We start from the raw sequence: 72,089 nt of genomic DNA, 5'->3' as shown, positions 1-72,089 counted from the left end.
GGAGTTTTAAGTGTTAATTTTGTTCTTAAATTTTGCTCTTAAAATCTAATCTCATCTATAATTAGCAGTAATTGGAAATTACTGCATAAGCAGGATATGTTATTTCTTTCTTGCAGTTTAGACAGGGCAAACTCACTCCCAGCTGTAGGAGCTGAGTAGTTAATTAGCTAACTGGTTGAATCTGGTTACTATAGCCCCAGTTCAGTTTATTGTAAATGCAGCCAAGGCAAACAGTGCAGTTGACTTACTGAGCAAAAACTTGAAGTTTGGTGAGGCGGGGAGTTCGGTGAAGTTTGGGGGAGGAAACGGGGCCGTTTGTTTCCATCTTCAATCTTTGTTAACCCATAGGAATTGGTTCTTGCTCTACTATGGGGAAAGGAGTTAGCTGTTTGGCGAGTATCTGGTAAGTGGATAAGTTCTATTCTATCCCTAAGGTTTAAAATATTCCACAAATTGGTGGTAAAGTTAATAAAATATTTAAGAAAGAATCATAAATAAATGAACACCATAATTAAGTAATTATTTAAAACACATTAAGGTTGGCAGGACAGGTGATGCGTCAAGGCTGCAGCATGTGAGAGCTCCTGGATAACATTGTGATCCAGGGTAAGCACATCTGGAGTAAGTGTTTGAGGCTTGAGGAACTGTGGCTCAGAGTCATTGAGCTGGAGGCTGAGCTGCAGACTCTGCACCACATCAAGGAGGGGGATGCTTTATACCCGGAGGCAATCGCACCACTTGGGATAGTCTTCTGATTCTAGTCAGGGACAGGAGGGTGTAACTGCAAGTGAGGCAGGTAATGGGACACAGAGGCCAGGAGTGCAGGATTGTGAGCCTCTGTAAATGTCCAATAGGTTTGATGTTTTCTCAGCTTGTTTCAATGAGAGTGGGGTCTGCAGGGTACATGAACAAACTGACCATGGCACCGTGGTACAGGAAGTCATTCAAGTGGGGGGAGGAAAAAGGAATGTAGTGGTAGTCGGGGACAGTGTAGTGAGGGGATTGAAGCTGTTCTCTGTAACAAAGAGCGAAAGTCCAGATGGCTATGTTGCCTGCCCAGTGCCAGGGTTCGGGGCATCTGCTCAGGGCTGGGGAAGAACTTGCAGTGAGAGGGGGAGGATCCAGTGGTCCATGTAGGTGTGAACAACATAGGCAGGATGAGGAAGGAGGCTCTGCATAATCAGTAACTAGGCACCAAATTAAGAAGCAGAACCTCAAAGGTAATAATTTCTGGATAATTACCTGAGCCTCGTGAAAATTGGTATAGGAAACTAAGATTAGAGAAATGAATGCATGTCTCAAAGACTGGTAAAGGAGAAGTGGGTTCCAGTTTTTGGGGCCTTGGCACCAGTATTGGAGAAAGTGGGGTCTGTATTTGTAGTGTACTGGGGAGACGGTGGCGTAGTGGTAATGTCACTGGACTAGTAATCCAGAGGCTTAGGCTAATGCTCTGGGGGTTTGGGTTCAAATCCCACCACAGTAGCTGGTGGAGTTTGAATTCACTTAACAAGTCTGGAATATAAAGCTAGCCCCAGTGATAGGGACCATGCAACGATCATTGATTGTTGTAAAAACCCATTTGGTTCACTAATGCTCTTTAGGGAAGGGAATATGCTGTCCTTACCTGGTCTGGCCTACAGCTGTCTCTCAACTGCCTAGCAAGGGCAATTAGGGATGGGCAACAAATGCCAGCCTTGCCAGTGATGCCCACATAAGAGCAGGAGTAGACAATTCAGCTCCTCAAGCCTGCTCCGCCATTCATTATGATCATGGCTGATCTTATTTCGGCCTCAACTCCAATTTCCTGCCCTCTCCCCATAACCTTTCAATCCATTACTAATTAAAAATCTGTCCAACTCCTCCATTGCACTCTGAGGTAGTGAATTCCACAGATTCATGACCCTTTGGGAAAAGTAATTCCTCCTTATCTCTGATTTAAATCTACCACCCCTTAGCCTAAAACTATGGCCTTTCATGCTAGAGTGCCCCAAAAGGGGAAACATGCACTCCATATCTACTTTGTCTATCCCCTTTAGCATCTTATATACCTCAATTAGATCTCCTCTCATCCTTCTAAACTCTAGCGAGTATAGGCCTAAACTGCTCAATCTCCCCTCATAAGACAAGCCCCACATCTATGGAATCAATCTAGTGAACCGCCTCCAGTGCAATTACATTCTTCCTCAAGTAAGGGGACCAAAACTGTGCACAGTGCTCCAGGTGCGGTCTCACCAATGCCTTGTACAGTTGCAACAACACTTCCCTATTTTTATACTATATTCCTTTAGCAATAAATGCCAAAATTCCATTTGCCTTCCTTATTACCTGCTGTACCTGCATACTAGCTTCCAGCGATTCATGCACGAGGACACCCAGATCCCTCTGCACTGAAGCATTCTGAAGTTTCTCTCCATTTAAATAATAAGTCGCCTCTTTATTTTTCCCGACCAGAATGGATAAGCTCACTCTTATCCACGTTAAACTCCATCTGCCAAATTTTGGCCCATTCATCTAACCTGTCCATATCTATTTGTAAATTTTTTATTTTTTCATTGCTACTCACTTTCCCACCTATTTTGGTGTCATCTGCAAATTTAGCTATAGTATCTTCTATCCCTGAATCCAAGTCATTAATATAGATTGTAAATAGTTGGGGCCTAAGGACCGAACCCTGTGGCACCCCACTAGATATAGCTTGCCATCCAGAAAAGGACCCACTTATCCCAACTCTCTGCTTTCTGTTGGTTAGCCAATCATCTATCCAATCTAATATATTACCCCCAACTCTGTGTGATCTTATCTTGTATATTAATCTTTTGTGTGGCACCTCATCAAAGGCCTTCTGGAAGTCCAGATATACTACATCTACAGGATCCCCATTATCCACTTTGCTTGTCACATCTTTAAAGAACTCTAGCAAATTAGCCAAATATGATTTACTCTTCACAAAACCATGCTGACTCTGATGGATTGCATTTTGACTTTCCAAATGCCCTATTACTACTTCCTTAATAATGGGTTCCAACAATTTCCCCTCTGCCTCCCTGCCTTTTTGAATAAGGGCCTTATATTAGCATTTTTCCAATCCACTGGAACATTTCCAGAATCCAGGGAATTTTGGAATATTATAGCCAGTGCATCCACTGCCACTTCCTTTAAGAGTCTGGGATGTAGGCCATCAGGTCCTGGGGACTTGTCACCCTTTAATCCCAAAAAGAATTTAAAAAAGTTGTGACGGTCTACGCCTGAACTGTGCTGGGGCTGGTGTCCTTGCGAGTCACATAACTAGGGAAGTAGAGAGGATTTTAAACTGAATAGTGGGGGAAAGGGATCAAACTTGGGAAGATATGGTAAACCAAAGAGTAGAGACAATGCAATAGAGACAGGTATTAATATGGATTCTGTATCTAACATGTAGCATTCAATATAAAACTAATGAACTAATAGCGCAAATAGAAATAAATAAATACAATCTGATAGCCATTGCAGAGTCATATTTACAGGGTGACATAGATTGGGACCTGAATATTGAAGGGTGCATGATATTTAGGGAGGACAGGAAGTGAGGAAAAGGTGGAGGGGTGGCTCTGTTAATTAATGATGGTATTAGCACATGAGAGAGGTATGACCTAAGTTCAGAAGCGGTTTGGTTTGAGATAATAAACGATAAAGACAAGAAGTTACTTGTGAGAGTGGTGTAATTGTAACTACATGATAGAACAGAGTAAAAAGAAGAGATAATGGGAGCTTGTCAGAAAGGTTCAGCAATAACCATGGGGGGTTTTAATCTACATATAGACTGAAAAAAATCAGATGGTAAAAGGTAGCGTAGATGAGGAGTTAATAGAATGTTTTCAGGATAGTTTTTTAGAACAGCACGTTCTGGAGTCAACCAGAGAGCAGGCTATACTAGACCTGGTATTGAGCAATGAGAAAGGGTTAATTGATAAGGCACCCCTTAGCAGCAGCGGTTGTAACATAATTGAATTTTACATTCACTTTGAGGGAGAAATGAGTGAATCCAAGACTAGTACTTTAAACTTAAATAAGGGCAATTATGAGGGCATGAAAGCAGAGCTAGCTAAAATGAACTGGCAAATGAGGTTAAGGGATATGTCAATAGAGGTTCAGTGGCAGACATTTAAAGCGATATTTCAGAATACACAGAATATATGCATTCCAAGGAGAAAGAAGAATTACACGGGGAGGGCCCACAATTCGTGGTTAACTAAAAAAGTTAAAGGCAGCGTAAAACTTAAAGAAAAAGCATATAATTGCATTAAGATGGGTGGCAGGTCAGAAGATTGGAAAGAATGTAAAGAACAGTAAAGAATGACAAAAAGATTAATAAGGAGGGAAAATTTAGAGTACGAGAGAAAGCTAGTTACTAATATAAAGATGAATAGTAACAGTTTCCACGGCTATTTATAAGAAAAGTGTGCGTTGGTCCTACAGAAAGTGCATCTCGGGAATTGATAATGGAAAGTAGGGAGATGGTGAATGAATTAAACAGGTATTTTGCTTTGGTCTTCACCGTAGAGGACGCAAGTAACATCCCGGAAATTGCTGCAAATCAGGAAATGGAAGGGAGAGAGGAACTTGGGGAAAATTACAATCACCAGGGAAGTGGTATTGAGCAAGTTGTTGGGGCTGCAGGCTGACAAATCCCCAGGTGCAATGGACTTCACCCTAAGGTCTTGAACGAAGTGATTAGTGAGATAGTTGATGCGTTGGTTTTAATTTTAAAATTCCCACATTTGGGGAAGGTTCCATTAGATTAGTGTAGTAATTATGGTTTTGTCAAATGTTGGATTGTAACTTTAAGAATAGCCCTGTGATGTAAGATCACATGATCTGTGAAAACCGATGTGTTAGCAGCACGGGCTACCTCCTCTATCAGTGTAGAGATAGAGATGGGGGAGAATTTTCAGTTTGGCGAGCGGGGGCAGGGCCCACTTGCCGAGGCGTAAAATGAGGCCGACGTCACCGTGCATCATTTAGATTTTCAGTTTGGCAGGCGTGCACCGACTCGGCTGTGCGCCCGCCGGACTGTCAAAGGCCTATTAAAGCCATTAATTAACTAATTAAGCCTGTTGAGAAAGCTGCCTGTCCAACCTTAAGGTTGGCGGGCAGGCAAAGAGCCCAGGCAGCCTTTGCATTTTTCATGGAACCTCATCCACAGGCGGGATGAGGTTTCATGAAGGGCTTATAAATTAAATAGATTTTTCCATTAAAGTTCATTGACATGTCCCAGCTCATGTGACACTGTCACATGAGGGGACATGTCTTAATTTTTTTTCTTTATTAAAATTTTTAAAACTTAAAACTTATCTCCCTGAGGCACAGATTTCTGCAGTCTTTTGCGCACATGTGCGAAAGAACGCACTCCCGACTCAAGGAACCCACCCCCCTCCCTCCCCGCACCCCCCCCCCCCCCCCACCGCCACCACAGCCCAAACAGGGAGCGCACAGCGTTTCCGGGTACGCGTCACGCCCGCCCACGTAAAATGGCAGCGCGGACCCGATTAAGGGCACCTATTTGGTACGCGCCCAACCCTGCCCCTGCCCTTGCCCCTGTCCCTGCCCTTGCCCCTGTCCCCACACAACCCTCCCCCGAAAGGGGGAGGAGTTCTCTCCATGGTGTTGAAAGCACATGTGAATTTGTTGCTGGCTGTATTGTAAATAAACCTAGTGTTTCCACTGAGAAAGTTGTCAGCAGATCAACTCTATTACAAATAGGACTCGGCCATGCTACAACAAACTGATGACAAGGATGGGATAAGCACAATTCAAGATCAATTGGAATCGGTACTGTACCTCACCCAGCGATTGTGATTATCAACATCCGTTTAAAATAACAGAAGATATACTCACTCAAAATGCCAAAACTTGGTAGAATCGATTCCTTTGAGCCAGCCACAGACAATTGATCTCAGTATATAGAAAGGCCGGCTTTCTTTTTTCAAGTGAACAAAATCATGGGGGAAGAAAAGAGGCGAGCAGTCCTCTTGAATACTTGTGGGAGCAAAACCTACAGTTTGATTCAAAGTTTGATGGCGCCCAGTGCCCCAAATTTGAAGAATTTCTGAGAATTGGTGGATCTCATGAAGGGACATTTTCAACCCAAGCCCTCAGTCACGACGCAGTGGTTCCAGTTCAATTCACGATATAGAGCCCCAGGTGAGACAATTACTAGCTATGTGGCGAATTTGAAGCAACTAATGGAACATTGCAAGTTCAGTGAGACTCTGAACGACATGCTCAGATCGTTTAGTGCGTGGTGTGAAAAAAAGACACTATCCTCCACTAAAGAGAAGGTTCTGTCCCACAAGATATGCAAGACATAATCAGCATCATGTTATACAAGAACAAAGGCAATTGAATGGATTACAACAACTACCAGGGATCTCCCTCTTCAATGTCACTGGGAAGGCTTTTACCAGAGTCATCCTAATGAGATTCCATTAATGAGCCAACAGAATGTACCCAGAAACACAATGTGGCTTCAGAGCAGGATGATCCATGTTAGACATGATTTTCTCCCAATGTCAGCTTCAAGAGAAGTGCAGAGAATAGTCCACTCTACCTTGCTTTTGTGGATATCATAAAAGCATTTGACACCTCGAGTAGGACAGGTCTTTCCCAGATACTGGAGAAAATCAGCTGTCCTCCCAAGCTTTACAGTCTCACATAGTGACATGCACGGCACCATTCATTTCAACAGCTTCACCTCTGGCAGTTTTGCGATGAAGAGTGGGGTCAAACAGGGCTGTGCCTTAGCCCCTACTGTTTTGTGCCTTTCCCCTCTGTCCTTCTGGCCTGTGCTTTTCCTGCTAACATGGAAGCAGTGTATATCCAAACACGATCAGACCAGAAAATCCTCCACCTATCAAGACCAAAGCACATTATATCCTATCAAAGAACTTCTGGATGCCAATGATGCTGCACTAGTTGCCCAGACAGAAGACCAGCTCGAAAGGCTCATGGATCATCTGTCCAGTGTTGTGTCATGGTCTCCCTCGCCATCAGTATCAATAAAACTGTAGTTACGGTACAGGTTGTTGTGCCTGTGATCAACCTCAACAACATACCACTGGAAGCAGTCAACAGATTCTGCTACCTTGGGTGCACAGTGAAAGAAAACCAGTCTCTTGATGAAGAGCTCACCACACGCATTAGAAAAAGCAGTCACTAGCTGTTGCTGATTAATGAAACAACAAACTGACCCACAGGACCGAAATGCTATCTACAAGGCCTGTGTCCTCAACATATTTCTGTATGGCAGCGGAGCCTGGATAACTTACACCTACCAAGAACAAAGGCTCAATAACTTTCTTATCTAGCGTCTACAATGTATCTTCGGCATCTCATGGAAAGACAAAGTCACCAATGAAGCAGTCCTTTCTAGGGCAAGCATGCCGAGCAAAGTTAGCGCTAGTCAAGCAAAGAAGGCTTCATTGAGTGAAGGCCTCGGGCCTCAGCGTCGATTTATTGGCTTTCGCCAATCAGATTACACCCAGGTTTGCTCTCCACAAGATATGCAAGACAGGATGGAGGAGGGCCACACCACCAAGGACCATACATGGGGAGGTAACCTGTGCCAAGAGACCAGCAGGGTGCCCAAATCTCCGATTCAAGGATGCTGTCGAAAGAGACATGCTCAGCATCGATCATGACAAGTGGGACACTTTAATAGACAATCGATGTAAATGGCAACATCAGCCATGGGCAGGAATTCGCCACCGTGACAATATGTGGTTTAAGAAGCTCCAAAGCATGTGCCAGCCCTGCAAACAGGGTCTCAGCAGAGATCATCCAACACCAGTGGCAAGGGACAACTTCATGTGTGGCACTTGTGGCAGACTTTGCCAGTCCAGAATTAGCTTGTTCAGTCATTAAAAGAATTGCAGCAGATGATCTCATCTGACCTCACCAAAGTTCTAAGGCCTTAGAACTCTCTCTCACAGATGGAAGGATGCCTACTGGAGTATGAATCTCCATGGCCAGAATTTAACATCTGAAGAAGAGTCATATGGACTTCAAACATTAACTCTGTTTTTCTCTCCACAGATGCTGTTAGACCTGTTGAGTTTCTTCCAGCATTTTCTGTTTTTGTTTCAGATTTCCAGCATCCGCAGTATTTTGCTTTTATCTTGGGTCATGGGTTCATCCTTTTACAGAAGGCGACTTCTTTAGTTGAGCTCCTGGACTGCAAACAAAGTATTTTCCTTGAGGGGAAGGGAACACTAGAAGGCAAAGCAATATGCACAGCACCCGCTTGGTCCTCGTAACACCTATCACAAAGTAGGAGTGGCATTGACAAAGTCCTCTTTGGTCAAGGGGTTCCACAAAGTAAAAGTAGGGAGAGGACAAAATTATGTGAAAACAAAATCATTTAAAAGGAATCATTTTTCCTATCCTCATTTAGAGATTCTTTTCCTTTCTTCTCCCCCTTCCTTCCATCTGCTTGGGATGTGAAACATATTATTGGGGATCCCAGGCACCTGCAGTAAGGTTGCTACTAAATGAGTACAAGGTCATCCGAAGGGGAATCTGCCCAGCACCTCAGCCAAAAAACTGACATTAGTGTTAGAATCTGCTTAGGGATCGATAATTTTTTAAAGAGAAATACAAATACCTAATTTTAATCGATAGAACAACGCCACAAGATTTCACTTTTTTAACAAAACAAATTTTATTGTATATAAAAGAATTATACAAAGCAAATATGATTAAGTTAACACTATAGCTATGATGCACTCAGGTTTACTTCTTACTTCCCCCGAGAATTGCATCTTAAGACACATCAATCTTGAGAATATGGTGGTGAGCTGCCATCTTGAGTCATTGCAGTCCATGTGGTGTAGGTACTCCCACAGTGCTGTTAGGGGGAAGTACCAGGATTTTGACCCAATGATGAAACTGCAATGGCAATATGTGTCCGAGCAGGGGTGCTGTATGGCTTGGAGGGGATGGTGTTTCCAAATTCCTGCTAACTTTGTTCCCTAGGTGACTGAGATTGCAAGTCTTGGAGGTGCTGTCAAAGTAGCTTTGGCGAGTTGATGCAGTGCATTTTGCAGATGGCATACACTGCAGCCAGAGTGTGCCGGCGGTAGAGGGGATGGATGGTAAAGTCGGAGGATGGTTTATCAATCAAACGTGCAGCTTTTTCCTGAATTAGGCTGAATTTCTTGGGTGGTGTTGTAGTTGCATCCCTCCAGAAAAGTGAAGGATATTCCATCACACTCCTGACTTGTGCTTTATGGAGAGGCTTTGGGGAATCAGCAGATGAGCCACTCGCCTCAGACGTCTCTGACTTGATCTCATTGCCACAACATTTATGGATGTTGATAGTGGGCGATTCAGTGATGGCAATACCATTGAATGTCAAAGCAAGGGTGTCCTATCTCTTGTAGGAGATGGTCAATGCCATTTGTGTGGCATGGTTGTTACTTGTGTTATATGAAGATGGGATTAAATTGGGTTTTGATGCCTCTTACATCTAAATAGAAGCTTCCAACACACTGTCTAATCTCACACATGAAGAATTTCCAGCAGAGGGCAATTGCTAATCAATGAATCATACTCCAGCACGAGAGGTGGAGTCGCACATAGACTATTGCAGTCAGATAATTAGATAAATGGATATTTAGTATAATCCGTGTTTAATACTTTGGAGAACCAAACTATTGTAGTTCAGATGTAACATCAATATCCTTTGATGCAAACATTTTGTAGTTTTGATTTTGTTTTCCATAAAAACTGCTGGTCTGTGCTATTTAATGATCTTATTTAATGATTACTATTTAATGATCAGCTCCTTGATTACCTCATTTGCCTTTGTTTAAAAGCAACAGCTGCATAAATCGGACAAGGTTCAGGTGAAATGACTTGTTCATGAGGAATCTGCAGCAACTCCAGTTTTGGAAGATTTAATCAAGGGAAACTGCTAACAGAAAGAGAGGAGATGAAATGGAAATTAGAGCTGATCACTCAATTAATAAATGAGAGCCCATTAACACCAATAAGATTGAGATAAAAATGTATTGATGTGCATGGCAAAGTTAAGATCAATCCTGCTTAAGATCAATTGTTGTAAGCTACGCTGAAGTTGTTGGAGCGTGGTAATTTGAGATTGATTTTTTTCTCTTCTTATTATACCACAATGGTTCTTTAATAAAATTGTTGAGTGAGTGCAGTCTTTATTATTGTGGAACAAGAATTTGATTTCCAATGGAAGCAGGCACTCTGCTCTCTGTTCCATTTGTTCCTTTTCAATAGGTTTGAAAACACATTCAAAAAGTTGTGTGTGGCCTATGCATACAAGTGTGTGGTACGCATGGTAACTTGATGGGACCGACTTGTGCTTGGCCTACGCGGAAGCTTCTGGGGTGCTGCAGCCATGCAACTGCGTGGTTTAGAGGGAACGTTGATTGTGACACACCGCTGTTTCTGATAAAGATGTCATGCAACTTTATTCTGCGGAGTGCTACTCAATACTCGGAGCAGAGCCCTAGGTATTGTCTCAGGTGAGTGGTATTGGCTCCACGAGAGGGGTACCTATTATCTTCTATCAGGATGACAGCTCCCCCACCACTCATTACGCCAGAGCCCTTGTCAGTAGCACACAGCCCCCTCTCTCAGACTACCATAGTCAAGGCCAAGATGCTGCGATCTGTAGCCGGCCCCTTTCAAGACCCATGGATGCTCAACTCAAAAAGTGATATTGTGGTGTGAGGGACAGGGGTGGCGGGGCGTGGGGTGGGGTGGTGCAGTTGTCGGGGGGGCACGCGGTAAAAAGCTTAGGTAGGATTGTATGTGGGTACAGCAGAGGTATACTGCAACATGCTATTAACTCTTGAGCATTACTGCTACTGTTGCTTAGACAGCCACCTTAGCTACCTGAAGTGTTTTCCGTGGAAGCTCAGCAGCCTTCCACCTCCCAAGCTGTAGCTACCGCAAAACAAGCTTTGTAGAAGCACAAATACATGAGCACTGAAGACAGGCACTCAGGGACAAAGGGTGATCCATAATTATTTCTGTGAATTACGAGAGTCAGATACAATTGAGTTATTTGTTAAGTTGTTTTATTTTGTGTGTTTGATATTGGTGTTAAAATTTATAGTGAAGTGAAGGTGAGATCCATCAAGTTGGACTGAAGGAAGGCAATCGGATGGTGGTTGTATCAGTGGTGATAAGGATTGTGGGTGGGACAGTTAGTGTCTTGGGGATTGGAAAGTTGGTTAGTATGAAATATTCTTTGATGAGCTGCTCCCATGAAAGCTTTGGAAATTCAGAACAATGGTGGTTGAAGCCACTCGTGATCTCCCTCCTCTTCACACTGCCCAGGTAATGGCAAGGGTGGTAGGCTCAAACATGCTTCTCTGGGCCAAAAATCCAAATATAGGCAGGGTACTGCCAATCTCCGCTCAGAACAGTCGAGGCAGAGGAAGCATTAGCTGATCATGCCAGCTGTTTGCTCAGTTGATGTTTCCAGATGTTTATGCAAATTCTACTGCCCATATCCTAGCTCACAGCAAGAGCCATTCACCCATCAGCCCTAGGCCTGCTGATCTACATTTGCTCCTAGTAAAGCAACACTCAATTTTAAAATTCTCTTCCTTGTTTTCCAACCCCTCCATAGCCTCACCCCTTCCTACCTCTATAACTTCCTCCAGCCCCCTCAGGTATCAATCTCGAAATCTTGAGAACTCTTTTGCATCACCAATTTTAATCGCTCCATCAGTGATGGCCAAGTTTTCAACTGCCTATGTGCTGAACTGGAGTTTCCTCCCTAAACCTCTCCACCTCTCTGCCCCTTTCAGATGCTCCTTCAAACATACACCTTTGATCAAATTTTTAGCCACTTGTTCTAAATCTCCTCATGTGACTTGCTATTTTCCAGTTTAGACAATGGCTTAAATAAAAACAAAAGTGCTGGACATGCTCAGCAGGTCAGTAAGCAACTGAGGAGAGAAACAGAGTTAACGTTTCAGGCCAAAATGACCTTTCATCATGACTGAAGAAAGATAGAAATGTAGTGGGGGTGGGGCAGTGAAGGGAAGGAAGAACAAAAGGGAAGGTCTGTGATAGGGCGGAGGGCAGGAGAGATTAAAGATACAAATATTGCATGATGCAACAGCCAAACAGACTTGTAATGGTTATCGTAAAGATAAAAAGAGTGAGTCCAAATGAGGCGGGAATGGCTGCATAGCAACCCTCCAAGTGCAACGTGAAGGGAAAGAAAGAAACAAGACAAGACCAAACCAGCAAAGCAAAATAAAAAGAGGAGAAAGGAAAAATTAACATGAAGAATAGCATGAAGGCAAAGGCTATAGACTAAAGTTGTTGAACTTGATGTTGAGTTAAGAAGACTGTAGGGTGCCGAGATGAAAGATGAGCTGCTGTTTCTTTAGCTTGTGTTGAGCTTCACTGGAATGCTATAGCAAACCATGGATAGAGAGGTCAGAATGGGAGCAAGGTGAAAATTAAAATGACAAGTAACCAGGCTCATGCTTGCAGACTGAAAGGAGGTGTTCCACAAAATGTTCACCGAGTCTATATTTGGTCTCGCCAGTGTGGAGGAGACCGCATGGTAAACAGCGAGTACAGTAGACTAAATTGAAAGAACTACAAGTAAACACTGTTTCAATTGGAAGATGAGTTTGGAGCCGTGGACAGTGAAAATGGAGGAGATAAAAGGACAGGTGTTGACATCTTCAACACTTGCAAGGAAAGGTGCAATAGGTAAGGCAGGGAGTGTTAAAGGTGACTGAGGAGTGGACTAGTGTGTCACAGAGGGAACAGTCCCTTCGAAATGCTGGAAGGGGAGGGCAGGGGAAGATGTGTTTGAGGGTGGCATCATGCTGGAGGTGGCAGAAATGTGGAAAATGTATAATTTGAATATGGCAGGTGGGGTGTAAGATAATAGATAATAGTTACTGTCAAAGAGCATATAAACTGCTCCCACCAGCGAGTAATTTCCTTTGCTATTTCTTAACTCCAACAAACTAATTCTGCATTTGATCCTCTGAACCAAGATCATTTCTCACTACTGTACTGATCTCATCTTTTATGAACAAAGCCACCCAATCTCCGTTCCTTTTCAACTAGGGAAGGGGCAATACTGGACCTGGTAGTAGGGAATGAACACGGCCAGATGGTCGAAGTTTCAGTAGGAGAGCAATTCGGGAAAAGTGACCATAACTCAGTAAGTTTCAAGGTACTGGTGGATGAGGATAACAGGAGTCCTCGGGTTAAGGTGCTTAATTGGGGGAAGGCTAATTGTAACAATATTAGGCAGGAAATGAGGAATCTAGACTGGAGGTGGATGTTTGAGGGCAAATCAACAACTGACATGTGGGGGGCTTTCAAACGTCAGTTGATAAGAATTCAGGACCCTCATGTTCCTGCTAGGATGAAGGATAAGTATGGCAAGTTTCAGGAACCTTGGATTATGAAGGATATTGTGAGATTAGTCAAAAAGAAAAGGGAATCATTCATAAGGGCTAGAAGGCTGGGAACAGATGAAGCCCGTGGAGAATGCAAAGAAAGGAGGAAGAAACCTAAGCAAGGAGTCAGGAGGGCTAAAAGGGGTCATGAAAAGTCACTGGCAATCAGGATTAAGGAAAATCACAAGGCCTTTTATACATATGTAAAAAGCAAGAGGGAAGCCAGGGAAAGGGTAGGCCCACTCAGGGACAGAGGTGGGAATCTGTGTGTGGAGCCAGAGGAAATGGGAGAGATACTAAATGAATACTCCTCATCAGTATTTACTAAAGAGAAAGACTTAGTGGTCGATTTGTCTAGGGAAGAGTGTGTAGATAGCCTGGATCATGTTGAGATCAAAAAAGAGGTGTTAGGCATCTTGAAGAATATTAAGGTGGATAAGTCCCCAGGGCCAGATGGGATCTACCCCAGAGTACTGAGGAAGGCGAGGGAGGAGATTGCTGGGGCCTTGACAGAAATCTTTGTATCCTCACTGGCTACGGGTGAGGTCCCAGAGGACTGGAGAATGGCCAATGTTGTTCCATTGTTTAAGAAGGGTAGCAGGGTTAATCCAGGAAATTACAGGCCGGTGAGCCTTACGTCAGTGGTATGAAATTATTGAAGAAGGTTCTTCGTGACGGGATTTACTACCATTTGGAAGCAAATGGGCGTATTAGTGAGAGGCAGCATGGTTTTGTGAAGGGGAGGTAGTGTCTCACTAACTTGATCGAGTTTTTCGAGGAAGTGACAAAGATGATCGACAATGGAAAGGCAGTGGATGTTATATACATGGATTTCAGTAAGGCCTTTGGCAAGGTCCCTCATGGCAGACTGGTACAGAAGGTAAAGTCGCACGGGATCAGAGGTGAGCTGGCAAGATGGATATTGTGTGCAATTCTGGTCACCACATTACCAGAAGGATATAGAGGCATTAGAGAGGGTGCAGAAGAGGTTTACCAGGATGCTGCCTGGTCTGGAGGTTATTAGCTATGAGGAGCAGTTGGAGAAACTCGGATTGTTCTCACAAGAGCGACGGAGATTGAGGGGCGACTTGATAGAAGCTTACAAAATTATGAGTGGCATGGACAGAGTAGATGGTCAGAAGCTTTTTCCCAGGGTGGAAGGGTCAATTACTAGGGGACATAGATTTAAGGTGAGAGGAGAAAACTATAGAGGAGATGTGCGGGGCAAGTTTTTTACACAGAGGGTAGTGAGTGTCTGGAATTCGCTGCCAGAGGAGGTGGTGGAAGCAGGTACGATAGTGGTGTTTAAGAGGCAGCTTGACAAATACATGAATAGGATGGGAATAGAGGGATATGGACCCCGGAAGTGCAAAATGTTTTAGTTGACGGGCAATATGATCGGCGCAGGCTTGGAGGGCCGAAGTGCCTGTACTTTTCTTTGTTCTTTGTTCTTTGTTTCTGTATTTCCAAAATATCAAATACCCTTGAATATTCAGGTCCCAGCAATGGTCACTTTACAACCATGGGCAGAATCATCCAGAATTTCCCCTAAGTGTGGCAGTGGACGTGGGAAAAGATGTTTTACCTACCGGCCTCAATGGTGGATTTTTGCACTGTCTCGTGCCCTTCCTGCCTCATAAATTATGCAGTCATGGGAAACACATTGGATCGCTGGCGGTTGGCCTCCTATATGCCCGCCACGCCATTACCTCATCACGTCCTCACTCCAGGCGCCATATTTAAACTACAGCCACATGGACTGTTCTCAATGCTTGCAGCCCAGGACTGCAAAAGCCAAGAATAGTGCAGCCCCCCACCACGAATCAGTGATGCATCCCTGGGGTGCCTTCTGGACACCACTGGAGCCCACCATGATGTCGTCTACCCACCACTCTTGCCGCAGGAAGCCCATCAGCCTCATTACCATGGCTTAGGAGGCAGTGGCAGAGGTGGTCAGTGCCAACGTTTCACACAAGAGATTGGCCATCCAGTGCAGAAAAAAAGATGAGGGTAAGTCATCTCTCTCAACTCACACACTCAAACCCATCACACATTCACTGGAATCTCACTCACTGCCAGCTCAAGGGACCTCACCACTCACTCTCTCAGACACACCATCACATCTTCATCTGGCCTCATTTCCTCTGGAAACAGCCTCCTCATGCCATCCATGGCTCCATTCAGCACACATGCATGCATGTCATCCTTCTCATTTGGCTTGGCATGCGCCTTGCCCACATCCTTTCCATCTGTCTTTATGCAGGACAAGATCCCGCACAATTAATGGGAGAGGTTCCAGACTGGGGTGGAATGCCAGTCATCAAGGTCCTCACTCCATTCAAGAGTCGAGTGTTGGAGCTGACTGGAGAGGACATGGGCTGTTTCTGCCGTGATGGTGAGGTCGGCGGCAAGCATCCACATCATCCCTCAGTCAACTCTACTCTGAGTCCACTGTTCTCAGTGTAACGTGGCTGCCAAACATTAATAACCTCCACTTTCTCTCGTAGGCACATCTGCCATGTCACCCACAGGCAACCTTAACCACGGCCCCAGCACTGAGAGCACCTAGGGTGAGGACCCTGAGGGCATCACTGATGAAGACCCATCATGGCGCTCACCCACACCCTCCACCAGTGCAGCAACACACACCTCAGTGGGACCTAGATGTAGAGCAGCCTCAGGATCACAATCTGGTGAGCACAATCTATTCCACAGCAGGCGGGGACAGGGAAGTCCAAGGTCGCCGGCACCTGGAGGACTGCTGAAGGCAAGGAATCTGCCGAGTCCGAGTCAGAAGATGAGCCTCTGGACTCGGTCCTCAATCAGTTGTTGGAGTTGCAAGGACAACCACGGGAACATAGGAAGGGATGTCTGGTGCACTTCTCAGGTTACAAGGGATGATGGAGGAGTCCATCCGCTTTCAGTCTGGGATGATAGTACCGGCATGCCAATGCACCAAAGTCAACACTGGTAGGATGGTGGCCGCCATGGAGACCTTGGTCCAGGACATCGAGCCTGCACTACTGCACGGGCCGAGATCCAGCACTGATGCCCTAGTTGGTCTCCAACAGTGTCAATGCGACAGGGGTACAGGGCAGCTCGGTCTCACTCAATCTTCCTCCTCTCGTCAAGGAGTCAGCCAGGGGTCACCGGGCACACATAGGGAGGAGGATCAGCAGCACGACACCCCGGGGCCATCCACTCAGGTGACTCCCGGGATGCCCGGCCAATCCAACTCCCCTCTTCCTGTAACCACATCATCTTCAGCTCTACATGCCCACGAGGGTACAGCTGGACCACAGCAGGATGCCCAAAGCAGGCCGAGGCCCTCCAGGTCTCAGCCCTTCAGAGGACATCCGCCAAAGTCATCACAGACAGGGTGTAGCAGTCAGCAGGCTGCCTCCACCTCCACTGTCAAATGAGTACCAATACTCAACATGGTTAAAAAGGTTAAGAAAATGTAGTTGTACCGTGTGGCTACAGGTGTCAATCACTTGTACAAGAATGTTCACTATTGCAAATAAACTCCCAAGAATGTCTCCCTGCCTATGGCTCCTTGTTATGATGAGCAGTGTTCGTTTCACTCAGATGTGAAACCTTGTTCCTGCACAGAATAAAGGCAGGTGTCTCAGTCCAGGGCCCCTTTCCTGTGCAGTGAGTAACCTTCAGACCAAAGTGATGGTCCAGCTTAACATTCATTCAACACATCAGTGATGCCTGCAGCTCAATGGTGCTTGTCATTGCTGCCTGAATGTTGTGGGCAGGCATCACAGAGTTTTGTCATTCTCTCTGTGTGCTCTCAGCACCTTTGAGGCGGGGCTGGCCCCCATCTCTTCAGCATCTGTGACAGTTGAGGCTGTGCTCCTGAAGGAGTCAATTGCACTTAAAGTTTCATGGCTGCATCTCCATGATATGACCCTGATCACAGAGCGCAAGCAAGCAGTCCTAAGCTAGATAGGAGTCAGACATGCACAGAGGCTATGTGAAGCAATGTGAAGAACAAGGGAGTGTCCGCACTGCATGTCGTCATCATCCTCCTGGAGCCTTGCAACTATTAGGGCCTCCGCTATGTCTCCATGACATGAGCCTGAGCACTGAAGGTATGTGCGCTGCCATCAGCCACACAGGAGTCAAATGTTCGAAGATGCAAGGTGAGGATGTCAGGACTGAACTCGTTGCATCTCATCATCATCCTCCATGAATCTTACTGCTATGAGGGCCTCCTGAACACGCCTGCCTCGTCTGGCCTGTGCAATGGCCTCATCGCCGGCATCCTCGCCTTTGAGGACCTCATCATTGTCATCCCCTTTGACGTCCTCCTCACCGGAGGAGACATGCAGCTCCTCCATATCCTCCTCAGCCAGGTCCTCCCACTGTTGCAGCACCAAGTTGTGCCACGCACAGCAAGTGACGATGATGTACGCCGCCCTCTGGGGACTATATTGCAGTACTCCACTAGACCTGTCGAGGCACTAGAACCTCATTTTCAATATGCCTATCATTTGCTCCCTGAAAATCTGGGTTGCGACATGAACCTCGTTATACCGTCTCTCTGCTGCAGTCTGAGGCCTCCGAACGGGCATCAACAGCTATGAAGAACTCCGCGGGTAGCCCTTGCCCCTGAGGAGCCAACCCTGCAGCTTCTGTGGACCCTGGAAGATGTCAGTGATCTGAGACAGGAGTCATGGACGCTCCCTGGGAACTGTGCACAGACCTGTCGGATGTGTTTGTGGTGGTCACAGACCAGCTGAACATTCAGTGAGTGGAAGCTCTTGTGATTGACGTGGTTGACTGCCTGTTGCCACAGAGATCTAAGCATGACATAAGTGCAGTCAATGGCACTCTGCACCTGTGCAAAACCAGAGATTGCCACAAATCCCCATGCTCTTGCTTCCTGGCTTGCCTAAACTCGGTAGAAATGCACAAAGTTCCACAACTTAGCGAAGATGGTGCTGGGACCTCTTGGATATACTTGTGGGCAGAGGCTTGCAAGATCCCGCACAGGCCACCTGTGGAGTCCTGGAAGGATTCACTGGCATAAAAATTAAACCGTGTGGTCGCTTTCACGGCCACTGGCAGTGGATGCCCTACATGTCCCCATGGCACCAAATCCTGCAGCAGGTGGCAGATGTGATCGACCAGTTCCCAAGATATGCACAGTCTTCAGTGACACTGGCTCTCAGTTATCTGCAGAAATGACAAGCGCCGTCTGTAGACCCTTTGTGTAGAGAAGCACCTAATGGGTGACGGCTCTCTGTGGATCCTCAGCTGCGTGTGCAGCAGGCCCTGCTGCTCCTCCCATTGGGGAGCCAGGCACTTCCGACACACTCTTCTCCTCCTTCTGTGCTCCCCATGAGGCATACCGCTAGATCACCATGCTCCATGATCCTGATGTTCTCCTCCTGCAGGATCAAGGAGAGAGATGTGCGGGTTAGCATATGTGTCCTAAGGAACTCTCTTGGTTAAGTCTGAAGGCCCCTTCACACATGCCGGAGAGGGCTGGCCCACCACTTGAATGGCCAGTGTGTAGTGCGCTTCATGGCTGTCTGAAACCCCCCCCACACCTCTGCCCTTCTCCCCTTGACTGATTGGAGGTAGCTTCCGCCAATGGACTGCATGCTGTGCTCTCAGCTCAGGCATAGGCATTCTCCTAACCCGCACTGCAAGTCTGTGCTGTTACATTGAACCATGATGGATACTGGTCCAAACCTTAATAAAGACAGTGCAAGGGGCTCTGAGAATCTCCACCAGTTACTGCACCATGGCCGCCTTTCGCAAGGGGATTCTACAACTTGCCAAGACATCCAATTGTTCTGCAGCCCCCTAAAACGCACATTAATTTGCAGTCTGTGCCTGAGGGGTGAAAAGTTCTGGAGCATTTTGTGGCACCTTTGTGCTTTTGCTTTGCATGAGTGGGTAAAAATACTTCAGAGGCCTGACATCAAGCATGTCAATGGAGCTGCTGCTGAACAGTCTCAGCTGTGGAAGAGTGCTCTTTTATAACAAGCTTTTCTCAAGTGTGTGGCTGCTTCCCTCACCCTCTACCCCCCTCCTCCACCCCACCCTAAACATGTGCTTGTGTACTTCCTTCAGCCTGTGCTGCCTTGCCCCCCACTCCCCCATGGCCTTGCCCACACTGGGGCTCTTTGCCCTGACACCGCACTGAAAGCCAGGTGGGAAAAAGCGTCTTGCCTGTACCCCACCCCCCCAAAATGCGCGGTGCCTCTTCCTTGATGTCCTATGGGTGATCCTCATGAGCTCTGTGCAAGGTTGTGTGCACTCACCTCCGATTTGCCCTCATAGTTCAGCTTGCCAGGTGCATGCCTTTTAAAGGCAGTTGTAAATCACGCTGTCCTGAAGTTCCACTGACGTGGGTGGTAAATTTGATGTGGGAGGATGATTCCGGTGTGCGGCCACAATGATGAGATGCAAATGCATTGAAATTAAGCCCCCAGTGTTGGACAGTGGGAAACGCGGCCCGCCATTGATGGGCGGAGTGGACGATTGCAAGCTGGTTTCATGGCGACGTAAAGCCAATTTTTGGCCTTATTGCCACACTGTCCACTCACACTGCCAACGGGTGCAGAAAATTTTGGCTCATGTTTCTGTGATGTTGATCATATCATACTCATTTATTTCTATTTGGGCTATCAATAGATCAACCTTGTTCTGAATTCTATATGCATTCATATAAAGAGCCTTTAATTCTGTCTTGTTACCATTTTCCCCTACTCTGACCTTATTTGCAAGAGTATTCTTATGTTTGTACACTCTGTCCCTTCCTGTCACACTCTGGTTATCATTACCAGCATCACTAACATGCACTATTGCCTCATCATTTCTCTTTATTTAATTCATTTGGAATCCATTTCTCCCATCCCATTGATTGAGCCATGCATTCAACTCTCTAATTTTATTTTCCTTATGCTAGTTTGCTCATGGCAGAGGTAGTAATCCAGAAATGATTACTTTTGTGGTTCTGCTTTTTCATTTAGTCTTTAGCTCTTCATGTTCCCTTAGCAGAACCTCTTTCTTAGTCTTACCACTGTCATTGTTACCCACACGGACCACAGCATCTGGATTCTTCCCCTCCCACTCCAAGTTCTTCTCCAGCATTAAGGGTTGGCTTAACCCTGGCACTGGGAAGGCAACACAGATTTCAAGACTCAAGTTTTCTGCTGCAGAGAACAGTATCTATTCCCCTAACACAACCGTCCTCTACTACAACTACATTCCTTTTAACTACCCCCACTTGAATGTGTCCCTGTACCATGGTTGTGTGGTCCGTTTGCTCACCCTCCCTGCAATCCCCGCTCTCCTTCACACAAGCTGCAAGAACATCGAACCTGTTGGACAAGTGCAAAGTCTGAGGCTCCTCCATTGCCACCTTCTGGACCCCTATATCTGCTTCACTGTCAGTCACACCCCCCTGTCCCTGACCATGGACCGAACTTGATGTACCCAGCATAAGGAATGTGACTGCCGCTGGGCAAAAAGTGTCCAGGTAAAATTCTCCGTCCCCTGATGCATCATGGTGCCTGAAGCTTGGACTCCAACTCATCAACTCAGAGCCAAGGTTCCTCGAGCTGGCCAGTTAAGGCCCTTGACACACCAATTGTCAGCGATTTTACATAGCCTGTGCGATTTTTCAGCTGTCGCACAGGTAAAATGGGCAGGCGGGCAGGCCACAATTTGCAAAAGCGCATCCACGGGTGGGATAAAAGGGACAGCAGCATTTTCAATGTGAGTCACAAGGCGTTTTGGAGACCGTGTGCTGCTGGTTGCTTGTGTGAACTAGACAGCTTTATCTCACTTCAGAGCTTCATTTCTAGACTTCATTTCACAACTCATCCTTGTCTTCCAGACTCCAAGAGGATTCAGACTGTGTGGGCCCTTCCAGGTATCAGACAGCCTTCCATAACCCTGGTAATGGGGATTGTGGTCTCTGCTGGAGGCTCCTCCTCCTCCAAGGAAGAGAGGGGCAGGAGGGAGAGGAGGCCAGGTGTCCCAATGCAGATTCCAGGGGAGGGACCTGTGGGAGGAGAGGTGCAGACACAAGGGGAGCAGGGCCAACAGGAAGTCCAAGTGGAAGGGGCCGCAGAAGACGTCACTATCCTGCTGCCAGGGTTTACAGGCAGTGATGCAGCCACCTCAATATGTCTGAGGTGTAATGCTGAAGGAGGCTCTTCCTCTCCAGGGATGCCGTTAACTCCATTTGTCAGATGATTGGGCCTGAGATTACTCTGACTGTAGGGTGGACACCCCATGCCAGTGGCCCTCAACTTCCTTGCCTCCAGCTCTTTCCAGGGCTCAGTGGGGGATGTGTGTGGAGTCTCCCAAGCAGCTGTCCACAGTTGTGTCAAGCAGGTGACAGAAGCTCTGTTCAGGCGGGTATTGACTTTCATTCATTTTCATACAGATGAGTCTAGCCAGGCTGAGCGAGCCAGAGGCTTTGCAGTGATTGCTGGCTTTCCCCACGTCCAGGGTGCCATCGACTGCACACATGTGACCATCAAAGTGCCAGTGGGTGAACCTTCATCATGAAGAAGGGGTTCTACTTCATGAACGTGCATATAGCGCGTGAGCACAAGATGCAGATTAAATAAGTCTGTGCAAGGTACCCTGGCAGCTCCCATGACGCTTACATCCTGAGACACTTGTAGGTGTCGAAGGTCTTTAGTGCTCCATCTCAACTAGATGAATTGGCTACTGGGTGACAAGGGCTATCCCCTGAAAAGGTGGCTCATGACGCCTCTCCGCCATCCAAGAGCAGAGACCGAGCAGCGGTACAATAGGAGCCATGCCTCCACAAGGGTGGTGGTAGAGAGAACCATTGGTCTTCTCAGATGCGCTTCCGATGCCTGGACCGTTCAGGGGGAGCACTGCAATACCATCCAGAGCAGGTGTCACTGATAGTGGTTGCATGTTGCACTCTGCACAATCTGGCACTGGCAAGGGGGGGACTCACTGGAGGAAGAGGATGTTGACACAGCTGCACAGGCCACAGATGATGAGTCCAGTAGTGAGTCCGAGGGTGAACAGGGTGAGGAAAACCCTGAGGGCATGGAGGCAGACCTGGGTAACCTCCAGTCAGTGACACCCGAGACGCTTTGCTCCAATGGTCCTTCAGCTAGGCTACTAGATAAGAACCACCACCACATGCCAGACACCAGACTGCAGCCTCCATACTCGATCCCAGAGAGGAGCATTTCCTTGACCACCAACATATGCTCTTTGCCTGTGCAATAAAGTTTCAAGAGACACACGTTCATCATTACATAATGGCCTACCCTGCACCTACAGAACAAATGAAGGATACTCAGGCCAATAGCACAAAATCAAATCTCAATTAATGTTGCCTGTGACCGATTGCTGAAGTAAACATTACCCGGTTGTTGTTTGTCACACCATTAAAAAACTCAAGCAAAATGGGGGAACAAAATATCACCCGTGATAAGCCCATCTTGTGCTTAAGGTCCTTTAAATTTACATTTGCGAGTGCTACATTCAGGTGCTCCCCCCCTCACTGACTCCAGTATTAGAGGCAGCCTGCTCACTCTGCTGTCTTGTTGGCCTTGATGACCTTAGCGGTCATCCTCTGGCCCATAGAACCTGTGCTGGCCCCGCCTGGGAGGGAGCAGTCAGTGCCACGGCTGGCATCTCCCCAGTAAGTGCAGCCACATCAGGTGCCACGGTTAATGGCAGAGAGGCGGCGGATCTGCTGCCGTCATGCGGAGCGCCCTGAAAGGAGCCCGTAGAGATGATAGGCAGCTCGTGCGGCAATATGAGGTCGCTCTGGACCTCCTTGCTCACCATTGATGGACAGACATCTAGCTGGGATACTGGGTGCCCCATCCATCTCACACACAGACACTGACCAGCTGAGATCATTGCCTGTGTGAGGGTTTGCAGGTCTGAGTGCAACCCCAGGAACCCCTGATCCTGTCCCTGGAGCAGCCTCTCCATGAGAGTCACCACTCTCTCCATGGGTGAGTCATTGCGCTCGGCCATGAGGGTCAACGCAGTGATCACATTCCGCGGGGACTCTTCCAAAATGGAGACCATGGGTTGCATGCTCTCTAGGATCTCCGCCAGATCACCCCATACACCCTGCTGGACGTCCAACATCTGCTGCCTAATGGATGACTCCAGAGGCTCATCATCAGCCTTTGACCGAGCATCATCCTGGTCTCCAGCAGGCCTCCGACTGCCAGCGCCCTGGTCACACTCTGCCTCCATTTACACCTCAAGCGAGTATGAAGTGCCCTCACCAATGTGCACCGAGATACTAGACGGCGATCTAATACCCACCGAGGTGCCGGTATCTGTGCTGGTGCCTGCTTGACAGAGTGGGTGTGACGCAGGTGCGTGGGGAATATGGCAGTCCTCTGGGGTCAGGAGTGGCCCTTCAGGGTCCTCAGTGTGAACCTCAAAGGGAGAAGAAGAACATGTCATTAGTGAAAGTCATCACACTGTCACTGTACATGCCAGACACCCTGGTAAGACAACGGAGATCTGTATCATGGTGCACTTGTCTTTCAATTATCAATGGGGACTCCAGGTTGGAGGCTCACATCAATGAAGAGACTACAATAGAATGGTTGCACAAGCCGAAAATCTCACCTCCGTGCATTGCTCTCTTACCTTCATCTGACACCCCAACCTCACTGTGGCCAGTTAATCGAGGTGCATGCCGCCTCTCGAACTCCAAGGCCTCCTGCTCATAGAAGGTGAGGATAAGGAGGTGTGGGGGTCCTTCACCAGTCCACAACCTCTCAATATTGTTATGGGATGTCTTCTCCTGAAAGGATAGATGAGCATTGATTAGTCCACTCTCTACCAGCAGCGCCATTGCAGCCTGGCCAACCCCACTTGAAGGACAGCTTGCATGCCACAAACAATTTGAGGCCTTTGACCCGCAAGGCACTCAGTCCAAGCAGCCAGGGCTCACCCCCTTGGCCAAATCCAGCATCATTGATGGGTGTCGCTCAGACTCTAACACCCCTGAGGTCCACAGGGGGATGGCCAGCCCTTAATTGTTCTGCACACTGACCCATGCCAACACAGTACTCACCCTTCCTGACCACAGCAGATCAGTGACGTGCTTCCAGCACTGCACCCATGTGCGCCTTGACACGTCGTGACTGCTCACCAGGATGCCAACTCCTCGCATGCCCTCTTGGTGAGGTGCGGTGGCCTCCTCCTCCCGTCCCAGAAGGGCAGCGAGGCACTCATTGGAAAAATGCGGAACCAAATGCCCCGCCAATCTCACCTCCCGCATGGCTTCTCCTTCCAGGATCGCAGCCATGTCACTGCTGCAACTCCGACACAGGCAGCCTCCCGATGCTGCCTGCGCTGCTTTTGAATCGGCCGCTGGGTCGCCATTGGACCCGGTGGACAACAGGCCCCCTCCCCCGCCCGCCCCACCCCTTCTCAGAGGTTCCCCAGATGCCTTTCATGCTGGGCGGGCCTTAATCGGCCCGCCAGCGTGACATTGCCTTCCGGCCTAATCGCGGGCAGCATTCAGCTTCCTGCCTGCCCCCGCCAAGCCTGCCCGCCAAGGGTAAAATTCTGCCCTCTGATATTTTAGGTATTTTCAAAGATAGAATTGTCAATGAATAATCAGATCAGATGTACACTGTGATGAGAGAGAACTAATTCTCCATTCATCAATCTCAGGCCATCTATTCGTAACTGAGTTACTCTTCTATTAGCTGAAAATTGATATTTTCTATCTATCCCTAGGGCACACAGCAAGCCTTCAGTGCAAGTGCCAGTCCAAGATTAACATCTCGATTTTCATTACCATTCAGGGTGCCCTTCATTCTCGCAGAGCTTGGGAAACTTCATGTCCTTGTTTTTACCTTGTTCTTCTTGTTATTTTCCTGTTTTAATCTGCACATTGAGGCAAAGTTGCTCTCCACCTCTCGCCTTCCTCCAGCCAGAGTCTTTGCACATTCCAGAGAGCAGACCCCCCTTTAAGTGATCAGTATTCAACTCAAAGAGGTGTAAAATGGACAGCATTCGTTTTTTTCCAGTGAAAATTGAACAACCTGCAATGTTAACTCTGTTTCTCTCTACACAGATGCAGCCAGGCCTTGTGAGTACTTCCAATATTTCCTGTTTTTTATTTCAGATTTCCAGCGTCTGCAGTATTTTGCCTTCATAATGTTAATTTTCCCTTCTTTTCTCACAAAACTGAGCACTTTGGACTGAAGTCTCAGCTGTGGCTCAGTATCACTCTTGCCGGAGTCAGAAGTTTGAACAGAAAATTCTAGACCGGCATTCCAATACAGCATTGAGGGGGTACTGCTCTCCTAACGGGACTGTCTTGTTAAACTGAGACTCTATTCTCTCAGGTAGACAAAAAAGGATTCCGTGGCACTATTTTGAAGAGCATGGGAATTTGTCCTGGCTGATATTTATCCCTCAGCCAAAATTGCAAAAGTAGATTATCTGGTCATTTTCACATTGCTGTTTGTGGAAGCTTGCTGTGTGTAAATTGGTTGCTACATTACATTACAGCAACAATTACGTTTCAAAAGTATCTCATTGGCTATAAACCCAGAACAAAAAAAAAAGTAAAAACTGGGAAATAAGAATACTGGTCTGAACTGGTCTTGTATGCCTTTAAATGGAACAACTGTAAAAACTGGAAATACGAGTGCTGGTCCAAACTGTTTTATTTCCCCTTCTCGGAAGTGTTTTGGGATGTCCTGAGATTGTGAAAGGCACCATATCAATGCAAGTCATTTTTAAAAAATGATTGACTCCACTGATATGGGTTTATGCCAAGATTGTCCCCTGAACTATCTTTCCATTTACCTTAAAAATAGGAAACATCCATTATAAATAGGATGGAAATTGTATGGAAAAAGCAAGGGAGGACTGTACAGATAATGTTTTCAGTTGTGGAATATTTCTTGAAAAAGTGCATTAATTAAATTATATCTTTAAATAGCAAAGCCAACATATGCCCAATGAAAGGATTTTGTATTTTGTTCTCCTGCTGATAGAAAAGGTTGAACTGTTCTTGAAACTGAGCCAAGTCTCTGTCTTGAATTAAATATAAAATGACAAGCGTTAAGGAGAAAATACAGTTTTGCTACTGAGCACCATTAAAAGCATTTAGAATGGGCCTGGAGGTTTTTCAACACAATTCACCTGATATCAGCCAAACCAAAGGAAAAGATCGCAGAATTTCAAATGCAAATTGCATCCATTGTAAACTGAGTTTACAAAATCACTGGCTGGTTTAAAATATATTGTGCTGGAAATAGGTCCTATCCACAAAATAGGCAATGCCTTTATGGAAATGAATCATCATTGAGGGTTTACAATAATTGCATCCATTTGTGGGCCTGTAAGGAGGCTCTTAAAATTAAACTTATTTTAGGCCCAAGGATACTAATAGGAACATTTTATGTCTTGGGTAAATGAGTTCGTTGACCAGCCAAAACTCTAACTGCATGCCTTCCTATGTTCTCATCAATTACTGCTTTCAATCAATGATGGAGAGAGACTGATGTAAGAATAAACAGTGATGGTTTATTGAGACATAGGGCAGAGCACCAGATCATACGTGCTCACTCAGAAACCTCCAGGACTAGACTTACAGTTCCCAATTGCCCGCGCTGTACAGTGACTCATCAGTGCTGTCACATGATCAGTACACTTGCATTCTCTTAAAGGGACAGGGTACCTCACTTCATCACATCCCACCCCCTTTGCTTAAAAGTACAGCTAACAAGCTTAAAACACACTAATTATTTACACAATAAATATTTACAGGTCAAGTCTCTCAGGAGGCCTTCTTTGATGGGCTGAGCGTTGTAGCCCAACAACCTTGGCTGGTGTTTCTGAGGCCTCCTTTTCAGGGGCAGTTGTCCACTATGTTCCTCAGTGGACGATTTCACCATCTTCACATGTTAATTCCCGCTGCCCCTCCCCTCCAAGCCGAAACAGATAAAGGGCAACAAACACAAAGCAATTCAATGATAAGCTACATGATGTGTGAGGAGAGGGAGGAAAAGGGGAAAAAAATTGTTTTTCTCTCCGAGGACTGTCAATAATTTCTCTTTTTCTTCCTGTGTGTCCTTTTCTTGGGAGCACTGACCCGTATCTCTGTCTTCACTTTAATTTCGCTGTTGGTGGGACTAGATTCAGGCACGAGCTGAGCATAAATGAACTCAGTAGTTGGGTTTTCTGACAGCTCTTCTGAGAATTCGGGGCCTTTGCGCTTTAAAACTTAAGAACTTTTATGCAGCTGCTTCTTCAGCTCTTCCACTTCTTTCCTATTCTCATTAATAGTTTCCTGGGGAATCGCATATCGTTGCCCCTTCTCAGATAAGTTGTTCCTTAACTGGGCCAGAGTCAGGCTTAACTTTTCCTTTTCTTCTTCATAACTTTCTCATGGCACAAATTGGGAGCTGATTGAATTTTGTAGCACATGAAAGTCCTCTACTAGATTTTCCATTTCCTTGCCAAGGATGCTGACTTCAGCTTGAACTCTGTCCCGGTGTAACACTTCTATGGGCTTCTCCCATTGGGTCTTTGTCTACTCATTTTGTCTGCAGCAACTCTTGTGGTTTCAAATTGAGAACTTAGTGGGCCCTCAGGATTTATCTCTCCCAGCCAGTTCCTTCTGAGGAGACTTGGTCCCCTGCCTGACATTACAAATAGAGGTAATTTTGCAGGCTATTCCTCATACTACACCTGGACTTGACCTATCCCTTTCACATTTATTTCTTCGCCCATGTACGTCCTCAGCTTTGTGTTTGAGACTTCTAACTTCAAAGGATGGGCTCCTTTGCTCAGATATCTAAATGTATGTTCTCCATTGACGGACATCAATGTTCCCTTATCAACTTCCATCTTAATGGGTTCTTCGTTAACTGTGATGTCTACTTGGATTGGCTCAGTTCTTCCCACTTTGAGGTTATATAACAAATGGATGTCTGATTCTATTTCTTCTGGCTCTTCCATGAGGCATATTTCACGATTTTTCCTTTTGTCTTTATAATGTTGCTTTAGCCTTTCTCAGCAGTGCCATCTTATGTGGCCATAGCAGTGGCAGAAGAAGCACTCGCTTGTTTGAGTTGTCATTTGCTTACTGGAGAACTGGATGTATTTCTCTCATTCATTTTGTGGGTTTTTAGTGCGGTACCATTGTTTTTCAATGGTCTGGAGCTAGAGAGCCTTTCCCGCCTTTCCGTGGAGTCCGAATATTTTGCGCCTTTTGATGCCAGATTGTCCTGCTCAACCAGATGGACCAGAATTTCTAACAGTACTTTCACTGCGGTAGCTAATTCTAATATTTAGTAAAGTCCAGAATAGGTTCGGCTAGCAAACGCCTTTGGATAGTATCACCTCCAATCCCGCAGCTCAGCCGGTCTCTCAACATATCACTAATGGATGTTCCAAATTTGCAATGCTCAGTTAATGCCTTTAAAACAGCCACATAGTCAGCTATTGTCTCCTCAGGAAGCCTGTTCCTTGAATTTAACTTGAAGCGCAGCATAGTAACTGAGGGCTTTGGTCTCAGATGGCTCTGTACAATTTTTATTAACTCGTCGAAAGTCTTCGACTCTGGGGTGCTAGGTGATGTAAGGCTGCAGATCAGCCCATACGTTTTGCTCCTGCATGAGGATAAAAGAATCACCCTCTTCTTCTCCTCCCCCACAGTAAAAAAGAATGCTATGCATTCAACATACTGAGACCAGTCATCTGAAATGGGGTTGAATGGATCAACACGCTCGAACTGTAGCATCGTGAATGACTGCAAGGGGACTGCACTTCTGATAGGCTTTCCAGGTAATGATGAATTTAGGTGTTTGGCTTACCACAGAGTTCCAATCTATCTGGGGTCTCTTATAATTTTATGTTCATAGCCATTTTTCATGGGTGCTTTGACGTGTACTAGTTTTGAGATGTAAGAGAGGTAGAGCGCATTTGCATTTTTTGCATTCAAGAAGTGGGGTGAAATCTGGCACCTAGCTAGCAGAGACCAAGCAATATGTTTATATTGCTAATAAGATTGGTTCTATGAAAGGGATTTTATTGTTAGAAGAGGTGGAGTTCAAAAAGGCTGGTGATACAATGAAAATTTACATTCAATGAGTTTTGTTGGATATAACCAATAGCAGTTTTCATGTGTGCAGGGCAGAGGCAATGTAAGATCAAAGTAGCTGTAAGCCTACAACTGTCTCCACAGGAACCAAAGTGAGAGGAACCTAATTTCTGAATTCCTAAGGTGAAAATGCTTTGCCTGGTGTCTGGTTAATTCTATGGGTTGCTGTTGCCTTAACGGAGATTAGTTTTGGAATTTGTTAAAAGTTATGATAGTAGTAATTTGTAGCCATGTCTATATAGTTAACTTGTGTAAATTAATAAAATGTTTCATTTAGTTTAATATAAAACTTCTCAAGAGCTGGTGGTCTGATTCCTGAATTTAGAGCTGCATCTCAAACATACCACTTAAAATATAGGTTATGACAGTTGTTTAAAGTTGCCCTCTGGGATTTTTAAATTACTCAGCTTTGCCAACTGCTGGGTCATAATACTGGGGTCTAGAGGAACATTTCTGTTCCTGCTAGGAATTTGAAGAAATCGGAAGTAGGGTAGAAAATCATGTGGGCCTTTTGGGCAGTCAGCACCTGACCCAACTGCAAGGCCCGAGAGTAGCCCAAAATTGTGCCTCACTAACATTTTTTCTCTGCCATTTCCCCAGGCAACTCAGACATTTGAAGCTGATGTAAGTAAGTCCCAGAAGTAGGGTTAATTGGAACAGACAAGGTGTGCAGTGGAGGGAGTGAAATTATGAGGACTGCGTAGTCAGGGAAGCATTGCTGCTCCTCCTGGCTCCGCACGATTTTCTTTAAGAAAGACATGTCTTTAGCAAACGTATCTTGCAGTCGCTGAAGAATTCCATGCAGGCTAGGCCCAATGCCTACGCCACTAATCATTAGGCATGAACGTTCATCTTTCTGATTCAGAGATGAGAGTGCTACACACTGAGCCATGGCCAACCAGATATTACCCTCTGAGAAGCTACTTTCTTGCATGTCTGATGCACTTGTCAGGGACTGGAATTCGAAGCTGGGGTAGTCAAGAGTGATTAAAAGGCGAAGGAGCATGCAGCTCCTTACCTGTTAAATGGCATTTTTCTCACTCTATGCCAACAACACCAGCAAGAGTTTGAGGAGTAATCAGCCAGTTTTGCCTTCCCAGAGCTATATCAGATGTTTCACTGGTTCCTAATTGCAGTTCACAGCCGATATAGATGTTGTGGTGCTGCTTCTTCTTAATTAGCCAGCCCATTGCTTGGAAGAGGCTTCCCATAGTTTAAACCACAAACTGAAAGACTGGACAGGCCCAGGTTCTTTTCTCTAGAACAAAGAAGTTTGATGGGTAGAGGGCTTTAAGATTAGGAAAGGGTTTGATCGAGTAGACGTAAAGGAGATGTTTCTCCTTCAGGGGAGACCAAAATTAGGGGATACAAATATATGATGGTATCAATTAAATACAATAGGGAATTCAGCAGAAACTTTTTTTTAACCTAAACAGTGATTATAATGTGGACCTCGCTACCACAGGGAATAGTTGAGGCAGGATCTTCAATTGTCGCAGCCTTACTCTCTAAAACTTTCCCATCTCCATGTTATCTCTCTCTTTACCTTTAATCTCATGTATCACCCCTTTGGAAGTCTCTTCTACTGCTCCTTAGTTATTTCTCCTCTGTCAAATTCAATGCGACATTTACTACATTAAATAAACTATATAAATGCAAATTGCTGTCGTTGATTTTCTTGGATTTGATGCATGAAACAAGAGTGCCAGAGATTTCAAAGAAGGCTTAAAGCATTGTGTGTGAATAAGCTGCCCCTGTTTGAGTCTGTATTTATGTGTCTTTTTTTTTAACAAAACCTGCTCAGGTACCATGTTAAATATGAACATACAATGGTTGAAGTATTTTGCGAAGGCAGTGGCCCCACCTACCTGGCTGAAAAATTGGGGGCGAGCCTGCCTTCTCATGGCCGGGAGGTCACGGTCTGATTGAGCGGTCAGCTTGCTGTTAATTGGCTCAGGTCGTGGCTTTCTTCCCAATTTGGGAAGAAGTTCCGCCTCTGAGGGCAGCCAGCTAATCAAATGGGTGGCAGCTCTCCAGGCCCCCACAAGCTTCATTGCTGGAACAAGAAACGAATGTAGGTGAGGTGAATGGGGGTGATTGGGTTTGTTGGGGGGGGGGCGGGGGTTGTGGTGTGTGTGTTTTGCTGGAACCAATCACGCAGGCCCTGAGGACAGGGGTGGGGAGCTGCAATCAGGTGATAGAGAAACAAGTGGGGGTTACAAGCACTGTTGGGAGGGGTCTCTGTCGGGCACAGGGTGCCTGAACAGGAGGGAAGCCACAGCCCACAGTCAGGCTGCCAGGGTTCATTTGGCAGCCTCATCACACAGGGTGGACATTCCCCACCCCGCCAGTGGCAGCAGGAGGAGACCCTTAAGTGGCCTTTAACTGGTCCCTTAATGGCCTTAATCAGCCCAGGGGCAGGTGGGCTGCCCCTTCACCACCGCTGCCACTGATAAAATTCCAGTGGAATTAGGTAGGCAACAGGCATGATGCACCCCCCTCCATGACACCCTATTTTACACCCCCCCCCGCAAATTGTCAGACCAGTCCCGCAGGTGGCGGGGTGTGTGGGGGGAGCGGGGCAGTGGGGGGGGGAGGTGGCGGTGATGAGGTGGGGGTGGAGGGGGGGCGTTGTGTGTAAAATTCCAGTCCGTGTTTCTGACTTTGGTCAATGACAGTGTGAATTATCATTAACTGATTTTAATTATGCTAATATAGAGGGACTATAGTTACCCTAATGTAGACTGGGATAATGATAACGTAAAGGGCAGGGAGGGGGGAGAGTTTCTGAAGTGTGTTCAGGAGAATTTCCTTGACCAGTATATTTCTGGTGCAATGAGGAAAAATGCTTTACTGAATCTGGTTCTGCGGAATGAACTGGGTCTCGTGTTTCAGATATCAATAGTGGAACATTTAGAGAAAGATGCGCTTGGTATTATAAGGTTCAGGTTAGCCACGGAAAGTGACAAAGAGCAATCTAGTTTAAAAAAAATGCTTACTTGGAGGAGGGTAAATTTCAAGGGGATAAGAGCTGATCTGCCCCAGGTAAATTGAAGCCAAAGATTGGCAGGCAATTTTCGAACAGAACAATGAGCTTCCTTTTTGTTTGCTGTCTCGGTACATCCCCATGAGGGGGAAAGGTGGGACAACCAAAGCCAGAGCTCCCTGGATGACAAAAAGGATAGAGAGTAAAATGTAACTGTAAAAGGCAGTGTATGACTAATGTCCAGATGGTAATACAAGTGAGAACTGGCTGAATATAGAAGGTTCAGGGGGGTAAAGGAAAAAGGAAATAAGAGAGGCAAAGAGAATGTATGAGGAGAGACTGTTAGCTAACATAAAAAGGAACCCAAAAGGATGTATAAGGAGAGACTTGTGGCTAACATAAAAGGGAATCCAAAAGCATTCTATAGGCATATAAATAACAAACAGTAAGGGGAGGGGTGGTGCCAATTAGGGGCCAAAAAAGGGATCTACACATGAAGCAGAGGGCATGGCTGAAGTACTAAATGACGACTGTTCCAAGGAGGAAGATGCTTTCCAGGTCATAGGAGAAAAGGAGGTAGTTGTGATACTGGATTGACTAAAGATTGAGAAAGAGAAAGTGTTAGAAAGCCTGGGTGTACTTAAAGTTGTTAAGTCACCACGGCCATATGGGTGCATCCAAAGATGCTGAGGGAAGTAAGGGTGGAAATTACAGAGGCACTGGCAATAATCTTCCAAACCCACTTACACACAGGGGGGATGTAGACTAGAGAATCACAAATGTTGCACCCTTGCTCAAAAAAAGGGTTTAAGGATAAACCCAGCAACTACAGGCCAGTTAGTTTAACCTTAATGGCGGGTAAGCTTTTATAAATGATATCCGAGACAAAATCAACAGTCATTTGGACAAGTGTGGATTAATTAAGAAAAATCAGCACGGATTTATTAAAAGTGAACCATGATTAACTAACTTGAAAGAGTTTTTGGATGAGGTAACAGAGGAGGCAGATGAGGGTAATGCAGTTGGTATGGTGTATATGGATTTCTAAAAGGTTCTTGATGAAGTGCCACTGTGGTAAAGTGAGGTACCCTGTCCCTTTAAGGGAATGCAAGTGTACTGCTCATGTGACAGCACTGACGAATCTCTGTATAGCATGGGCAACTGGGAACTCTAAGTCTGGTTCTGGAGGTTTCTGAGTGAGCATGTATGAGCTGGTGCTCTGCCCTATGTCTCAATAAACCATCACTCTTTATTCTTACATCAGTCTCTCCCCATTATTGATTGCAAGCAGCCATTGATGAGAACATAGGAAGGCGTGCAGTTAGAGTTCGGTTGGCCAACAAACTCACTTACCCAAGACCTAAAAGCTACTTAATAGGCTTGCAGGAAAAGTTGAAGGCCATAAAATAAAAGGCACAATGGCAGCATAGGTATGCAGGTGGCCAACTGACAGGAAACAGCATGTACTGGTGAATGGTTGTGTTTCATACAGGAGGGAAGTATACTGTGGGTTTCCCCAGCGGTTGGCACTAGGACCACTGTTTTTCTTGATATAAATTGATGACCTACACTTGGGTGTACAACAACAATTTCAAAATTTGCAGATAACCTGGAAGTATTGTGAACTATGAGAAGACTTCATAATAGACTTCAAACAGGACATAAGACAAGTTGATGGAGTGGGCGGACACATGGCAGGTGAAATTTAATGCAGAGATGTGTGAAGTACATTTTGGCTGGAAGCATGAAAAAAGGCAACATAAAACAAGGGGTATAATTGTAAAAGAGTGCAGGAGCAGAGAGACCTGAGTGTATATGTACACAAATTGTTGAACGTGACAGGGCACATTGAGAAAATGGTTAAAAAGGCAGATGGCATCTTGGGCTTTATAAATAGAGGGTCAGGGTACAAAAGCGTGCAAGTTATGATAAACATTTATAAAACACTGGCTCGGCCTCAACTGGAGCATTGTGTCCAATTCCGGAACCACATTTGAGAAGGCTTTAAAGCGGGTGCAGAAAAGATTTATAAAGATGAGGGTCATCAGTGACTTCAGTGAAAAGATCCGAAAAACTGGAGTTGTTCTCCTTCGAGAAGACAAGATTGAGAGGAGATTTGATAGAGGTGCCCAAAATCATGAATGGTCGAGAGAGAACATATAGAGACAAACTGTTCCCATTGGCAGAAGGATTGAGAACTAGAGAGCACAGAATTAAGATGATTAAAAAAAGAGCCAAAGACAACATGAGGAAAAATCATTTTATGCAGTGAGTGGTTAATCTGTAACGAAGCAAAACACTGTAGATGCTGGATATCTGATAATACTCAGCTGGTCTGGTAGCAACTGTGGAGAGAGAAACAGAGATAACCTTTTGGCAGAACTGGGTTCAACTACATATCTGGCACCTCAGCTTGCATCTCACATCTGAAGTTATGGTAGCAAAAGGATGGTGAAGAAGATTGAAATAGCTAGTGGAACGATCAGAATTCTCCAAGTTAGTCTCTCAAAGCTGTTAAGGGGTGGTGGCAATAAGGGGTTGATAATTCCTAGCATTAAACCTAGCAACAACTTTGAGATGTGAAAGCCTCACTAAAACGTCACTGTGTCTCCTGCCAATGCAAGGTGGCCACGCAAGGTGGCCACTGATTCCCATCTGCACATTTGTGCTGGTCCGTGCATGTGCAGAGACCCAATGACCTCACTCCATCGCACCCAGCCTACCAGGAAGCACTTTTTGACAAAGAACAAAATACTATGGCAATGGTTTGATTGAAAGGTACATCAACCAATGGGCAGGCTGGGGGGTGTGGGGGGAAGTTGGTGGGGAGCCAATGGGTGGAAGGCAGGGGCGGGACCCAAGCTCCCAAGTTCGCCTCAGTCATGAAGTTGTCCTGGCCTCAGCTGGAGCTCAAGGGGCGGATAGCCGGGGATATGTTTGTGTGTGTGGTGCAGCCTTCCTCCAGCCCCTGAAACAGGTTAGTTTGAGGCTCTTAGGTGAACCTCAATCTGGGACGGATGATGCAGAAGGTGGACCTGAGGATGGAGGCAGGGAGGGAGGCAGAGGCTTCTCCAGGAAGAGGATGAAGAGAGGAGGAACATTCCAGTATCCTGACCTTTGTTTCCCTAAATAGGCCGAGTAAAAGTACCATCATGGTGCTCCGTGTTTATTTATAGACACTGCCCACCCTGTTGCTATGCATGAACGGTGTTGGCAACAAGTGCAACCTTAAAACATACGGAAGTAGAGCTGAGGTGTGATTTCATCGAGTCATATCAAGTCATTACGGCTCAGAAGGAGGCCATTTGACCCATCGGCCTTACCTGGTCTGGCCTACATGTGACTCCAAGCCCACAGCAATGTGGTTGACACTTAACTGCCCTCTGAACAAGGGCAACAAATGCTGGCCTAGCCAATGATGCCCCCATCCCATGAACGAATTAAAAAAGGATGAAAGGTATAGAGGGATATGGGGCAAAGGTGGGTAAATGGAGTTAGGTCACAAATCAACCATGATCTCATTGAATGCTGGAACAGCCTCAAGGGGCTGAATGGCCTACTGCTATGTTTCCTACAGAAACTCTTATCACCTTCCATGTGCTTTCAGGGTGAGAAATTGTTATAAAGGAATTGTTCAGAGGAAAGTCCAGCTGTATCTGAAAGTAGATCTATCTTCAGGCAGGTGTGTTAGTCTGTAGGATCCACAGAGATCAAATGTGTCTTCACTATCCTTGTTTCACTGTGAAGGTTTTTCTCCTGATGTGGAAATGGCCCCTGAAATAATTGTTAATTGTTGAATTTGAAGGAAAATATTGAAGTAAAGATGCATGAGGGCCACAAGCACAATGACTGATCTGTACCCAACCTGGAGATCAATGCGTTTTAACACATCATGCATCCGGATTGTGCTACAGTTAGCGCTAACATATTTGAATTAACTGCTGCAAAGCGATGGTTAGAAAAGTTGGTAGAAATATCTGAATTCTCAAAGCTAGCCTCTGCTTGTCCCAGTTGTCAGCTTCACTTTTCTATAGAGCTTGCAAGGAGAAGCTTTCCAATTGGATGTGTCAGAGATGCGGTGAAAGGCCGATAAGCTGGTGTGAAGGCTTTGACTAGGTAAAGAGTAAATGCGGTGCAGGTTGGTCGGCATGTACTTTAAGGAATGCATTCTTGGAATGACTGCCCAATATGTGGCAGCATTGGGTATTCTTACCTTGTCATGTTCCTTAAAGTGCAATATTCTCTTCTGCACCCACCTCCATTGTCCTGCAGTTAACACAAAAGAGTGCTGAATCTGGATATCAACTCTCGCCAAGTGAGAGATCTGCAATCCTGTGGGGTGGATAAACTGGAGTGCCAAATAGAACTAATATCCTGCTCACAGACACCTCGCTTTACCAGTCATGGAACAAAGGATTGTTTGCTGCACTTTTCTGACTCATATAACACGACTTGAGTCTTACTTTCACTTTAGTATTTTCCTTGGCATCTCTCTCTCTTCTACCCTGCTAATCCTTGAGAAAACCTACCAAATGTTTAACATACATGTTCTGCTTCATCTCCCCCCACCACCCCCCACCTCCACCAACTTCCTTGCTTTGACCACTTACTTTCAAAATATAATTATGAGGAGGAACTTGAGATGCCAGAACTATCTTTACTGAGGTAGGGAAGGCCAGGATTTAATGGACTTATGAAGGGATTTGATAAGAGTGTAAAAGGAAACACTGGGGACAGGAGTTTCTGCGAGGCCCCACTCAATTTTTCAGTGCAATTCGCACCAGAACAGCCAAATTATGACAAAATAGTGCGGAATTGCAAGTGCCAATTATATCCAGTGTAAATTGAGTTTATTCTAGCAAGTGGATCAATAACTAGAGTTAACAGATTTAAAATCATTAATAAAAGACTTAGAGGAGAGGTGATGAGACGTTTTTCCACTCAGAGAGTTGTTGGGATTTGTAGCACTGTCCCTGAAGAGCTGAGGGAAGTTAATTCCACAAATAATTTGTAAAGGGAGTTGGACAGGTACTTGGGAATGAGGAGCTCGGAGGGTTAAAAACTTTGCTGGAATCCTGGAATCTGGTCCCACACACAAAAACTGACCACGTTCCCTCACATTCCCCAATCAAATTCATGATTTAGGTATCAGCTGAGGAACTCTTGTGGCTTCACTACCTCTGGGCCAGAAGCTCTGGGTTCAAGTCTCACTTCAGGACATGATAGCCACAGAAGGTGTATTCATAACATAGCCAAACAGGTCGATCATCAGCTCCCAGAAGGGAAAAAAACAGTTTGGATCGGTACTCCTATTTCCCAGTTTTTACTGATGTTCCATTTTAAGGTATACAAGACCAGTTCAGACCAATCATCTTATTTCCCAGTTTTTACTGGTGTTCCATTTTAAGGTATACAAGACCAGTTCAGACCAGTAGTCTTATTTCCAAGTTTTTACTGGTGTTCCATTTTAATGTATACAAGACCAGTTCGGGCCAGTATTCCTATTTCACAGTTTTTACTGTTTTGTTCCTTCTGGTCTGTAAATCCTTGCAATTTGCCTGATGGGAGAGCAGAAGGGTTCCTGATCAGCCATACTGCAGATGATAACGACAAACCACTGCAGTACTTTGCCAAACATAATCGTGGGCCAATCCAATGGAAGTCCATGGTTGCCAATGCCCTCTTAGGGCATGGTACCTGAAGGAGGGGGAGGAGGTCAGCTGAGGCTCAATTGGTATCACTCTTACCTTTGAATCACAAGGTTCTCAGTTCAAATCCCACTCCAGGGCTTGAGCATAAAAACCAAGGCTGACACTCCAGTGCAGTAATAAGGGAGTGTTAATGCCACTGCTTCTACCAACCTCTGTTCAAACTTTCAGAACAAACTGAGAATGCAGCACTTCATGAAAGATGTGAGATCCCTAGAAAGGATACAGAGGATGTTGCAAAGGATGAGAGACTTCAGTTATGAGGTGAGGTTGGAAAGTTAGTACTGTTCTCCTTTGAAATGAAGAAAGTTCAGAGATTTTCAAGCTGATGGAAGGTTTTGTTGGTGTAAGTAGCGAAAAAAACCTTCTAGCAAGTGGGTCAATAACTAGAGTTAACAGATTTAAAATCATTCAGAGGGGAGGTGCTGAGAAATTTTTCCACTCAGAGATTTGTTGCACTCTTCCTGAAAAGCTGGTGGAAGTTAGTTCCATAAATAATTTGAAAAGGGACTTGGACAAGTACTTGGGAATGAGGAGCTCTGAGGGCTATTGGACTACTCTTTTACAGAGCCAGCACAGACATGACAGGTTGAATGGCCTTTTTCTCTACTGTAGTTTTCTATGATTCTAGTGGGAATATAAAAATCCACCCAGGTGCTTATTCCAGATGACTATTGCGCTATCCTGCTGAAAAAAATGCATTTATGGATATCAGGTGAAGAAAGGGGTGCCTTTAGACCTCTCATACTCATTTCACGGGCTCACAATACATAGACATATAAAATAACATATTATAGCGTGTAAACTTATGTTAAAGAAGAATGAAAAGATTTTGTTTCATTCAGGGCCCTTCCACACGGAATGCAAAAGGGTGTCATAGCCAGTGAATTACTTTTGCATTGTTGTCAGCTGCAGGCAAGCAAAGAGGTCAGTTGGCGCAAAGCTACACCTCACAAATAGCATTGAGGTGATAAGTCATTTAACCTGATTGGTGGCATTGGTTGAGGGATGGGAGAACTCCCTGCTCTTCTTTGAAGAAGTGCCGGTGTATCCCTTAATTATGGTTAAACAGCCAGACGAAACGTTATCATGTCATCTGACAGACTACACTGTTGACAATGCGGCAACCCCTCAGGAATATCAAACAGTGCATTGGGTGAGGTAATATGATTATATGTGATTGACATTAGCACTTAAAAAAAAAAGATAGTTCTTTGTTTCTTACTGTCGATGTCATTGCTATTAAAAAGATATTTTGATACAGGCCATAACATCTGTTTGGAACATTGCATCCATTACGTGGGCACATTATTCATACATAATACATAGACATGCAAAAGGCACATTTTTCAGCAGTATAAATTGCTGAACTTTAAAAAGCCTGCTTAATGGCCTATTTATATTACAGAATTACTGAAGAAACCAACGTAAAACATTTCTGATGCTCCCGCTGCCATGGAATTCATCCAAAGCACCAGAACAACAGACACAACTGTACAATTACAAGTTTGCAAATAAACTGTTGTTTTAAAGTTCCACGTCAAACATTTCTTGAAAGGATCTTGAGGCAGGAGGTCATCCAAAATCCAAGAGTGAACCAGGAAAAAAAGCAGCTATTTCAGATTTAATAGAAATGTTCAAAATTATGAGGGGTTTTGCTAGAGCAGACAGGGAGAAACCATTTCCAATGGCGGGAGGGTCAGTAACTGAAGGACATAGATTTAAGATAATTGGCAAAAAAAAACAGGGGAAGATGAGGAATTTTTTTTTTAAACTCAGTGAGTTGTTATGACCTGGAATACAATACCTGAAAAAGATGGTGGAAACAGATTCAATAATGACTTTCAAAAGGGATTGAATATAGACTTGAAAAGGGAAAAAAGGCAATGGGGCAAAAGCAGGCAAGTGCTTGGGTCCATTTGGAGAGCTTTTATAAAGAACAGCACTGACACAATGAGTTGAATCATCTCTTTCTGTTGCTCAATTCTGGATTTGAGCTGTATCCGCACTGATTTTATGCAAAGACTATGAAGGGAAATAAAAATCCCGCAGGGATCTCCCCTGCTGATTTGAAAATTTGTTCCTGGCGTCACATTGTTTCTAGCATTTTGCGGTAAGTTGTGAGGACAGGATCACATCACTGGCCAGTACTGGGGTTTAGCTGCCAAGCCTGCTGATTCACCTAAGACACACGAGCCTCTGCATCCGATGGAATTGTTTATATTGCTCCCTGAGCACTACTACCTCCAAAGATGTGATAACAATCCGCATCTTCACGGAAACTCTTAGAGATAAAAATTAACCCATCCATCACCATAAACATCTACTCCTTCCATCACTGAACCATCATGGTTGGAGTATGTACTATGCAAAAGAATCGCTGCAGCAATTCACCTAGGATTCGCCAGCAGCATCTCCAAAACCTGTGAGCTCCATGACCAAGAAAGATAAGGAAAGCAAGTGCTTGGGAACAGCATGACCTCCAAGTTCCCCTCCAAGCTACACACCATTCCCACTTAGACATATATTGCTGGTTCTCGTCACTAGAACTCCCTTATATAAGAGCACTCATGCGTTGCAGCAGTTCAAAGAGAAGGCTCACTGCTAGCTTCTCAAGGGCAACTAGGGATGGGCAACAAACACTGACCATATCTCGAGAATGAATGAAAAAACCTAATTGAAAGAGGAAGTGTTATATATTGTTATATTATTTGTAAATATCTGTAAATAGCGAGGAATTAATTAGCTAAGAGCTAATTGTTATGTGTAAATGTTCCAGGGGGGCACATTTCTTGGCTGCACTTGAGACACATGTGAAGTATAACAGAGTCAATTCACTCTGGTCCTTCTATTCTACCAGACAGCATGGTAAAATTAAACATGAAGAGTTTCTGATCTTTGCAGGCGTAAAGTGTGATTATTAATGACATCCGGGAACCAAAAGAAAACAAGAGCACATAGCAGGAGGAGAAAAAAAAGAGTTAAAAATCTTAAACTTGTCGAAAAAGGACAACATTTGCCATTTGGTACATATAGCTCACAGAGGGAATTTTCCCTGAGGTCCATCAATGGCAGCAGCACTGTAAATTACATGGAGCATAAGGTGACTAGGTGATGGATTGCATTACCATGTGGTCCTTATGCATCAACAAACTGGATTCAATCCAACATAAATTGAAAGGATGGAAACTTCTTCCCTGCTGGCTTTTCTGAAATCTGTGCAGAAACTGAAACCTACTTCATAAGAACATAAGAAATAGGAACAAGAGTAGGCCATTTGGCCTGTCAAGCCTGTACTGCCATTCAATAAGATCATGACTGACCTGACTGTGGCCTGAACTCCACTTTCCTGCCTGCCCCACCCCCTTCTCACCCCACCCCCCTCGCACCACCACCCAACGCTCCCCCCTGCCCTCCCCCACTAATAACCTGTAACTCTCTTGACAATCAAAAATCTGTCTAAACCAGCCTTGAATATATTTCCTTTGGGCACAGGGCCCCTGCTCAAAATTGGTGCTTAGTTACCAACCAAAGATGCCAAAGAAAATTTGAAGTACAAAATCCCCCTCAAATATAGCATTGGTGATTTCGGATTTTCTGATTTTCCCCCTCCTTTTTGTTTTTTCCAATAATTTATATAGATTTTTGTTTTCCCACCTACTTCCATTATTTTTAAATGCATTTCCATCCATTGTTTTATCTCTACCTTTTAGTCTTTTTCGATTACTTCACCCCACCCCACCCCCACTAGGGCTATTTGTACCTTGCTCATCCTGCTTTCTACCCTTAATTAGCACATTCCTTTATATAATATCACCAATTTCAACACCTCTTTGTCCTTTTATCTGTGACATCTTTTGGTTATCTCCACCTATCACTGGCCCTCTATCCAGCTCTTCTTGTCCCACCACCTCCCCCCCTTAAACCAGCTTATATTTCACCCCTTTTCTATTTTTCCTTAGTTCTGTTGAAGAGTCATGCGGACTCAAAACGTTAACTGTGCTCCTCTCCACAGATGCTGCCAGACCTGCTGAGTTTTTCCAGGTATTTTTGTTTTTGTTTTGGATCCGCAGTTTTTTGCTTTTATCTTAGTGTTTAATTGACTGCCACTTCTCTTCAAGGAATGCCTACCTTGAAGAAGTTTTGCCCTTCTCTCCGTCAGGATTTTCATATCTCTCTTTTGCCTTCATTGCTTTCCATTTCTCTCCCAGTGTTTGACAAGGTGTTTACTAAAACCCGCTTTCACAGCCGTATTTCCTTTCTCAGTGACTGTCTCCATCTCCGACTTACCCCACGTGGATTTCAACTGAAGTTCCATCCCTCATGTTTCGAACCCACTCAGGATTACAGGTATATCCGGGACATACAATGCTCCTCGGACTAATGCTTTCGTCGCATTCTGAGATCCACACTCAGTGCCATGCGCCACCATATGAACACACTCGACCTCTCCCTCCAGCAGCACCGCCGCACCCTTTTTCAAAGCTGCGCGTGCCCCCAGTTTCATTTTATTCTTCGTCTCATCCGACGCCTCAACAAGAAACTTTGTCTCTTTCTTTCAGGTGCAAAGGAACACAAGCTCCAACAACTCATCGACACCAACACCCATCCAGGACCCTCCACCCTTGCCTGTCCCTCTGTCCCCATCCCATCTTCCAATCCCAGCCCTGGCCGTGTATTCACCATACCCCCTGACCTTCCCCTCTCCGATGCTGAATGTTCAGTGCTCAGCAAAGGACTTAGTTTCATACCCTTACGCCCTCATCTCAATGAATTTTGGGCTCGGCACGATGCTGAACTCTTCTTCTGCTTCCTTCGTCTCCGTGCTCACTTCTTTGGGCAGGAGTCCTCTCCCCGTTCAACGGATCCTTTTACCCACCTACAATATTCTTCCTCCACCTCGACCCCTCCCTCTGGATTCTTACCTTCTCTTGATCTTTTCATTGAGAACTGTCGGAGTGACATTAGTCGTCTCAGTTTCTCTGCTCCTCTCACCCATTCTAACCTGTCTCTCTCTGAACTTGCTGCACTCCGTTCTTTCAGGTCCAACCCTTACGTTGTCATCAAACCCGCTGACAAAGGTAGTGCTGTTGTTGTCTGGCGCACTGACCTCTACCTCGCAGAGGCTGAGCGTCAACTCGCAGACACTTCCTCCTACCTCTCCCTGGACCATGACCCCACCACTGAACATCAAGCCATTGTTTCCAGGACTGTTACTGACCTCATCTCCTCTGGAGATCTTCCTTCCACAGCTTCCAACCTGATAGTCTCCCTACCTCGGACGGCCCGCTTCTACCTCCTACCCAAAATCTACAAACAGGACTGTCCCGGCAGACCAATCGTGTCAGCCTGTTCCTGCCCCACGGAACTCATTTCTTGCTATCTTGACTCCATTCTCTCTCCCCTTGTCCAGTCCCTTCCTACCTATATCCGTGATTCCTCTGACACCCTACATCATATCAATAATTTCCAGTTCCCTGGCCTCAACTTCCTCCACTTCACCATGGACGTCCAATCACTCTACACCTCAATCCCTCACCGGGATGATCTGATGGCTCTCCGCTTCTTCCTCGAACAGAGACCCGAACAATCCCCATCCACCACTACTCTCCTCCGTCTGGCTGAACTTGTTCTCACACTGAACAATTTCTCCTTAAACTCTCCTCACTTCCTCCAAATAAAAGGTGTGGCTATGGGTACCGCATGGGCCCCAGCTATGCCTGTCTCTTTATGGGGTATGTGGAACATTCCTTATTCCAGTCCTACTCCGGCCCCCTCCCACAACTCTTTCTCCAGTACATCAATGATTACTTCGGTGCTGCTTCATGCTCTCGTCTGGACCTGGAAAAATTTATTAATTTTGCTTCCAATTTCCACCCCTCCATCATTTTCACATTGTCCATCTCTGACACTTCCCTTCCCTTCCTTGACCTCTCTGTCTCAATTTCTGGTGATAGACTGTCCACCAATATCCATCACAAGCCTACCGACTCCCACAGCTACCTCGACTACAGCACCTCATACCCCGCTTCCTGTAAGGGCTCCATCCCATTCTCTCAGTTCCTTCACCTCCGTTGCATCTGTTCTGATTATGCCACTTTCAAAAACAGTTCCTCTGACATGTCCTCCTTCTTCCTTAACCGAGGTTTTCCACCCACGGTGGTTGACAGGGCCCTCAACCGTGTCCGGCCCATCTCCCGCTCATCCGCCCGCACAACTTCTTCTCTCTCCCAGAAACATAATAGGGTCCCCCTTGTCCTCACTTATCAGCCCACCAGCCTCCGCATTCAAAAGATCATCCTCCGCCATTTCCGCCAACTCCAGCATGATGCCTCCACCAAACACATCTTCCCTTCACCCCCCCGGCGGCATTCCGTAGGGATCATTCCCTCCGTGACACCCTGGTCCACTCCTCCATCACCCCCTACACCTCAACCCCCTCCCACGTCACCTTCCCATGCAACCGCAGAAGATCCAACACCTGCCCCTTTACTTCCCCTCTCCTCACCGTCCAAGGGCCCAAACACTCCTTTTAAGTGAAGCAGCATTTCACTTGCACTTCCCTCAACTTAGTCTACTGCATTTGTTGCTCCCAATGCGGTTTCCTCTACATTGGAGTGTCCAAACGCAGACTGGCTGACCGCTTTGCAGAACACCTTCAGTCTGTCCACAAGCATCACCCAGACCTCCCTGTCGCTTGCCATTTCAACACTCCACCCTGCTCTCATGCCCACATGTCCGTCCTTGGCCTGCTGCAATGTTCCAGTGAAGCTGAAAATAAACTGGAGGAACAGCACCTCATCTTCTTACTAGGCACTTTACAGCCTTCCGGACTGAATATTGAGTTCAACAATTTTAGATCATGAACTCTCTCCTCCATCCCCACCCCCTTTCTGATTTTCCCCCTCCTGTTTGTTTTTTCCAATAATTTATATAGATTTTTGTTTTTCCACCTACTTCCATTATTTTTAAATGTATTTCCATCCATTGTTTTATCTCTACCTTTTAGCCTTTTTCAATTCCTTCACCCCACCCCACCCCCACTAGGGCTATCTGTACCTTGCTCGTCCTGCTTTCTACCCTTAATTAGCACATTCCTTTAGAGAATATCACCACCTTCAACACCTCTTTGGCCTTTTGTCTGTGACATCTTTTGGCTATCTCCACCTATCACTGGCCCTCTATCCAGCTCTTCTTGTCCCACCCCACCCTCCCCTTAAACCAGCTTATATTTCACCCCTTTTCTATTTTTCCTTAGTTCTGTTGAAGAGTCATGCAGACTCGAAACGTTAACTGTGCTCCTCTCCATAGATGCTGCCAGACCTGCTGAGTTTTTCCAGGTATTTTTGTTTTTGTTTTGGATTTCCAGCATCCGCAGTTTTTTGCTTTTATATTGGTGCAGTGGCAGCTGCTTTACTGAGGGTGGTATTAATGCATATTATGGTGGTACAGCAAATTGAGTTTGGGGTCTACAAGTGACTGCACAGCGAGTGCTTGACACCAATATTAAAAAATAGAGGCATTCCATTTCCCTGGCTTGGCAGCTCTCTATATGATAAGCAGAGCAATGTGTCTAAAACCTATTAGTTGTGTCTATTCTATTTCACACAATAAAATAACTGATTGAGCCTCAGTTTTAGTGTGAAGTTGCACATTATGCATATAGTCATATATGTCCGGTGTTCCACCTTCTTAAGCTCCCCCTATCACAAAATCTTACAGCAATGAAGTAGGCCATTCAGCTCATTGTGCCTATCCCACTTCGCTCCTCTTCCCCCAGTCTATTTAGAAATATTTAACCATGGTAAACCCTTCTTTCTTTTTTTTTGCAATGGGGGAAGATTGCATAATACTCCTGCTCTTTTGAAATGAATAGCATTTGCTACCTATCACAATGATTGCAACACATAGATTAATAATTAGGGCAATGACAGGTGAACAGTGAAAGGAATGCAAATCTTTCAAAGTAACTTCATACAAAATAGATGGCCTGGTTTGTCATCTGCACATAGCTTAACTCACAAGCAGTCCAGGAGCAATGGAATGTAAGTCAGAGTTGGACATTGTGTTGTAAAGCATTGCAAAAAGCAATAAATTGCAGCTTGCGATAATTCAGCTTATCTGCTCTGTCAAGCAGATTGCCATTTCCGGCTGCAGCAGTCAAGAACGCTTCTGGTAACTGAAAGCTGAGCTCTTCTCCCTCCTGTCCTCCCCACCTCCCACCCTCTCAGAATCAAAAAAGAAATGAAAACACTACTTGTTAGCTGTTTTAATATTCCATTATGCAGCTCACACTTATTTTTGCTTGTGTGATCCACAAAATAAGGAGTGCTGCATCAGATATCCCTAAATTGAATTAATGAATATTTATTAGTTTGCACTCATCTATAATGGAAGGATTATTAAAAGCTACTTGTGTCAGAGGCTTCATCAAGCTCACTTTTAAGACAGAACGGATGGTATTTTAGGCCCTCCCTCGTGTCAAGTATGGTGGTGGGGTGGGTATTTAATCAGGCAGGAGGGTGTTGATTGGGAAACCCTGCCACATTCCTGTCTCCAGCCCAATTAAGCCTGTGGCAGGAAGTCCTGTCAATGGCCTTCCTGCCTTGCTGCCAATTGAGGCCCCTAAGGGGCAATTAATTCCGAATTACAGGCCTTTTCCCACTGCTGCTAGTATTAATCCAGCAGTGGGCGGGCCTGTCACCACGCGACGAGCACAATATGCAAACCATCTATAGATAGACCTGCTATTGGAAAGGGGATGGGGATGATGCTGGGAACCACATCCCTGTCCTTGCTGCTGACTCACCTACAATCAACACCCCCCACATTGTGACTCCCACCCCACGAAATGCTTCGTGCCGTCACTTAACTCTGGCTTAGGTTGCTTGATGATCCTGGACCTCTGGCTGGTGTTGTTCTGGCAGCAACGCCTGTCTCCTGTGGCACGGCTGAGCAAAAGAGCTGCAGGCCTCTCATTGGTCAGCAGCTCTCGGCAAGAAGGGTTTTCTGCCTCCAGGATCCTGATTCCGTGGAAGGCTCACAGGTGACCTCTTAATTGCCTGATTGGCTTGTAATACTGGCGGGTCTTCCCAGCATGCAGCTGTCATTGGCTCTCCAGCCAACAGCTGAGACTCCTGTCATCTTCATAAAATTGCGCCCAATGTTCTTAATTGATCAACTATGAATATTTTTGTTGTATTTCTTTTTTAACCAGCAAAGCACTAGAACAAAAACTAGGGCACCACTTTATTATCCTATTGGTGCTGTATGTGTTATTTGTAAAATAATAGTCTTGTTGTGTATGCATATGAATTTTCACAGAATAATGCATGGGTACAATTAATGGCATAGTTACTATTATCAGCCAAAGCAATGGGAATGAATCGCTGCACTTTATTTCCCTCTTAGAGCGGAATCATCCTAGAATTGCACTAGGTGTGGTTGTGGACGTGAAAAATGACATTAATGGTGGATTTTTGTGCCATATCGTCCACTTCTTATCACATGGTATCTCATTAATAATGCATTCACGGGAACCATTCTGGATTGCTGGTGGGTGGGCTTGGATTTGCCCGCTACACCATGACCTCAGTGCTTACTCACTCCGGGCGCCATATTTAAAGCGCACCAGAGCGCAGCCTACTTCATGTCTTCAGAACAGAGCTGCTTCATGGCCGCGAAAGCAAAGGTGACAGCAACCCCCAAATTTTGTAACGCCTCTCTGGGGCGCTTGCTGGATGCAGTGGGAGGCCGCTGCGATGTTCTCTACCCCCAGTCTGCCCGCATGAGGTCCACCAGCCTGGGAGGTGGTGGCAGCCGCGGTCAGCCATCCAGTGCAGAGGAGATCAGCCATCCAGTACAGGAAGAGGGTGAATGATCTCACTTCACCCATTCTTCCAGGGTAAGTCAGCCACTGCGTCACTCTCAACACACACTCCCAAGCCCATCACACATCCACAGGGATCTCACACCTCAAGGGGCAACACCACGAACTCTCAGACACACCCTCACATCTCCATCAGGCTCATATCCTCTGGAGCTCGTGTTCTTGTCCCGTCCATGGCTCCACTCAACATACAAATATTCCATGTGTCCTTATCATCTGCCGTGGCTCGCGTTCTGCTCACACTGTCTCCATCTGTTTCATGCAGGAGAAGCTGGCTCACAATAGCAGGGAGAGGTCCCAGACTGAGGGTAGAGTGGCTCACATTAGGCTCCTCACTCACTTTGAGGAGAGTGCCAACACACTGACTGGTGAGGATGTGGACCAAGTCTGTGGCTACAGCAAGGTTTGCGGCGAACACCCATGTGAGGATCCTGCGCCATAATCATCCCTCTCTCAAGGCAACTGTGAGTGCTCTCTCTCCTGTTTTTGACTCTGCTGACTAAGTATCCCTACTTTGGTTCAGAGGGAGCTCTGCCAAGCAACCAACACCCTCAACCAGCCAGTCCCTCAGCTCCATCGAGGACCTCACCTTCAGCCAAGAGGACTCCTCCTCCATTGAAGAGCTGGAAATGAGCAGCCTGGAAGACCCGTCACAGCGCCTACCTATACCCTCCACCAGGGCAGAGACACACACCTCAGTGGGACCTAGATCTAGGGCAGGCTCGGGTTCACAATCTGGTGGTCACCGCACGGACACTTGCCCGCAGCAGGAGGAGGCAGGTTCAGCCAAACTCCCCGGCGCACAGAGGACTGCTGCGGAAGAGGCATCTGTCAAGCCAAGTCAGATGATGAGCCTCTGGATTCGGCTTTCCAACTCTTCGTGGAGAATCAGTAGAAGGCAGGGGAACATCGCGCAGATCTATTGGAAGCCCTCAACAGAGTAGCTCACGAGTCAGACGAGTGCATCCACCTGCTCTCTGATGAAGTGCTGCCCATCTGTGTGCGTATCGAGGTCTCCATGGGAAGGATGGTGGATGCCATGGAGACCCTGGTCCAGCAGAACGCGGAGATGCGCGCAGACCTGCACTCCATCGTGGTAACCATGGGTGAGTAGCAATGCGGGTGGTAAATGGGGTATATTGACATCCCTCCAGGTGCTTCTTCCCTTCAAGGAGTCAGGCCAGGGCCCTTGGGCACCTGAAGGGAGGAGGAGCAGCAGCTGGACACTCAGTCATCCGCTCAGGAATCTCAGAGGCTGTCCACTCCCTCCGAGTCTCCTTTTCCTGTGACCCCCTCAACCTCATCCTCTGTCACTGCAGAGGGAGCAGCTGGCCCACAGGAGGACAGACAAAGCAAGCCAGGGCCCCCAAGGACTCGGCTCTCCAGAGGATGCACACCGAATTCATAGAGGCAACAGAGCCAACCATTGCACAGGCTGTCTCCAGCCCTGCTGCGGATGTCAGGGCAGCACTTAAATGAAGTGGTAGGCGTAGAAAAGTTAAGAAATTCTGATCACAAGTGGTTGCACGGATGAACACATTTTGTCACTTTGTAATCTGAAAATATTTTGCTTTCACTGAATATTGTGTAATATTGTCTTTCAGCTTCATTTACAGGCGGTGTGAGTCCACCCACTGTTTCCCCCCACTAGCAGTTCAGCTGCACGGAGCTGGACCACGAGTGATTCTGGAGGGAGAAGTGTATGCAGTAGGGCCTTTCGGAACCTCTTGCAAACACTCTCCCACACACATGGAGCCTTCATCAATCTCACTCATCGCACTATCCCGAGTATTTTCAATGCTGCCTGCTGAGGTTCCCTTTCAGTTGTCCATCTGAGCTGACCTATATCTCCGCCCACTGACCTCACTCCCATGCAGCAGCTGTCCCCATCCAACACGAGGCTCGGCTCACTTTCGGGTTCAAAAAGATGGTAGTGGTCAAATTCCTCATGAGCTCCCCTACCATTTCCTGTACCCCAGTCACCCATGTCCTTTCCTCCATAACCTTTGACCTCCTCACCATAACCTTCCAGCCTAAACCCTTGTCATTCCAAGATGTTCAGGTGAACGTGCATGTTCCCCACCTTCCTGAAAATCCCACCCCCATCCACATTGACCTCTCCAGCCTCCTCCTTCCCCACCCCAGGGTCCGTGTTTACCTCCCTATCCTCACCAACCACCCTCGCCGCACCCACCTCCATTGTCCTGAGGGTGCGATGATACATGTACATAATTTATCTATTCTCTTAAAGTGATATCACATCATCCCCTTTTACCAAGATAATGCTGCATACATTAAGAGCAAATATACATACACAGTAAGGTTGTTGCAAAAGCTATTTACACAAAAGATAGATCTCCATTTGTCAAGTAAGAGTTTAAGAGTCTGTATAGCATATAGGTGGCTTACTAATCCTCCTGGATCTCCTGATAGTATAGCCTTCCTGAGATTTAGACTTATCATGAGGGTGTTCTTGACTTGTGGATGCATTGGCATCCTCCATATTATCCAAGTGGTGGATTCCACATTTTCACTTTATGAGTTCATCTCTGGTTACGTTCTACATGCAATTGGAGTGCCGGGTGTTATACAGTTGTACAATAACCACAACTGGCTTTTGTTTTTCCTTAATATCACACCATTCGGTGTTTTGACATCACAGGGTCTAGGTTCACTCCACACTTTAGATACTCCTCCAGGTAGCCAGGTTCCCTGTGTAGGATGTATGACCACGAACATTTTGTCCTTCATACAGGCAGTTCTGCACCTGCTGTCGGTCGTATACTGTCCTCATTCTCCTTCGTTTTTCAAAACGTTCCTCCTGTATTCCGGAGGATTTGGATAGGTGATGACTTGGCAAGATTGTCTTAAACTGCCTCTCAAACATGATTTCCTCTGCTGACAGTAAGACCATATCTAAAGGTGGCACCCTCAACTGTAACATGACAAGATACAGAGATTTTGTTTTGTTTATCTGCACTTCACAATTAATGCCTTAACGCTGCGGATCATTCACTCGGCAAGGCCATTGGGTCTGGTATAGTGAAGTGAGGCTGTCACGCGATTTATGCCCCATTTAGCACGTAAGTCCCTGAAAGGTCTGCCAATATATTGTGGCCCATTGTCTGACATAATCTCTTCAGGTGTACCAAACAAACTGAATATTGCTCACATTGTGTCTGCTAACGGATGCACTGGAGATATTGTTCTATTGTCTGATGCTTGAAACTTGGTAAAGTTGTCTTCATGGATAGTGAAGAAATCTGTTGTAATTTTAGACCAAGGATGCAATGGAATCTGGTGAGGGTGCGGTACGTTCTTTGTGTTGGCGTGGTCTGGCATGCTTCGCACATCCTCACTACCTTCTCGATATCGTTGTTGATACCTGGCCAATACACCGTTTCCCTTGCTGGACGCCTTATTCACTCTATAACTGTGACAATATGTCCTGGTGAGGATCCTCAGGTACAAACACCTGCTGTCCTTTGCAAATCGCACATCTTTAATTTCCTAGTTCATCTCTGTAGGGCCAAGAACATCTTAGGGCACCTGGCACTTCTGGCATCGTAGCAGACCAACCTTCTACAATAACTATCCAAAGTGCCTTCCGTTGTGGATTACTTGTGTTGACCAAAACTCAGGTTGACACTAATTACATTTTCTACTTCAATGTCTACGCCGTTGACTTGTATGTCCAACAGAACATTCACAGCTTTTTTTCGGATCTGTAACCTGTTCAGTTTTTCTTAAGTAATCATTTTGCTACCCAGTTTGTAATGGACTTCAAAGCCTTATCCCAGTATTTTTATTAGAAGTCGCTGTAGTCTGGGGGGTGGTGGTTGAGGGGTTGCGGGGGAGGTGTGGCTGGGTGGTGGGGGCGGGTGGGCACTTTTTAGTGTCTTACACCAATTCATTTCCAGTGTATTTTGGTCAGTTTCCACAATTAATCAGTTACCAAACGGGGACATGTGGAATCTTGTGATACCGAATACCAGAGCGAGCGTATCACGCTCTATGTTCAAATAATTGGATTGCAATTGCGGTAGACCTTTGGAGCCAAATGCAATTGGTTTTTCAAATGCACGCTGCTAACTCTTTTAAAGATGTGTCCACCCCAAGGTCGTCTCTTTTCATAGGTTGTAGGATTATAGGGCACATGTCTCTTCTGAAAATGCCTGTTAAAGTGACTCCAATATGTGTTGATAGTCCTCCTGCCATACGTACGGAACATCCTTCATTAACAGCTCTCTCTAAGTGATCTTGCTCTACCAGTGTAGTTCAGAATGTATGGCGCTAAAAAATGGAAGAATCCGAGGCATCTTTGAAGTCATCTTTGTCTCAGGGAGTGGGCATATGCCGTACATCTTCAAGTTTGCCTGTGTCAGGACGAATCCGGGAACTCAAATAAACAGAGCCGAAAGTATTAACCTGGTTCAGATTCACCTGGCATTTCCTGCTGTTGGAGATGAGCACTTCACAACGAGCTGCTGGTATCAGTGAATGTAAATCCAACTAACCATGATTGTATTTGTGTCACTGGACAGTTGGAAAGAGAGGTTCACGTGACAAGCCAGCTAACCCTTTGTGCGTTTAAGCATCTGTTTTCTCTGCAGGCCAGGACACACACAGATGAGATGCTGAAGAAGCAAGACCCTGAGTGGGTTCCCTCTCTTTCTCCCTCACACACACTCCCACACACACACAAACTTTCACACATACACGCACTCTCACACACACACGCACACACAGACTCTCACACACTCTCACACACAAACACACTCACACGCACTCTCTCTCACACACACACACACAGACCCTCACACACTCTCACACACAAACACACACACACGCACTCTCTCTCACACACACACGCGCATACACAGACTCTCACACACTCTCACGCACTCTCACACACACATGCACTCTCACACACACACGCACACACAGACTCTCACACACTCTCACACACCAACACACACACACGCACTCTCTCTCACACACACACGCGCACACACAGACTCTCACACACTCTCACACACACCCACACACACACGCACACACACGCAATCACACACAAACACACACACACACTCACACACACACACCCACACATGCACGCACACACACACACACACACAGAGCACATAAACAATTAAACACTCAATGAATTGGCAAGCACATCCTTTTAAAAAAGCTGTTTCAGTCAAACAAGGAGTGAGAAAAGAGGGAAACCATGCTATCCCTCCTCACCTGGTCGAACACTCTTTAAATAAGGAAAGTCATAGTTCTTGCCCTGTTCACGTGGGCCAGGATTTTGCCCTCATTGGTCGGGCTTAGCGGTGGCAAACGGGAGAGGACGGAAAGCCAACCATCACCCGCGATCGGGACCTGACCACGATTTCACGCTGATGGGCCAATTAAGGCCTGCCCAGCGTGAAGCGCGTGCTGGAGCACTCAGCGCTGCTTGTGTAGGGTGGGGGATGAGGGCGAGCGGGGAACTTTGCGCATACGTGCAGGTGTGCGCAGGAAAAGCTCCCTGAGGCACAGAGCTGCTTTGGCTATTCAGCTATGACAGGTATCAACCAATCATGTTGTCTCACACTCAATTAATTTTTGGCCTCCCTCTTGCAGGAGAAGGTGGCCCATGACTAATGAGAAAGCCACAGGGCCCGAGGAGAGTGAGGATGAATGGGTAAGGGAGAACAAGTGGAATTGGTACATTTGGATTTTCAGAGGGCTTTTGATAAAGTTCCACATAAAGGGTTATTGTGTAACATCAAAGCATATGGAATTGGGGGTAATATATTGGCATGGATTGTGAATGGATTGCACTTGGGGAGGGCTAAGAAGGCAATGGTAGGACCCTGGAAAGTACTGAAGATGGGAGGGGCCTTGGTGTGCATATCCACAGAGCCCTGAAGGTAGCAGGGCAGGTAGATAAGGTGGTTAAGAAGGCATATGGGATACTTGCCTTTATTAGCTGAGGCATAGAATGCAGGAGCAGGGAGGTTATGCTGGAACTGAATAAAACGCTGGTTAGGCCACAACTGAAGTACTGCGTGCAGTTCTGGTCACCACGTTATAGGGAGGATGTGATTGCACTGGAGAGTGTGCAGAGGTGATTTACTAGGATGCTGCCTGGGCTGGGGGGTCTGAGCTATGAGGAAAGATTGGATAGGCTGGAGTTGTTTTCCTAGGAGCAGCGAAGGTTGAGAGGCGACCTGATAGAGATGTATAAGATTATGAGGGACATAGATAGGGTGGATAGGAAAGCACTTTTTCCATCAGTAGAGAGGTCAATAGCCAGGGGGGCATAGATTTAAGGTAAGAGGTTGAAGGCTAAGAGGGGAGTTGAGGAGAATGTTTCACCTAGAGGGTGGTGGGAGTCTGAAACTCACTGCCTGAAAGCATGGTTGAATTAGAAACTCTTGTGACATTTAATAAGTATTTAGATATTCACTTGTGTTGCTGTAGCCTCCAGGGCTATGGGCCAAGCACTGGAAAGTGGATCAGTGTAGTCAGATCTTTGTTGACCTGCACAGACACAATGGGCCGAATGGCCTCCTTCTGTGCTGTAAATGTCTACGAGTCATCTATGAGAGAATTGGTTAGCACATAGGAAACAGAGAGAAGGAATAAATGGGTCTTTTTCAGAATGGCAGGCAGTGACTAATAGGGTACCGTAGGGATCAATGCTTGGGCCCAGGCTATTCATGATATATAGCAATGATTTGAATGAGGGAACCAAATGTAATATTTCCATGTTTGCTGGTGACATGAAACTTGGGAATGTGAGTGAGGAGGATGTTAAGAGGCTTCAAGGTGATTTAGACTGGTAGAGTGAGTGGGCAAATACATGGCAATGCAATTTAACGTGGCTAAGTGTGAGGTAATCCATTTCGGTGGGAAAAACAGAATGGCAGAGGATGGTTTAAATGGTGATAGATTGGGAAATGGTGATGTACAAAGGGACCTGGGTGTCCTTGTACACCAGTCACTGAAAGCAAGTGTGCAGGTGCAGCAAGCAGTTAAGAAGGCAAATGGTGTGTGGGCCTTCATTACGAGAGGATTTGAGTACAGGAGCTAGGATGTCTTACTGCAGCTGTACAGGGCCTTGGTGAAACCACAGCTGGAGTTTTGTGTGCAGTTTTGGTCTCCTTACCTAAGAAAGGGTATACTTGTCATAAGGGGAGTGCAGCGAAGATTCAGCAGGCTGATTCCTAGGATATCAGGATTGTCGTATGAGGAGACTTTTGGCCAACTAGTATTCACTAAAGCTTAGAAGAATGAGGGGGGATCTTACCACAACATATGAAATTCTGACAGGACTGGACAGACTGGATGCAGAGATGACATTTGCTCTGGCTGGCAGTGGTTGGGGGTGGGAGGGTTCTAGAACAAGGGGTCACAGACTCAGGATACGGGATAAGCCATTTAGGACTGAAATGAGGAGAAACCTCTTCACTCAGAGGGTTTTGAACCTGTGGAATTCTCTACCACAGAAGGAGCTCAGGTGAGAAGAATGCTGATGAACATGCACAACGAAGCTGCTTGGGGCATTGGCAGGCCTGTCAAATAGCTTTCAGTCATTAGCTAGGAGCGTGGAGCAGCCTGGCTCTAACTTGGCACAGGACTTTGCATTGGAGCCCATCATTTCCACTGCGTAAGTGGTGGGCACCTCCATGACAGTACTGTCAGTCAGCACTATGGCTGCAATCTCAGCTTTCTCTTCAGCACAGGCAAAGCCTGCCATTGCATCAGTACTGTCGTGGAAGCTCAAGCAGAGGTCATGATGCCCCTGGCTATTGCCAGCCAGTCTGTGTCTGTTGCCATGTAGGCAGTTACCACCATGGATGTGGACCTTAGTGCTCAACAGGGCATGCAGGGCCTTATAGCTGTCCAGCAATCTGTGCTGCAGCAGATTTCTATTGCCAATGCCTTTGCAGTTGCCCCTCAGCCAGTCAGCCCATGCTGCCGCCTGTGCTGAGGCGGTGGCATTGCATGGTTGGCCTGGAATCTCTCCTGCCCTTACCACCCACCATTGGAAGGATTTGCAGCTGCTCAGCCGCATTATGAGCATACCTTTCATGGCCATCAAGTCCTGGGGTGGGAGTCAAAACCCAGAGGGCAGAATTTTGTCCTTGGCGGACGGGCTCGGCGGGGGCAGTTGGAAAGCAGCCGCCGCCCGCAATCGGCACAGCACCGCAATTTCATGCCGGTGGGCCAATTAAGACCCGCCCCAGTGTGAAACGTGAACGGCAGCGCTCAGCACTACCTGTGCGGGAGGGTGGGGTGAGGGGGGAGGGGGGAAGAAGGCGAGCGGGCTGAGTGCGAACTTCACGCATGAGCGCGGGTGAGCGCTTCATAATCTCCCTGAGGCATATAGCTGCCTCAGTGAGATGAAGAGATATAAAAAAAAGAAGAAAATAGAAATGTAACAAAATATGTCCCCTCATGTGACCCTGTCACATGAGCAGGGACATGTTATTAATTCAATTGTAAAACTTTTATTTTATTTTTATTTGCCTTTGGAAACCGTGGATGAACTTTCCAGAAAAAACCTTTTCGCCTGCCCGTCAACCGTTAGGTTGGAGGGCAGCGAAAAATTTAGCTTAGTTGCTTATTTAATGGCCTTAACAAGCTTTTTAATTGTCTGCGGGCGCGCTGCCGACTCTGGTGTGCGCACGCCGACCGAACCACCTCACGACTGCACGTTGACGTCGGAATACTTGGCATGCCTACCGAGCAAAAATTTATGCCCAGAGATCCTGGTTCAGGGGCACTGACACTACCCACTGTGCCATAATCATTTCAGATTATATATATGTATTTTTCAGGTTGGACATGGATGGATTCCCATTGGATATGCTCATTTTATCCTGCCAAGCATTTTCCCTGGCTCACAGTCAGAGCCCATTTTTAGGCTCTGTGAGCTATAGGGACAGTGGTATAAGTTTGTGTTGCTTTTTTTTGGTTCTCAGATGTTGTTAATAATCATACTTTCAGTTTGTAAAGATCAGAAGCTCTTTGGGCAGAATTTTAAAGCCCCTCCAGCCAGTGGGATTTTCCTATCCCGCAAAAATTAACGGACTTTTGAAAGGCTCACGGCATTCATGCTGCTGCAATGGGGCTATAAAATTCCACCCTTTATGTTTAATTTTTGCCATGCTGCCTGGATCAAAGGTGAAACCAGGCTGAACTGCCTCCGTGGACATCACATCAACCTCCAGTGCAGCTGTGAAATGTAGCCCCCTGGAACACTTACACATAACACAGTAGATCCTAGCTAAGTAGTTCCCAGCTATTAATAGATATTTACAGATAAAGCAACATTATATAACAGACAGACATAAAAGCCTCATGGAGAAAATGTAGAATCCTTTGAAAGAGCGTGAGCTGGACTCTTCAAAATTGACAGCAGCAACAATTTCCATTTAGCGAGCAGATTGAATGTAGAAACATATCCTAAGGTGCTTTACAGAGGGGCGAGGGAAAGAATGGGCGGTGAGTCAAAGCAGGAGACATTATGAGCATGGTTTGGTCTAAGAGGCTTATTTTAAGCAGGGTCTTTAGGAGAAGAGGGAATCCAAATAGATGAATAGGTTTTTGGAAAGATACTCAGAGGGCAGGATTTTCAGGTCAGGACCCGATCGGACGCGAAATTGCGCAAGATGACATTGGGCGAACGTCCCAATGTCATCCCATGCTCGCACAATATTTTGGTCAGCAGGCACGAGCCCTGCCCGTCATCAATTAAGAGGCCAGTTAAGGCCATTAAAAAGGCAATTGAAGCCAATTTTTTGTTGCGCGTGCGATTTGGTGCTCGTCACATGGGCAAAACGGGCAGGCGGGCAGCCGACAATTTGGAAAACCTCATCCAAGGGCAGGATAAAAAGGGTCAGCAGCATTTCCAGTGTGAATAGTGAGGAGTTTGGGAGATAGTTTGCTGCTGGTTGCTTATTGGCAGCTTCATTCTTAGCATTTCCAGGCTTCATTTCAGGACTCATTGGTGCCTCCAGGCCTCCGGAGGATTCAGACAGTGTAGACCCTTCCAGGTATCAGACAGCCTTCCATAGCCCTGGGAATGGGGATTGTAGTCTCCGCTGGAGGCACCTCCTCTGAGGAGGAAGGGAGGGGCAGAAGGGAGAGGAGGCCAGGTGTCCCAATGTAGCTTGGAGGGGTGGGGCCTGTGAGAGGAGAGGTGCAGGCACAACGGGCACAGGGCCAGCTGGTAGTCCAAAGCAGAAGGGGCTGCAGAAGACGTCACTATCCTGCTGCTAGGGTTTAGAGGTGGAGATGCAGCTACCTCGATATGTCTGAGGTGCAATGCCGAAGGAGATTCCGCCTCCCAAGGGAGACAGTGACCTCCACCTATCAGATGATAGGACTTGAGATCAGCTCTGACTATGTGGGTGGACACCAAACGCCAATGGCTCTGAAGGTCATAGTGACTCTCAACTTCTATGCCTCCAGCTCTTTCCAGTGCTCAGTGGGGGATCTGTGTGGAGTGTCCCAATCAACTGTCCACAGTTGCATCAAACTGGTGACAGAAGCTCTGTTCAGGTGGGTATTGACTTTCACTCATTTCCACATGGACGAGTCTAGCCAGGCAGATTGAGCCAGAGGCTTTGTAACAAGTGCCGTGTTCCCCTGCATCCAGGGTGCAATCAACTGCACACATGTGGCCAGCGGGTCAGCTGAGTACCTTTGTCAACAGGCACTCCATGAACGTGTAGATAGTGCGTGACCACAGGATACAGATTAAGCAAGTCTGTGCAACGTACCCTGGCAGCTCCCATGATGCTTACATCCTCAGGTGCTGAGGCTCCTCAGTGCTCCAGCCCAGCTGGGTGGATGGGTGTTGGGTGACAAGGGCTATCCATTCAAAAGGTGGCTTATGATGCCTCTCTGCCTCCTAAAAATAAAGGTAGATCAGCTTTATAATAGGAGTCATGCCTCCACAAGGGTGGTGATAGAGAGAACCATAGGTCTTCAGAAGATGCGCTTCTGATGCCTGGACCGTTCAGGGGATGCACTGCAATACCCCCCAAAGTGGGGGGGTCACTGATAGTGGTTGCATGTTGTACTCTCCACAACCTGGCACTGGAAAGGGGGGGACCCACTGGAGGAAAAGGATCTTGATGCAACTCCACAGGCCACAGAGATTAATCCAGTGGTGAGTCAGAAAAGGAGCACAGTGAGGAGAACGCTGAAGGTGTGGAGGCAGACCTCGGTAACCTCCAGAGAGGCAGAGACATCAGGGATGCCTTGATCCAATGCTCCTTCAGCTAGGCTGCTGAATAACAGCTCCCACCTCATGCCAGGTCTGCCATCTCCATCCAGGATGTTCAAAATGCTCCCTGTCATGTGAGCCCAATTTCCGCTCAGTGCCTTGCAATAAAGTTTAGAGCCTCTCATTACATACTGGCATGCCCTGCACCAAAAATAAAAGGTGAAGCATACTCAGGCCATCACAACAAAAGCATATTTAATGATATTGTCACACTGAAATCACATGGACATGACCATTACTGGTGTTGATGCCCACACCAGTAGGCATAGACAACAAACATAACTGAACAGAAGATTACCCGCGAACAGTCCCTCTTGTGCTCATGGTGCCTTCTCTTACATTTGAAGGTGCTGCGTCTTGGTGCCCCCCTCTCACTGGCAGTGGCATTGGAGGCAGCCTGCTGACTCTGGTGTCTTGTTGGCCTTGATGACCTTGGCAGTCGTTCTCTGGCTAGTGGAGCCTGTGCTCCCCTGCATGGGACGGAGCGGCCAGTGCCACGGCTGACATCTCCCCAGTCATCGCAGCCTCATCAGATGCCACGGTCACTGGCAGAGGGGCGGAGTAGCTGCTGCTGTCATCCAGAGCGCCCTCAGAGGAGCCTGCAGAGACGACAAGCGGTTTGTGCGCCAATGTGAGGTCACTCTTGACTTCCTGCGCGCCATTGATGGACGGGCACCTAGGTGGGATATTGGGTGCCTCGTCCACCTACCACACTGGCACTGACCTGAGATCTTTGCCTGCGTGCGGGCTTGCAGGTCTGAGAGCAGCCCCAGGAGCCCCTGGAGCTTCTTCTCCATGAGAGTCGCCACTCTCTCCATGGAGAAGGCAGAGCGCTCGGCCATGAGAGTCAACGCGGTGCTCATGCTCCATGTGGATTCCCCCACCATGGCACGCATACCTTCATGGATCTCTGCCAGATCCTCCCGCACATCCCGCTGGACATCCAGCGTTTACCGCCTAATGGGCAACTCCAGAGGCTCATCATCTGCCTTCGACTCAGCACCATCCTGGTCTCCAGCAGTCTTCCGACTGCTAGTGCCCTGGGCACTCTTTGCCTCCGCTTGCACCTCGAGTGAGAATGAAGTGCCCTCGCCAGTGTGCATCGACAATGCAGCCAATGATCTAACGCCCACTGAGATGCTGGTATCTGCATTGGTGCCTGGTTCAGAGTCTAGGTGTGATGCAGGTGCAGGTGAAGCCCTGCGGTCCTCTGGCATCAGGGGTGGCCCTTTTGGGTCCTGAGAATGAGTGCCTGCTGGCCAGTCTGAGGGAGAACAAGGACATGTCATTAGTTTAAGTCATCACACTGTCACTGTGCATGCCAGGCACCCTGGTGAGATAATGGAGATCTGCATCACAGTGCCACCGTCTTTCAATGATCAATGGAGACTCCAGGTTTGAGGTTCCCATCAAATAAGAGACTTCACAAGAATGTTTGCACAAGCCGAAGCTCTCACCTCTGCGCACTGTGCTCTTACCTTTGTCTGACACCCCAGCCTCTCCATGACCCTGTTGCACAGGGACCGTTGCTCCAGGGCGTCCTGCTCGAACCTGGTCAGCAGCAGCAGGTTGGGCGCGTCTCCGCCTGTCCGTAACCTCTCCAATTGGTTATGGCTTGTCTTCTGAAAGCACAGAAGAGCATTGATTAGTCCACTCTTTACCTACAGCGCCATTGCAGCCTGGCCAACCCCACCTGAGGAACACCTTGCAGGACATATCGGAGTCATGGCCCTCAAGCCACAGGGCTCTCAGTCCAAGCTGCCAGGGCTCACCCCCTTGGTCATCTCCACTATCATTGACAGTTGGCAATCAGACTCTAACATCCCTGAGTTCCGTGGGGGGGACGGCCAGCCCTTAACACTTCACCACACTGATCCATGCCAGCATGGTTCTCACCCTTCCCGAGCACAGCAGGTCATTGAACCTCTTGCGGCACTGCACCCATGTGCACCGCACCACGTCACGGCTGCAGACATGTGCTGCCACCTCCTCCCAAGCTCTTTTTGTTAGGTGCAGTGGCCTCCTCCTGTCAGCTCTGGGGACAAGGGTGTCCCTCCTGGCAGCCACCTTCCCCAGGAGGACCGCGAGGCACTCATCTGAAAAGCGGGGGACTGAATGCCCACCCGCCTGGCATCTCCAGCTGCACTTGAATGTTGCAAACACAGAACAGACGTTCTTCCATTGCAGCTTTCCAGGGGCTGTTTTAAACAGGCCGTCGGTTTGCCATTGGATTCGGTGGCTGATAGGCCCCTGACCCCCGCTTGGCCCTTCCCAATCCTTGGGGAGCTGTGTTTCACGCTGGGTGGGCCTTAATTGGTCTGCTAGCGTGAAATTGCGGTCGTGGGCCGATACCGGGCCCGCTGATTGCACCCTCCTGCCGACCTGAAAATTCGGGCCAGTGTTTGATTCAGGCCAGGCTGATGGTAAAATGCCCATGGTCGACTGCAGGGACCGGAATGTGTTGGATATCTTGGACAGTTAAATGTTGGGCATCGAAGAGAACTAAAGTTTAATACACAAACTACTTTGTATCTTAGAACAATAGACTTCCTAAGACAAACAGGAAAACAGCAGGATGCCTCATTGAGGACCTAAGTGACTATGATTACATTGGCAATGGTTGACTAATTTGCAACTTCAGTGGCTAATGTAATAAATATAGGCAGTGGGGTCAATTAACTATAGTAGAGCAAGGACGTTTCAGAAAATAAGCTCTCAATAAAACTGCTCAAAAATTCAAGAGCAGACAGCCCAGGAAGTCTTGTTTGAGGGAATTTGAAGTCAACAATTAAAGTTGTTAATGTAAATAAGTTGTCCTCAAAGGGCTGAAGAACAGATAAATCATGAACTTTTATCTGCAACATGCACCTTTGAGTTAGGAAAACTAAGATTCATAATCTTAGATTGGTTTTCAATAGTTATTTTGGGGAACTTGAAGGATAGAGAAACCAAACAGCTACACTCTTTGTACAGTAATGACTCCATGGCTGGAATATTAGGCTGCACACCAATACACCACACCCCACCATGCCCCCAAGGCACCCCCCAGGCACACGGTCTGAAAGTGAGCTGTCAGGCGAGTGTAAAATCAGGTGAGATAGTGAAGTAGGTGCTCCCTACTTGGAGGATCTCCAGCTTCCATAGCACTGGCTCTAGAAACAGTATGGATCCGAATCTCATGACCCTGAGTTTAGAACCATTTAGATTTTTGCTGGAGAACCATAGAGCACAAAATTAGGTCATCAGTCCATTGTACCTGTGTTGCCTCTTTGAAGGAAGACCCACTGCTCTTTTGCCATAGCAACATATGGTTGTTATGCAATGATATCCTCAAGTTAAACTTGGAAATCGTAACAACAGCTCTTTTGGGATATAGAGCAGTCATGTCAAGATGGACCTAGATGTGAGAGATATGAATTGGAAATACCTACTCATCTGATTTAAGACCAGCCATTTTCCTATTACTTTATTAAGGCAGAGTGAAACCCAGATGGTTATTGAAAACAATGCAATCAAAATGGAACAGTTAATTATTGGAGTAGTTATTAAAACATGATTAAACAGCAGAAGATTTATCAAGCGTGAAAGACCAGCAGGTATTTGCAAGTGAAAAATGTAAAGGAGTGAGTTTGCAAATCTCATGCAAGAGTTCTCATTATCAAAATGTATGGAGGCCCAATTACAAACGTACCCAGACTGGGTGCTCTGATTGTTCTGAACCTGAGCCAAGTTTTGATTGTTTCATTACTCTTTTACTTTAGAACTGACCTATCAGTTAATCCTATATTTTCTCAAACTTGCTTCAACCAGTTGTGTTCTAGGGTCCTCAGCGTTCTACCCCCTAGAGGCCAAGCATTCCTTCCACTAGCTGTCAGATAAACTGACACAACATCTTTCCTCTTCAGCATTTATGTTTTCTTGCTTGTACATCACAATGTCCTGATGGTGAAACTGTTAGCGCTTCCACTGAGATTCTTGAACATGAATATTGAACATGGGACATAGGGCCTAGAGTAGGCCATTCAGCCCCCCAAGCCAGTCAATTAGATTATGGATGATCTGTAGCTCCATATATCCTCCTTGGTTCTGCAACCATTAATACATAGAACCATAGAAAAGTTATGGTGCAGAAAGAGGCCATTCAGCCCATCATGCCTGTGCTGGCCAAAAAAAGAAAAAAGAAACTAGACGCTCATTTTTTTGCCACTTTCCAGCACTTAGTCCATAGTCTTGCAGGTTACAGCACTTCAGATGCAGACCCAGGTACCTTTTGAATGAGTTGAGCGCTTCAGCCTCAACCACTAAATTAGGCAGTGAATTCCAGATGCCCACCACCCTCTGGATGAAAAAGTTTTTCCTCATATCCCCTCTATGCCCCCTGGTAATTGACCCTACAGCTAGGGGAAATAAGTCTTTCCTGTCTACCCTATCTGGGCCCCTCATAATTTTGTACACCTCAATTAGGTCACCCCTTAGCTTCCTCTGCTCTAAGGAAAACAACATTAGCCTATCCCATCTCTCCTCATAGCTGCAATTTTCAAGCCCTGGCAACATTCTTGTAAATCTCTGCACTCTCTACAGAACAATTATGTCCTTCCTGTGACCGGAACTGTACACAAAATTCCAGCTGTGGCCTAACCAGTGTTTTATACAGTTCCATTGTTACATCCCCGCTTTTGTATTCAACACTTTGTCCAATAAAAGAAAAAATTCCGTATGTTTTCTTGCACTTGCCTAACAAAAATCTATTCATCTCAGTTGACCCCCTAGCCCCAAAAGATTTTGGGGGAGAGTTTTCCAGATTTCTATTGCCCTCTGTGGGATGATGTGATTCCTGAGAGCAGCCCTGAACAGGCCCAGCTCTAATTTTAAAGTTATGTCCCCTTGTTCTGGACCCCCCCTCCCCCCACCCCGACCAGAGGAAATGGTTTCTAGGTGGAATCTTTTGCTCTATCTTGGTGGAGAGCTTGGAGGCAGGTAGGGCATTTAATTAGGTGGGATGGTGGTGTACCTGAACCTGCCCCTTCCCGTCTCCACCAGAATTAAGCCCTGGGCAGAAAGACCTATGGTCGACCTTCCTGCCCCATCCCCAATTGAGGCCCTAAAGTGACCAATTAATGGCCACTTAAGGGCCTCACCAGCCGCTGCCGCTATTAACCCAGCTGCAGGGAGGTATGTCACCATGGCAGCTACAAATGTGGGGGAAGCTTGTCATCTCTGGGGTTGAGGGGGGTGCCCCTCGATCAAAGGCACTCAGTGACTGATTGAGGCATTGGATATCAGGAGCCACCCCTCCTGCCCTTGCTGCCAACCCCCCCCGAACCTCTCTCCCCGCGGCCCCTACCCCGTGAAACCACCTGCCCCCACCAATTACTCACCTGTGGCTTGGGTCGCTCTGAGATCCTGGGACCCCTGTGACTGTCATTCTGGCAGGAGCCACGGACTGCCCAGTGGTGCTGCTGAACACAAGAGCTCCCAGCCTCTGACTGGCCGGCAGCTCTCTGTAAGCGAGCCTTTGGACCCAAGGGTCTTAATTTCAGGGGAAGGCCCACCGCTGTTTGGCTTATGGTTTGGTGGGCCTACCTAACAAGATGTAGCGTGGGTCCCTCTCTGGCTCTCTAGCTGGGAGGTGAGACCCCCCCAAGGCCCCAAGAAATTCTGTCCCATAGCAACTCCATTTACCATCTCAAACACTGCAATTAGGTATCCTCCCGCTCCCTTAATTTTCTATGCTCAAGGGGATTTGAGTTTGTCCTCATAAGTTAACCCTTTTAGCTCCAGTATCCCTGGTGAATTCATGATGTTTACCCTCGCAGGTCAATATATCTTCCCAGGGGTGTGGTGCCTAGAATTGACCACAATACCCTAGGGTCCAACCAAATCTTTACGTAGCTTTGATCTCTTTGTATTCCACTCCCCTTGAGATAAAGGTCAACATTCCGTTCACCTTAATTTTTTTTTGTACTTGTCCACTAGCTTTTAATAATTTTGTACTTGGACCCTTACTCTCTGTTTTTTCACATTTCCTAGTTTCACATTATTTAGAAAAAATTCTAATCCATCTTTCTTAGGCCCAAAGTGACTGATTTCACTCATACCTCTGTTGAAATTAACCTGTCAAAGTTGTGCCCACTCACTTAATCTTTCAATGCCCCATTGCAAATTTCTATTCCCATCTTTCCTACACCACCTAACTTGTCATCACTAACAAACTTGGATATATGCCTCGCCACTCCTTGATAAATATATTACTGAGGCCTCATTACAGATCCCTAAGGGACGCAACTGTCAAGTTGAGTACTTACCCATTATTCCGGCTCTCTGTCTCCAACCTGTGAATCAATTCCACATCCAAGCTAATTGGTCCCCACCAATTACATGCACTCTCAGTTTTGTTGACAGTCTCTTACATGGAGCCTTGTTGAATTTCTCCCGCGAGTTCTTATATGTAACATTTGTAGATGTTCCCTTATCTACCACATTAGGTATCACCTCAAAAATTCGACTAATTCAGTTAGGCAGGGGCTGCCTCTGATCATCTGCCCAAATGCTCTCACACTAGCCTGGGGTTTCTGCTCAGCTGTGTTGGTTTTTTCGGCGCATGGTGGTGCAAAAGATTGTGGATTTGAAGCGCAAGTCGCAATCTTTTGCACTTGTTTTAATATATTACTGTGAGAGTTGGGCTTACCCATAAAACTGACCACACCCCTTGAGTAAATTAATCGCCATTGGGAGATTCTGCTCATTTGCAAGCTTTCAAGGAATACCCTAAATATTAAAGTTGGACCTGTTGACTGGAAGGACACCAATAGGCCATGAAAGTTTGTAAATGTTTTTGTTTAATTGCTAATTTGATTACTGTACCCCAACCCAAGTAGAAGATAGTTGTATTTTAACAAAAACAAAAACAAAAGAGATGGGCCCTGAAGAAGAGTCATACGGACTCGAAACGTTAACTCTGTCTTTCTCTGTGTCAGACCTGCTGAGTTTTTCCAGCATTTTTTGTTTTTGTTTCAGGTTTCCAGCATCTGCATTATTTTGCTTTGATCTTAGTTATATTTTAAGAGTCACTTTCATGTTACTCACTGGTGGTGAATTGACACTGTGATTTAGAATATTTATTTTTTGTGATAAATCCATTTTCAGCTGTATTAATGAAACTTTGTTACCACTCAAAAGTACACCAAGCAATATTTTTTAAGGCAATTAAAAGTGACATATTTAACACGCTGCCAAATTTCACTGATTCAGGGCAGATTTTGTGTTCAATCAGATGCAAATGAGTTTGACCGGAAACTCAGGGTGAAACACTTTTTAAAACGGACTCAATTTGAGGCACAATTTGGGGCCGAAATGGCTGATTGCATCCAAAATAGAAATAACAGACATCAGATAACTAAATTTCTTATCTATGTCTCCTACCCTTCAGAAGTAATGCGTTGAAATTGATAATGATCCAATCCGAGCAGAATGCTGATAACAATTTGATTGGGGAGTCGAATGTGTCACATTTCTGAGTTCAGCATCTTCGAGTTTTATGAGCCCAAATACTCATTCCTACCAACCAGCCTTTATACATTTCTCTCACTTCCTCTACATTATAGACTACAAAGTTCTGCGTGTCAAAATTATATAAAAGTTAAAATACAATGCTATATGAGAATTTAATTCACTTATCCTGGATCAATAACTTCAGTTTTCCTTCCATCAGGATTATTTTTCCATTGTGTTAACAAAAGGCTATAACGCCATTGGTCTGCTATTATTGATAGTTTCACTTTTGTTCCATTTAATTGCTATCCTGCCAAGTGAAACATTTAATTATAGGCCTGTGTTTGATTCAGTGCCATTTAGTCCTTAAAAGCCAATTAACACGGATACCCAGGTGCTTTTCTTTGCCAAAGTAACTTATTTTCTAGCACTCGTTATCAAATGATTAAAGTTCTCCGAAACTTTAGGAAGCAGAAGGCAATTGCCCATCGTTAATTAGATTGATTGAAGCAATTTGATTGACCATTGCGTTGAGGTCAGTTTTAGGTCAGCAGTTCAGCACTCACTGTTTCAACTTGACTTAACAAGCAAAGGCTAAAGTGTAGCATTACTATAACATAACAGAGAAATCAATAGTACTACGACAGTAATAGATGTTAGGTCATTCTGGTTAACCCTACTCATACAATAGGAGATTAATTATTTCTTAATTTCTGTCAGGCATAATTTATATCTTTCATGGGACATGGGTGTCACTGGCAAGGACAGCATTTGTTGCCCATCCCTAATTGTCCTTGAATTGAGTGGCTTAGGTAGGCAATTTCACAGGATACTTAAGAGTCAATGGGTCAGGAGTCACATGTAGGCCAGGCCAGGTAAGGCTGGCAGATTTCCTTCCCTAAAGGGTATTTGTGAACCAGATGAGTTTTTACAATAATCAACAATGGTTTCTTGGTCACCCTTAATGAGACTAGATTTTTAAAATTCCACCAGCTGCCATGGTGGGATTTGAACCCATGTCCCCAGAGCATTAGACTGGGACTCTGGATTACTAGCCCAGTGACATTACCACTATGTCACCGCCTCCCCCGCTGTAATGTTAGTTGTTAGTCTATTTTAGGATCCTTGTGTATTAGATTTTTACTTTGTATTTTTCTATATTTCTATAGCTATACTGTACAAAAAGAAACTTTGGGCTGGATTTTATCCCCCCTGCCCACCGCTGGGTGTGTTTTCGGTAAGGGAGGCATGTAAAATACGAGGGGTGGCTATAGCCCGCCACTTTCCTGCTCACCCCCCAGCTGTCCCCCATTATACAGCAGGTGAGCAGGCGCCAAAGTTGGCTGCCCATAAATCATCATTTGTAAATAAATAATTAAGTGTCAATTGAGACTGTTTACAAGCCAACAGACCCCAATTCCCAATATTATGCTGTCCACACCATACTATGGTTAGTGTGGGCAGGCAGGCAAGTGTGGGCAATCTGTTCTTTCAAGAAAGATTTTAAAGGGCTGGAAGGGAATGGGGGGGGGTGCCCTTTGTGTATTGAGGGAACACCCCTGAAGATTGTACCCGCACTTCCTTCCTCCCCACCTGTACTGCAAAACCCATACCCTCTTGCCCCCACCCACTAAGGTCCCCCCTGGCCCAACAACCCTGACTTGCCTGTGTCCAAGATCCATTGGGGTCTTCATCCTGGGTCTGCTTGCAGTCCTTGCGTTGCCCACTACTGAGCTCTGGTGCTGCTGAGACTGCAAGAGCTGCCGGTCAACCTAATAGTCCGACACCTTTTGAGGGTGGGACTTCCTCCCAGTGAGGGGCGGAGTCCCGTACTTTCCTTGTTGCCGCCAGCATCCTGCTATTACTGCTGCGGGGCAGGCTTTTTTTTCCCCCTTCAGTCAGTTCCCAACCCACTTTTTAGTTTGGGGGATGGGGGCAAGCAGCATGCACTCCCATAAAATCCATCCCTTTCTCAGCATTGATCACGTTGCTTCCACAAAGTCATGAATGGGCGTAAGGCCGCCATTTTAGCACCTGAAAAGTGCCCAGTCTGCCACAAATTACCCTGGAAGGGTAAAGTATCTAAAAAAAAATTGAACAACAGGTGAAGCTGGCTGTTTCACGTTGCTACTATGCAGTAGTAACATGAGCGGCGTTTTCCACTAACAGGATGCTGCCATCAAGCCAAAAAGATGTTCTGCCCTAACAAACAAGTCAGTAATGTGCTATATGAGCTTCAGTGCCAGGGATGTAGACTGCATGTCCAACAATGGCTGATCATATCAAACAACACACCCCTTCGGCTGTTCACAATAGGAAGAGTACTGACTGTACTCAACCAACCCGTACTTGAAAAACTCAGAACACAACATCTAACATGAGATCTGATTTTGCGAAATAGCAGCATTTGCTGAAAATCTCAATTGTGCTAAGAATGACACTAATAACCATTTTAAGATTATTGATCGGGCTTACAATGTATCTCACTTATGCTTACTAGAATCTACACATATTCATATGCAGGGACCTGTCATCTGCAGGCAAAAGGAATATGCCCAGACGTTGCATCTTTTTCGATTAAATAAAAGCATGGGAGACAAGAGCTCCAAGGTGCATTCAGCATGGCAAATGTCTCGTCCAATCTGAGCCGACTTGCCAACCAATCAGCACAGCTTTTCTCAAGCGGTATAAATTGTTGTTCTGTTTGAAATTTGGTATTCTTGTGACTGTCCTGATGAGTGCAAGGCGAAAAGTTTCAATAGCATGTCTCACTTTTCAGCAATACTCATGTTCTGTACTACCAATGTATCTTTTAAGGAGTGTCTTAAAAGAGGAAAGCAAGGTAGAGGGACATAGGAAGAATATTCCAGAGCTTGGGACCAAAGCAACTGAAGACAAGGCCACCAAATGTGGAGAAATTAAGATTGGAGATGCACAAAGGACCAGAATTCGAGTAGTACAGATCCCTCTCAGGGTTATGGGTCTGGAAGAAATTACAGGGATAAGGAGGGCCGAGGCAATGGAGGGATTTGAAAACAAGGATGGAAGTTTTAATATCATGATGTTGCTTGAGTTTTAAAGATAGAACAAAGATTCTCAGAGAGTGCATTAATATTTGCAGGTGTTGAATCATGGAAAAATAATTAATTGTACTGGAAGGAGGAGGTGGTGGCATAGTGGTATGGTAACTGGGCTAGTGATCCAGAGACCCAGGGTAATGATCTGGGAACCTGATTTCAAATCCCACCTTGGCAGATGATGAAATTTGAATTGAATTAAAAATCTAATGATAACCATGACATTTGTTGTTGATTGTCATAAAAGCCCATCTGGTTCACTAATGTCCTTTGGGGAAGCAAATCTGCTGTCCTTACCTGGTCTGGCCTACATGTGACTCCAGACCCACAGCAATGTGGTTGACTCTTAAATGCTCTCTGAAATGGCCTAGCAAGCCACTCAGTTCTCAAGGACAATTAGGGATGGGCAATAAATGCTGGCCTTACCAGTGACCGCCCCCCCACATCCCATGAATGAATTTTTAAAAAAAGCAGTGGTGACCTGTGAATCAAAATGGTTTCCCCAACGCTTTTTTTAATTATTGAAAGCAAGCATAAGATTTCAGAAACAGAGAAGTGTTTTCCTTTTTCAGGCGGCAGGCACATTTCTGCTGCAACATGAACCTTACTGACGCATTTCTTTTCCCCAGTTTGACGGGGTAGAGGCAACTCTGAAGTCTGCCACATTAACAGTGCTTCACTAATCAGGTCTCAGTGGACATGCTTGCCTTGTGCAGAGCTTACCAAATAGAATTACATGAAGCTGCAATATCTCTGCTTTCCAGTGGCATTCCTCAAATCTGTGTGCAGATTGCGGAATGAGAGGTGCAGGGGGGAGGGTGGTGAAGAGGCAGTGCTGCAATGTTAAGCACAGACGAGGGCAGCTAGGAATGAAGGGTACCAGAATTGTATCCTGAAGAGGGTAGAGTCAACCGGCAGAAGAGCAGATTGGACATATTGAGATTTAATTTTCAATTCCGGTTACAGCAAGATGCCAGGGGGAAGGGCCAGTTAACGTCTGAGCCTGCAAGCAGTTAGGAAATTGAAATCACAACTTTTCCATCAGGCATCTGAATATTGGAGATCCAAATTTAGAATGACTTATTCAAGCGTGAATTCATGAATGCTGTGGTGCCCCCAAGCTGCAATACATCGTCGAAGGCCTAACTGCTCTTAAACCCGACCACTGCCAACGACATTAAAACATATTACTAATTAAACTATGATTAAAAAAAACAAAAAAATCCTGGAAGATTGAATTGTAGCTTTTGATGCAAACAGAAATGGAATACACTTATTAAGTTGCACATTATATTTTTAATGATGTTGAATTAGTGTTGGCTTACTGAGCCTGTGAGATTTGCATTGGCTCTTGATCTATCATTGCTGCCATGAATAATGTGCCTGTCAACTATTAGATCAGTAGATAAATGTACTCTGTATGTCCTTAGCGCTTGGATCAATAAAGCTGCTGGTGCCCCCTGGGTCTTCGAAAACTTCAGTCAGACTATGCTTGATAGTGTGAAATATTAATGCTGAAGTCCACAGTAAGATGGTGGAGAGGTCACGTGGGGCTTCCTGCAGCCTGATCTATTATAAATCAGCTGGCATCACTTGAATGGCCTAGTTCTATCTAAATCATGGTGGAGTTCTAAATCTTCATAGACTTAATTACATGGTAACCCACTGGAAAAAAAATTCTGTTAAATTTTGTGAAAACTCAGATAAAATGGAGCTAGTAAATACACTGCGTGGGCAAGAGTAATTTACTGAGGCATAATGGAATAGTAAAAATTCGACAACTTCTGTCAGTCACAGCCACACGTAGCAAAATGTACTTGACACACATAGGCCTGCTTATCATTGCTGAAATGATTCTGCCGCTCCAACTTTAATCTTCAAACCATTAGCGGTCCATCATAAATACATACTACCTTATTCAGCCTCATACTTGATAATTGCATCAGTCAGCTGAAAATTAAGTCAATTATCCAGGGGCTTTACAATAAAAAAAACTTCAACTGTAGTGACTGCCTTCAAGCTAAGCAGAGGTAGTGCCCTCAAACCGACTGTATGAGCCCAATAC

This window comes from Cetorhinus maximus, chromosome 2 (assembly GCF_964194155.1).
Source record: "Cetorhinus maximus chromosome 2, sCetMax3.hap1.1, whole genome shotgun sequence".
NCBI lineage: Eukaryota > Metazoa > Chordata > Chondrichthyes > Lamniformes > Cetorhinidae > Cetorhinus > Cetorhinus maximus.
The sequence above is the reverse complement of the archived record's forward strand: the minus strand, read 5'-3'. Positions refer to the sequence as shown.